Here is a 72089-nt window from a genome sequence, read left to right as displayed (position 1 = left end):
ATATATATATATATATATATATATATATATACAGTGTTCGACAAATCACCCAAAAATCTACTCGCCCAACCAAAAAATCTACTCGCCACCTAGTCCCGCCCCCAACCCCGCCCCTAGTCCCGCCCCCAACCCTAGTCCCGCCCCCAACCCCGCTTTAAATAAAATATATAAATAAAATACATTTAATAAATTCCTAGTCAGAACAACATTCATTTTTGACATAAATGTATTTATTGTATTACATTATACTACAATTAGGCCTTGTTACGTGTGTGTGTGAGTAAATTTCAGATCTAGAAATAAAAGCCAGATGTGAATGACTAGTTTCCTGAACCTCTTAACCAGTGTCTGGACGCCCCCGCTTCACAATATCTAAAGCAGTAATCCCGCCTGGGATCTTACCTGATCCGCAGTCCCTCAATGTCCAGGTACCTCATTCCCGCAATGTTACACATTGGAGGGGATGTGTTCCCTACCTGTCTTCTGGGTTAGGGGGAATTCCGATATCTTCCGTGTGAAGCTTGAGTCAGATCTGGAAGACAGCAATATAGGTTATTTCGGTGTAGTATAGGGCAAGTAAGATATATAGGGTAAATAAGCGATCCAGAGTGTGGGGGGTTAGAGAATAGAGGGAGAGAGAGAGTGGGGGGGAGAGAGAGAGAGTGTGTGGGGGAGAGAGAGAGAGAGTGTGGGGGGGGAGAGAGAGAGTGTGGGGGGGGGAGAGAGAGAGTGTGGGGGGAGAGAGAGAGAGTGGGGGGGGAGAGAGAGAGAGTGGGGGGGGAGAAAGAGAGAGTGGGGGGAGAGAGAAGAGAGAGAGAGAGAGAGAGAGAGAGAGAGAGAGAGAGAGAGAGAGTGGTGGCAGAGAGAGAGAGAGAGAGTGGTGGCAGAGAGAGAGAGAGTGGGGGGGGAGAGAGAGAGAGAGAGTGGGGGGGGAGAGAGAGAGAGAGAGTGGGGGGGGGGGAGAGAGAGAGAGAGTGGGGGAGAGAGAGAGAGAGAGTGGGGGAGAGAGAGAGAGAGAGTGGGGGGAGAGAGAGAGAGTGGGGGAGAGAGAGAGAGTGGGGGGAGAGAGAGAGAGTGGGGGGAGAGAGAGAGAGGGGGGGGAGAGAGAGAGAGTGGGGGAGAGAGAGAGGGTGTGGGGGAGAGAGAGAGAGGGTGTGGGGGGAGAGAGAGAGGGTGTGGGGGGGAGAGAGAGAGGGTGTGGGGGGGAGAGAGAGAGGGTGTGGGGGGGAGAGAGAGAGGGTGTGGGGGGGAGAGAGAGAGGGTGTGGGGGGGAGAGAGAGGGTGTGGGGGGGGAGAGAGAGGGTGTGGGGGGGAGAGAGAGGGTGTGGGGGAGAGAGAGAGTGTGGGGGAAAGAGAGAGTGTGGGGGAAAGAGAGAGTGTGGGGGAAAGAGAGAGTGTGGGGGAAAGAGAGAGTGTGGGGGGAGAGACAGAGGGGAGAAACGGTGGGTGATACACAGAGAGGGTGACTGACTGACTGGGGGTGACTGACTGGGGGGGGTGACTGACTGGGGGGGGTGACTGACTGGGGGGGGGGTGACTGACTGGGGGGGGGGTGACTGACTGGGGGGGGTGACTGACTGGGGGGGTGGTGACTGACTGGGGGGGTGGTGACTGACTGGGGGGGTGGTGACTGATTGGGGGGGTGGTGACTGATTGGGGGGGTGGGTGACTGATTGGGGGGGTGGTGACTGATTGGGGGGGTGGTGACTGATTGGGGGGGTACCTCTGGTGTCACACACATACACATGCTCCCATACACACATACACTTGCTCCCATACACATGCTCCCATACACATACACTTGCTCGCATACACATACATACACATACACATGCTCGCATACACTTGCTCCCATACACATACACACATACACATGCTCCCATACACATGCTCCCATACACATACACACATACACATGCTCCCATACACATACACATGCTCCCATACACATACACACATACACTTGCTCACATATACTTGCTCACATACACTTGCTCCCATACACTTGCTCCCCATACACTTGCTCCCATACACTTGCTCACACACACACACACACGGGGGGGGGGGGAAGGAAAGGCCACGACCAGCACCACCACCACGCTCCTCCCCCACCCACCCCCCGCTCGTGGGGGGGGGGGGGAGGCAGGCCGACACACCCCCCCCCATACCTCACGCGGGCATATTGGAAGCTTTGGGGAGGCAGGGTGGGTGGGAGGCACGTGGCGATGTATCCCCCAGGGGACAGTCAGCCCTGCAGTGGCCGCTACTACCCTGCTCCCCTCGCCGGCATGTCTTCACAGTGCGCGGCCAAGCAGCTTTGCAGACTGCTTCTTCCCCCCAGCCCGCGGCGGCATGAAGCTAGCTGGCGGGAGGCGGCAGGGTAGGTGGGAGTCACGTGGTTAGGGCCGAGTCTGCAAGCAGTGGGGACCTCCCGCCTGGGGCAGCGATCGGTGGATCGAGGGGGAAGGGGACAGGAGCAGGGGACAGGAGGAGGGGAAGGGGACAGGAGCAGGGGACAGGCGGAGGGGAAGGGGACAGGAGGAAGGGAAGGGGACAAGAGCAGGGACAGGAGGAGGGGAAGGGGACAGGAACAGGGGACAGGAGGAGGGGAAGGGGACAGAAGCAGGGGAATGAGAGAGGGGAAGGGGACAGGAGCAGGGGACGGGGACAGGAGAGCTGCTGCGGTGGGGAGTAGGGAGCCATGTAGAGACCAGGGGGATCGCAGGGAAGGAGCAGAGGGGCCGCAGCATGGCGTTGTACTTACTCTTGATGTCCGGGCAGAAAGAATGGCTGCTCGTTGGGGGCGGGCTCATATAGAGCCTGGCCGCGCGCCCACAAATCCTGGGAGCGCGCGCCAAACAGCAGTCAGGTAGGGAGTTTTTTTTTTTTTTTTTTTTTAAGCGCGAGCAGGGAAATTTTAGCGCGAACGGGGGAAATTTAAAAAAAAACACGTGTGCTGCTTGGGCCAATGTTTACTCGCCTGGGGGTTAAATCCACCCGCCCCGGGCGAGTAAATGTATAGGATTGTCGAACACTGTATATATATATATACTGTATATATCTCTCTCTCTGTCTCTCTGTATATATATACAGTATATATATATATATATAGTTGCATGATGAAGCCACAGTACAAATTCATGGGTGAGGGTGGGTATCGGGCCTGTGTGGCTTAACCCCTTAATCACCTTTGCGGTTATTATTTGATAAGGTGTTTAAGGGGTTAATTGATATCTGAATGTAATTGCAATGTATTGGCTTTGTATTTGCTATGTATGTTGTGGACAAGACAAGGATTTTGCTGGCAACGGACACTTCGTATTGATGAGGTCAGTAGTACTTTATTTATTTGTATATGCTAGTTAATGTTTTTAATAATGGGCAATTAATCTATTATCCATATCTGGATAATAGTTATTTTGCACATTATTGTACTGTAGGTGTTGGGGGGGGAGGGTGTATGTATTGAATGTATAGGCCAGGTTTATTTTTTTTACATTCAGGGTTTGATTCCGTGGTTTTGCGTGGGGCCTATGGAGACCACCTGTGGGTATCCTTGGGTATCCCAAGGGTATCAGGCTGGTGGTTCCACGGGTGACACATGCGGGGATGATGATGTGTGGTCCCACTTCTGTGGGGGCACCGCAGACCCGTAGTCTGCGGGGATGACGATGTGTGGTCCCACTTCTGTGGGGGCACCGCCGACCCGTAGGTGCGGGGATGATGATGTGTGGTCCCACTTCTGTGGGGGCACCGAGGACCCATAGTGAGCACCCGTGAGTTCCCCAGACCCCCGAGGGAACCACCCGAGGCCCCGCAGACACCTGTGGGTTTGACCCGGGGCTCCCAGACATCCTTGGGCCTACCGTGGAGACCCAATTGTGGCCCACGGTGACCCAAGGAGACCACCTGGGTGCCATGGTGCTGGCAGGATCCACCAGCAGGCCTTCAGAACCTGTGTAAAAAGGGCTGCTGGTAAACTGTAGGTCTGTCCAGGTGCCCTGCCAGCCCACCGGGGACTACCGTGGGGCTGCGTTATGAACCCTGTATGTAAAAGGATAAATCTTGTATTTATGGGGGGGCACAGGGGGTGGGTAATGTATTTAATAAATATAATGCTGTTTATTGTGGGTCATTGTACTGTTTTTATTGTGGGTACTGGGGGTGGGGTGTTTCCCCAACGGTATACGGGTAGGCCTCCCTTGTGGGTACTGACTGGGTGGTTAGGCCTCACGGGGGGGGGTTAGTGTGGGAGGGTATGTAGGCATCCCGAGTGGTGGGTGAGGGTGGGTTAACCCCTTCATGACTGTAGCGGTTAATAACCGCTATGGTGATTAAGGGGTTAGGGGACATTACTTTGTACTGTATGTTTTAATTTTTGTGTCTGTTTTGCAGAAGCGGAGGGGCCATGGCCAGGATGGGGGGGGGGGTAATGGTATGTGGGTAGGGGGTGAGGGTGGTTAGACCTCACAGTATGCACATTGGGTCCCCCCCCCCTCCCCACATTTACATACACTGCACTGACAGCAGGGAGGGAGATTTACTGGTAACAGAAACATCTCTCTGCCTTCAGTGTAATCTGTTTAAAGCCCCCTCCCCCCTAATGTGTGTTTCTGTAAAATCTCTCTCCCTTCAGTGTAATCTGTTTAACAGAAACATTAGGGGGGAGGGGGCTTTAGGCCTTTACATCCCTCTCCCTTCAGTGTAATCTGTTTAACAGAAACATTAGGGGGGAGGGGGCTTTAGGCCTTTACATCTCTCTCCCTTCAGTGTAATCTGTTTAACAGAAACATTAGGGGGGAGGGGGCTTTAAACAGATTACACTGAAGGCAGGGAGATACAGGGAATGTACTGTATTGTTCATCATGTACATTGCAATGCTGTGTATAAAGTATAAGGTTTTTTACAATTAGATAGATGTAATCCTTGGTATTGTAAGGGTTAGCTTAGGTTTTAAATTGTGTTTTCTGGTTGGTACTTACAGTATATATTGATTTTGGTTTACTTGATTGGTTAAAATAGTTGACTTGTTTGGAAGTGTTTGTATTTACTGGTAGAGTAGCTTGCAATTATATTGTTAACATTCATTTGCAGAATGTATATGGTGCATAGATTTTATGCATCATTTATACAATGTAAATGCAATGTACTGTGTGGATTGGAATGTTATGTTTTATATTGTAAAATCAGTTAGGATTATTAAATGGATTATTATTATTGTCTGTATAGAGAAGCGTTATCTGTAGGACAGTATGATTTTGATAACCATTCTACATGTATTTGTATATTGGTTCATCATGTGTGTATATATACTGTATATATATATATATATATATATATATATATATATATATATATATATATATATATACAGTATATATATATATATATATATGTGTGTGTGTGTGTGTGTATACAGTGTATATATATACACAGTATATACTGTATATGTATAGGGATTGTTATTATATATATATACTGTATATATATCCAGTATATATATATATATATATATATATATATATATATACACAGTATATATTTATTTCTCTTCATGTATTTATTTATTTATTTAGATTTATTTATTAATTGTGGGGCTGCTGTGTGTGTGTATTTTTTTTATTGTGGGTAGCGGGGGTATTAGTGCTTGTTTAGGGCTTGCGGGTGCTTGTTTAGGGCTTGTTTAGGGCTTGCGGGGGGGTAGCGGGAGGGCTTAACCCCTTCATGACCGTAGCGGTATTAACTGCTACGGTCGTGAAGGGGTTAAGTGCACCCGCAACCCCCCCGCAAGTCCTAAACTCACACCAAGGGCCAAATACCCCCCTCACCCATCCCCACTACACACAATAAAGCGGGCACGGTGGGTTAACCCCTTCATTGCCTTAGCGGCTATCCGCTATGGTAATGAAGCAGCATTTCTGTATTTTTAATAATATTGAGCAGGAGCAGGGGGGGTCCCTGAGCATTAATTTCTGGCTCAGGGAACCCCCTGCTCACTGTACAATATTATTAAAATACAGAAATGATGCTTCTTTACCATAGCGCATAGCCGCTAAGGTAAAGAACGAGTGTTTATTTATACTGTATACTGTATGTGTTTTATTGATACTGTACATGTGCAGAGGGTCTCCAGAGCAGAACCGCACTGGTTTCAGGTCTGGGGACCCCCTGCTCCCCGAGATACAGGCCCCTTTCGGGAGTGCCGGTATCCCTCTGCTCTGCTTGGTTTACAGGCCGCGATCACGTGGTCGGGCCCTTTAAACCAAGCAGAGGGATACCGGCACCCCCTAAAGGGGGCTGTATCTCGGGGAGCAGGGGGTTCCCAGACCTGAAACCAACGCGGTTCAGCTCCGGAGACCCCCTGCACATCTACACTATCAATAAAAATGTATTTCAAATGTATTTATTGTCATTTATTTATTTAGATTTATTTATTTATTTTTTTAGCGGCTGCTGTGTGTGTGTATTTTTTTTATTGTGGGTAGCGGGGGTGGGTGAATGGGGTATCAGCCCCAATGGTGCTTGTTTAGGGCTTGCGGGGGGGTAGCGGGAGGGCTTAACCTCTTCATGACCGTAGCGGTATTAACTGCTACGGTCGTGAAGGGGTTAAGTGCACCCGCAACCCCCCTGCAAGTCCTAAACTCACACCAAGGGCCAAATACCCCCCTCACCCATCCCCACTACACACAATAAAGCGGGCACGGTGGGTTAACCCCTTCATTGCCTTAGCGGCTATGCGCTATGGTAATGAAGCAGCATTTCTGTATTTTTAATAATATTGAGCAGGAGCAGGGGGGGGTCCCTGAGCATTAATTTCTGGCTCAGGGAACCCCCTGCTCACTGTACAATATTATTAAAATACAGAAATGCTGCTTCTTTACCATAGCGCATAGCCGCTAAGGTAAAGATCGAGTGTTTATTTATACTGTATACTGTATGTGTTTTATTGATACTGTACATGTGCAGAGGGTCTCCAGAGCAGAACCGCACTGGTTTCAGGTCTGGGGACCCCCTGCTCCCCGAGATACAGGCCCCTTTAGGGGGTTCCGGTATCCCTCTGCTCTGCTTGGTTTACAGGCCGCGATCACGTGGTCGGGCCCTTTAAACCAAGCAGAGGGATACCGGCACCCCCTAAAGGGGTCTGTATTTCGGGGAGCAGGGGGTTCCCAGACCTGAAACCAACGCGGTTAAGCTCCGGAGACCCCCTGCACATCTACACTATCAATAAAAATGTATTTCAAATGTATTTATTGTCATTTATTTATTTATTTATTTACATTTATTTATTTATTTTTTGGCGGCTGCTGTGTGTGTGTATTTTTTTTATTATGGGTAGCGGGGGTGGGTGAATGGGGTATTAGCCCCAACAGTGCTTGTTTAGGGCTTGCGGGGGGTAGCGGGAGGGCTTAACCCCTTCATGACCGTAGCGGTATTAACTGCTACGGTCGTGAAGGGGTTAAGTGCACCCGCAACCCCCCCGCAAGTCCTAAACTCACACCAAGGGCCAAATACCCCCCTCACCCATCCCCACTACACACAATAAAGCGGGCAGGGTGGGTTAACCCCTTCATTGCCTTAGCGGCTATCCGCTATGGTAATGAAGCAGCATTTCTGTATTTTTTTTTTCCACAAAAAGGTTTTTATTATTGGATTACAGTACATTGCATACAGTGTCTACCAACCCGCTATCTTTCTTTATTGTACCATAACCCAATTTTTCTTTTTTCCGCCGTCCTCCGTTTTAACACAGACATACTGGGTAGACTCACTCACGGACCTAACAAACCAGACAGACACAGAAAGGGGGGGGGGGAGGGGGGCTAGCTCATTGTCTTCTCTGTGTTCACCGAATCTGTTCTTGTCTATACTCAAAGGAGCAGCTTGTACCCGTGGGCGTTCTACTTACCGTCTGCCCTACCTGTTCCCCTTTTACGCGCTGTCTGTACTGGTTCCTCAAAGGAGAATGCATCTATTTATATTATGGCATGATGGTGGTGGCATCTACCCCCGGGATGTCCGAGTGGTCCAGCCACTTGGTCCAAATTTTCAAGAAATTTATGCCGGTGTCGTTGACCAGACTCGTCAACTGTTCCATCCGGCAAATATACCAGATTCTGTTCCGAATTTTTGTAATTGTGGGTAAGTCTGGGAGCTTCCACAAAGCTGCGAGTTCGCACCTCATGGCTGTTGCAAAGTGTGCAATCAGTTTTTGCGCCGGTCTGCCTATTCCCCGAGTGCGCCTGCCCAGCAGGAACAGCCAAGGGTCCAGGGGGACCGGTCGTCCGAGAATACTCGTTAGCCAATCCTGGATTTCCTCCCATAGAGGAGCCACTTTTGGGCAACCCCACAGCATGTGAAGCAAGTCCGCCTGTTCCCCACATTGTTTTGGGCACAATGGTGGGTAGCCTTTGACGAACTTTGCTAATCGTGTTGGGGTGAGATACCACCTCATTAGGACTTTATATGCATTCTCCTTTAAGGTGGTGCATATAGAGCTTTTCGCTGCTGCCAGTACTATTGTGGACCAGTCTTTGTCTTCTAGTGTCTCCCCTAAGTCTGTTTCCCATTTAATTCTATAGTTCAGTTTAGTGTCAACGTCCTGTCCAGGGCAGACCACCTCTCTGTATATCCGAGAAGTGAGTCCCGATGTGTCCGTGCCTCTGGAACATAGCTGCTCAAAATTTGTGCGCTTGGGGCGTTTGGGAATTTTCATATAAAATGCTCGCACCTGGAGGTATCTAAAAAATTCGGAATTGGGCATCTCTGTTTCTGATCGAATTTGTTCAAATGTTTTGAAGGCTTGGTGTCTCTCCAGGTGTAGTAGCCTAGTAATACCTTTTGCTTTCCAGACCGCAAGGTTCTTGCGTAACATACCCGGAGCGAAATCAGGGTTCCCCGTAATCGTGGTCATAAGTGTGTTCTGGGTTGTCAGGGCACACTTGTGTTTGGTGTTCTCCCAAGTAGCCAAAGAGCATTTCACTGCGGCCAGCGGTTCACTTAAGGTCTGTTGTATTTTTTTGGGTAGCCAAATTAGATCCTGTATCTCTACGGGGTCACAGCAAGCCTTTTCCAACTCAACCCACCTCCGCAGGCTAGGTTGCATGTGCCACTGAGTAATTTGGGATAATTGTGCCGCTTTGAAGTACGATATCAAGCAAGGTACCCCCAAACCTCCTCTAACTGTTGGCCTTGTAAGGATGCTATTTTTTATACGTGGTTTTTTATTACCCCAGACGAATTTCACCATAGAGGACTGTAAACGGAGGATGTCGTCTCTGATCACTTGTATCGGAAGGGTCTGAAACAGATACAAGATTCGGGGGAGGAGATTCATCTTAAGGCACTGGATCCTGCCGATCCACGAAATTGTGTGGCCTGACCAGATCCGTAGATCCTCCTTCAGAGTCCTAATTAGCCTGGGGTAGTTGGCTTTGTAGAGGGCGTCGTAGTTTTTGGTTATATAGATACCTAAATATTTTATGGAGGAGGCTTGCCATTTGAAATTAAAATTCAGTTCAATCAATTTTTCTGTGACCTTTGGCAGGTTGATATTTAGTGCTTCTGATTTTGTCTGATTGATTTTGAATCCTGAAATCTTATTAAAATTATCTAGCAAACTGAAGACATTTGGCAGAGAGGTAAGGGGTTTGGATAACATTAGTATAATGTCATCTGCATACAGGGCCACTTTGTGTGACTGATCATTAATCTGTATACCTGTTATATCGGGGGAGTTGCGGATGTGTGCCGCTAGGGGTTCTATGCATAATGCAAAAATGAGTGGGGACAGGGGGCATCCCTGTCTGGTGCCGCTCTTTATAGGAAAGTCATCCGACGGGAAGCCCTGGTGTCTGACCTTCGCCATCGGTTCCCCGTAAAGAGCCAGAATAGCTCCCAATATTCTCCCCCCTATGCCGAACATCCCCAGCGTCTCTGTGAGATAGGGCCAATCAATGCGGTCGAAGGCCTTTTCAGCGTCCAGACTCAATGCCATAGACGGGATGTGTTTTCTATGTGCCAAATCAATTAAATCTATTATCCGTCTGGTATTGTCTGTAGCTTGCCTCCCGCATATGAACCCTACTTGATCTGGGTGGACCAGCTTCGGCATGACTAAATTCAGACGGTTAGCTAGCAATTTGGAGAAGATTTTGGTGTCTGAATTGATGAGAGATATAGGCCGGTAGCTTTTGCAATCCGCTGGGTCCTTTCCTGGTTTGGGGATCACTGTTATAGACGCTTGGAGCATTTGGCCAGGGATAGGGGCACCATCTAAGAATGAGTTAAATAGTCGGGCCAGGTGAGGCACTAGTGTTTTTCTAAATTTTTTATAGTACAGGTTAGAGAAGCCGTCCGGGCCCGGGGCTTTGGACGGCTTTAGTGCTTTTATTACCTCTGATATTTCCTCACCTGAGAAGTCTACCTGTAATGCCTCCCTTTCCAATCTGCTCAGGCTGGGTAGTTTTGCCTCCGTTAGAAATGTCCTCAGCTGCCTATGAGTGTTCTCACAATGGGAGACCTTCGCCCCATCATATAGGGTCTCATAGTAATTTTTAAATGCCTCTACAATTTGTTTGGGATCAGAAGTAAGGTCACCTTTCTTGGTTCGAATGGCTTGAATATGGAAATTACGGTTACAATTTTTGAGTTTATTGGCAAGTGGGGTATCTGGCTTGTTCGCTTTCTCATAGTATCGTCGCCTAGACCAGGTCAGCTCTTTCTCCGCTCGGGAGGACATCAATAAATTTAGTTTTGTTTTAGTGTCGCGCCAGGCCTGTAAGGTCTGCGCTTGTGTGTTATTTTTGTGTAGGGCAGAGAGGGCTGTTAACTCTGATTGGAGAATCTTAATTTTATTTTCCCTTGCTTTTTTCCGCCTACTTGCTATCCCTATGAGCTCTCCGCGGAGGGTCGCCTTATGGGCCTCCCATAGGATGGATTGAGATGTCACACTACCGACATTCTCCTCAAAATAGACCCTGATTTTATCCCTTATTGCCGTTTCAATTTCGGGGATTTTTAGCAGAGATTCGTTTAGCTTCCATGTCGCTCCTGGTCTGTCTAGTCTGAAATCTGTGCACCGCAGCTCAATGGGTGCATGATCTGACCATGAAATATCATGGATGCCCGTATGGGAGATCTGCGAAACCATTCTATTGGACACAAAGAGGTAGTCTATCCTGCTGTATCTGTCATGTGGATGTGAATAGAATGTGTACTCCTTCTCTCCCGGGTGTTGTTCCCGCCAGATATCTACCAGTCTGTTTGTCTTGAGACCTTGGGTCCAGATTGCTCTGCTTTGTGTGTGTTTCGGTATTCTGGGCGTGCACCTGTCGGCTTTCGGATCTAGAGTGAGGTTGAAATCCCCACCTAGTATTACCCCGCCTTGTGCCACTCTATGTAGAGTTGTAAAGAATTTTGTAAAGAAGGTATCGGCCCCTTCATTGGGAGCGTAGACATTGGCTATTGTGAGGGGTTGTCCACCCACCTCGCCTACTATTATTAAGAAACGCCCGTTCTTGTCTTTTTTTGTTAGAGTTGTGTTAAACGCCAGGCGGTTGTGTAACAAGGTTGCTACCCCTCTCTTTTTTACATTGGCTGACGCAGAAAGCCATGTTCTATATCTGGTGTCCAGATACTTAGGGGAACTGGTCTTTGAGAAGTGGGTCTCTTGGAGTAGTATTATGTCGGGGTCTTGTCGTCGGTAGTCAGTAAATGCTATTTTCCTTTTTAGGGGGCTATTAAAACCTATTATGTTGTGCGTTAAGATGGTGAAATCCTTACCCATTGATGTTTTCAATATGGAATGCTGCGTTACCTCTTTCTATCCGGGTCATGTTGTGCTTCAACGTATGGTTCAGTGGACTGCTTTGTATATTGCTCGTCTGTATAGGGGAGAAACATTGGGGTACACACATTGGGGACATGGGGGAGACAACAAATAAACCTTGGTAACTTTCGGCGACATCAGGGGACCGAGTCCCCCTGGACGCCTGAACTGCCCCTCGTGGGGTTCCGGTTCGGGTGGGCCCACCTCTGACCATGTCAGGTTGAGCTTGACCCGTTTTCACCGGCCCACCGGGGTCTTTCATGGGTCCCTTGGGGTCTAACCCCCAAGTATCCATGAGGAGACTCATGCCGACGGCAAAGGGGCAAGCACCCCCCCCCCACCTTTTTTAAACATAGTTAAAGGCAAATCTTCGTAGCCAATACGACCGTTCAGCATCCCTAGGACCGCAGGCAGCGTTGTTGTGAGTGTAACTTATCTGTGTGGGGCACTCTTCCTACTTCTATGTTCCTGCCCTTTGTAGGGTCTCTCTCTTACTTGTTACCTTCATGGGCCTGTGGGTAATGTACTCCCCTCCCTCTACGTGTTCTGTTGCTGGGACTCTTCCTTCTGTTGTGTGTGTCCCTGTGTTCATGCACCCCTTTGGCTGCTCCCGCCTCTGGTGTCCTCTGTGTGGAACTAGTGGGGCCTACCCTACCTTCGCTGGATATTCTCCCTCTCCCTACCTCCCCTGGTGTGCTGTCGCTGCCTGCCTGGACTATGTGTGGGTCTTATGACCCTGCGATTTGTCCGGAGTAACTGCTTTTCCGGGTCTTGCTGCGGTTTTGGCGCTTCTGAGTGACGTGGCTCTTTACTTCCCCAACCGGTCGCCTCTACCAAGATGGCTGCGCGGCCATATCCGGTGACGTCCTTCCGGTCTTTGGTCTTTAGCCGCCGGATGTCGATGGGAGCGGACGTCTTCCCGCGCTGGGCTCACCTTCTTCCGGCCGTGCAGCTTTCATCCCGCCACGAGTGACGATGCCGCCATCTTCCTTTGGTGCGTGCCACGCGCCTCTTCCGGGTTGCGGGGCAGCCAGTATCACCGGCATTGCAGGTATGTTTCTTTTTTCCCCCCAGGCTTGGCTTGAAACCGTGGGGCAGCGTGTACATGTCCTTTATTGAGTAGGTGGTGCTGTGGCATTATGAGGTCCACTTCTGCTGCTCGGTGCTCCTAGGTGCTAGCGGTCTTGTTGAACCAAACTTCGTGCCATAACTTGTAGGCAAACAAACAGATTCATAGTGTACAGTTTATTTTGGCAGAACTTTATTCACTCCTTCTCCTGTTCAGTAGTAGCTCGGGTCTTCCGGGATGTGCCGGCCTGTTGCCACTCATTGTCCGGTTCTGCCTCTTTCCGTGGGCTCCTGGCTTCTCCCGTTGTTACCCCCAGCCTGCGCAGGAATTCATCCCCCTCCTCTGGGTTTTTCATTGAGGTGGCCCTTCCGTTCCTGATGACTAGCAGTCCAAACGGAAAGGTCCACCTATATCGGATCGCTTTGTCTCTGAGGAGGCGGGTGATAGGTTGTAGTTTCAGGCGTCTGGCCAGGGTCAGCGGGGACAGGTCTTGAAAGAGTTGTAGGGAGACCCCCTCAAACTTACAGGCTTCTTCCCCACGGGCTTTTGTAAAAATTGCCTGCCTGGTGCGGAAGTAATGCAACCGAGCAATCACATCCCTCGGTTGTGCATTCACCAGCGGCTTGCTCCTTAAAGCTCTGTGGCATCTATCCATCATTAATTCTGCCACTGGGGTGTCGGGGAACAGCGTCGCCATCCATCTTGTGAGGAACTCTTCTACTTCCCCTATGTCCTCGGGTATGCCGCGGACACGGATGTTACTCCGTCGGTCCCGGTTCTCTGCATCCTCCTGGCGCTCGGCCAGCTCTGTAATTTGATGTTGCAGATGGGAGGAACGCTTTTCGGATTTTTTGGCCGCTGAGGAGACCGCCACCATTTTGTCCTCCAGGGCTCCAGTTCTTGCTCCCAGGCCCTGTACCTCCTGCCGGAGTTCTTGTATTTCGGCTCTAAACAACGACTTCATGTCGTTGTATAGCCGATCAAAATCGCAGCGCCGTACGGGCCGCTGTTCCGGCGTCTCCTCCCGGTCCTCCTCGTGGTCTGACCCCGATCCTGGTGCTGAGCCGGGCGCCATTTCTGCTCTCCCGTCTCTGGATGTGGATCGGCTTAAGTATCGCCTGAGATCTCCCGTATTCTTCTTTTTTGTGGATGGCGGGGCCATCTCTGTGGGTTCCGACGTCGGTATCAGAGAATTTGTAGTATGCACTGTCCGTTTATATTGCCTTTATTTAAATCTTGCTTTGGCGGGGGTAGGAGCTACTAGATTAGGCAGCTATTCCCCTCACCATCGCGCATGCGCCTCTCAGCATTTCTGTATTTTTAATAATATTGAGCAGGAGCAGGGGGGGGTCCCTGAGCATTAATTTCTGGCTCAGGGAACCCCCTGCTCACTGTACAATATTATTAAAATACAGAAATGCTGCTTCTTTACCATAGCGCATAGCCGCTAAGGTAAAGAACGAGTGTTTATTTATACTGTATACTGTATGTGTTTTATTGATACTGTACATGTGCAGAGGGTCTCCAGAGCAGAACCGCACTGGTTTCAGGTCTGGGGACCCCCTGCTCCCCGAGATACAGGCCCCTTTAGGGGGTGCCGGTATCCCTCTGCTCTGCTTGGTTTACAGGCCGCGATCACGTGGTCGGGCCATTTAAACCAAGCAGAGGGATACCGGCACCCCCTAAAGGGGGCTGTATCTCGGGGAGCAGGGGGTTCCCAGACCTGAAACCAACGCGGTTCAGCTCCAGAGACCCATGCACATCTACACTATCAATAAAAATGTATTTCAAATAATTTTTAATGTGCGGATGTTTGCGCAGAGAGAGAGCAGTGGATCTCTCTCTGCTGCAAACACATCTCGCCCCCGCCACCCATACAGTAGTATCATTTATGTATGTGCATATACAGTACTGTATGTGTACAGTACTGTATGTTAGGGCTTATAGGGGTTGTTGTTATACAGTATATATATATACAGTATATATACTGCATTACAATTCATTATAGGGGACGGCTTCAAAGAGAACAGCTCGCAAGCGCCCCCATGTGTATTTACACGGCATTGCAGTATTGCAGTCAGCCGGAATAAAATGCTTAAATCCCTGCCTGGAAAATAACGCAATACACTCTGGCAGAAAACGATCAGAAACCTGAATACACCCGGGTATACCCGAATTCGCGGGACTAGCCGAGCGAGAATAAAGTGTGTCGGTACTGTAGATCTGCGTGGTGTATATAATCTGGAATGGATAAGGCAGGGCGACGAGTGGAAGATGGCCTTCAATACCCGAGACGGTCATTACAAGTATTTAGTCATGCCCTTTGGTCTGTGTAATGCCCCGGTCGTTTTCCAAGAATTTGTGAATGAGATATTCCGGGATCTACTGAACCTTTTTGTCATCGTCTACATTGATGACATTCTAATCTTCTCTAAGTCCCTGAAACGCTTGCGCTGCCCATGAGCAAGACAGGACCCCGGTACTGAGGTGGGGAAGTATAGAACAACGCACCTACAGCAGCGGAACCGTGCTTAGCAGGCGGATTGTCAACGTAGCCGGGTCTGGGTTGGAGAGAGGGGGTTAGTCCTGATACTTGCCAAGGTCTTGGAATGGAGAGGTCAGAATTGTCAAAATCTGTTAAACCGTGGTCTGGGATTGGAGAGGTCAGAATCGTAGAAATCCGTATACCCGTGGTCTGTGTTGGAGAGGTACGCAGAGTCGAGGGAAAGCCGGAGTCGATATCCAGAGGGGTTCAGGAGTCAAGCCGAGTCGGTACAGCCGCGGCCCCTTTTAACCTCCTACAAACCCGAAAAAATTAGGGGATGTTCTCCGTTTGTCACGGAGTTTGCCGCGCGTCAGCCGCATTCAGACAGCGCTAATAGTGCTAAACAATTAAAGCGCCCGTGGCACCCAAAACGGCCGAAAAAGGGCCGCATCTGACCCGTGATTTTAAAAAAAAAACGGCCGCAGGAGGTTAAAGGTGGCCGCCACTGTACACGTGGAATCGAACTGCTGGAATAAACACAAGACAAGGGAGCAAAGCAAAACAAATGCAGGAGTTCAAGGCTACAAACAGTTATTCTCAGTGTAACAGGGGAGTAATCCCTGTTCAAGTAATGTGCCTTTAATCTAGCAGTGTCGTGGTTAACTGCTGGTAGTCAATTAATAAACACCACCTGCCTGATTTAGATTGCTTACAAAAGCCTGTCTGTTGAGACAGGAAGGGACTCCTTAGCTCACTTGTGAGCTGACCTTTGGAGACAGAGCAGAGGTTCTTGAGTCTCCCAGGAGAGACTGACCAATAGAACACAGATCTCTGGAACTGACCTGTCTTGAGCTCTGCCAGAAGACATAGCAGAGCTGATTTCAAGACACAGGGAAAACTACTAAACCTGAATGCTGACACACCCTGAGGGAAGGGAGCTGAACCAGGATGAGAAGATTTTCCCTCCAAGAAACAGATAAGAGACTTCTTATATCTGCTTATTTCATGCTATGTGTTTGGGGCTGGGAGAAATGCTTGACTAAGGGAGATGTGAATTAATTACATAGTGGTTCACTAGAAATACTCCCAAGTGAATAGAAGCTTTGTCCCCCCCCCCCCTGTGTTTGGATGGATTTCCTGATGAAAAGGAAAAGGCACAATAAAGCCTTATTATAATTTCACCTTATAAAATTCTCCAATTGTGTACCTCTGTGAACGTCCGTCTACATATGGTGTCCGAAGTGAGATGAGAGGTGTCTTTGTAGTTAAAAAGGACCGGAGATTTTTTATGTGAAGTTTTTTTTTATGCTTTTTGCCTACAAACAGTCTGAGCAACTTAGGAAAAAAAAAAAAAACCTCATGCAGCAGAGATCAGAGTTAAAGCGATACACACCACTGAAAACTTACAAAACCACAGATGGACTCTTTGCCCCAATCCCAAGAGGAGAGAGACTGCTGAAGCAGCTAAACCTTATTTGCCTATCACAAAGTGTAATATGGTCATTGAAATAGGGGTTTTGCCTTCCAGCCATAGTCAGGGTTCAAGAAGTGAGTCAGCCCTTAAAAAGGGATAGGTGTTTGTTGTTTTCAAAAGTTTCGCTGAAGTAGTGAATACAGATGGTGACCCACGAGTGGTACTGATTCTGCAAATAAAGGTTGCCACACCACATAGGACTACCAGCTGTGAATGGAGTATATGCAGAAAAGTGTGAAAATTGATACAAGACTGTGCTGAAGCAGGGGAATTTTTAGCAAACAAATGCTGAGTGTAAAATTGCCCTATAGGGGAAAAAGGAATTGCTGAGTGTTGAGTCACCCTGCCGGGAATGAAAGAAATAGTCCACTGCAAAGAATGTTTTTTTTCTGCAGGTAAACAAAAGTATGCCTATATATCTTGGGAGCAAAACAGACATCCAAAGTGTGAAGTGTGAATGCCATAATACCCAAAGATGAGACTGAAAATTACTGAACTCAGGCAGAAAACCAAATTCTGTTGCTGAAGCGGAGGGATTTTACCTAGCAAGTAAATGGTGTAAAGCAAACAGAAGTTTTTACCTAGCAACCACACATTCAGCATTCCTAATGAGAGATTATACCTAGCAAGTAAATGGTGTAAAGCAAATAGACTTTTTTACCTAGCAACTGCACATCTTGTATACCTGATAAGAGAAAATGCATGCACAGCACTGCTGATATTATAAAAAATTACCCAAGAAAGAAAAGTCTACAGAGATGCCTGTGAGAGCTACGACCTCTACAAGCAGGGTATGCCCACCTGTAGGACTACCAAAATTGGGTGTTCTAGCAAATACAGTGGCAACAGCTGCAATAGCGCCTCCTGAGGTCAGGAAGAAAATTACACCTGATAGCCTAAAAATGGAGGACAAGATGCAGCGTTCATGTAATGAACCCTACCCCACGGAAGAGTGGCCCTTCCAGTCCAATAAAGAGGAAGACATTTCTTACGGGGAACCCGAACCAAGTCACATCCACAAAACACCCCAAGAATGGTGGGGGTGCCTGAACTCGGCACGAACAGAAAAGACCGTCTTCTATGATGACAAATATGGTCAACAAGAGAAAGAGCGGGAGCAGCAGATCACCCAATATTTCTGTCAGCTAAAGCAACTGCAAGAAAAGCCTGGTGTATATAATGAAGCTGCTAAAATATCAAATAAAGAAGGAGACCCCAGTATTCCTGATGGGACGGAGTCATCCAAAACAAAAAAGCGGAAAAAGAAAAGTGATTCTTCACTTACCGTGGAAGTAAAAGACACGTCCGCAGATCCTGTGGAGGAAAAGGGGGACCGAGTTGCCCTGCAGCCTAGATAAAATGGAGAATTCATCCCGCGGTTAACCAAATATCCAGAGGGCCCAAGGCAGAAGTCGTGTACCCCAAAGAAGTGTCTGTCCGGTGCCAACAGTGAGGAACCCTCAACCAACCATCCCAGGGAAGTGGAGCCGGAACCAGTGAGTGACGATCCCTTGACCAACCCTGAAGATGCCCTGAAAAATGCCAGGCATGACTGTGATATGCTCCGTGAACAATTGAAACAAAATAAAGATGGTTACACAGAGCTACAGAAAAATAACGTGAGGCTACAAAAAGATGTGCTCACAATTTACTCTTTAGCCAGGACAGAATTGGACGATCTCAAGACTGAGCTAGATACTGCAAATGCTGCTATTTCCGCCATGGATGGAAAGCAGAGCCAATCTGATAAAATGGTGGCTACGCTAAAGCGGAAGTATGAGGAGACACTGAAGCAGATGACAGTCTTCCAGCAAGAGGTTCACACTCTTCGCATAGAGCTGAATGCCTCACAACAGGAGGTCAACAGTGTCCAGATAGAGGTGTACGTAGCTCAGAAAGAGGTTCAGACACTCCACAGAGCACTGGATGCCTCACATCATGAGACCAACAGCTGCCGCACAGACCTGGAAGTTTCCAGAAAGGAACTACACAGTCCCACTGAGGAGCTGAACATTTCAAGGAAAACTATCCTACATCTTAACTTAGATCTCAAAGTCTCTCAGAAGGAGCTTCAGAACTTAAACCTGGAGATGGAAGTCTCATGCCAGTACACAGCCCGCCTCCAAACAGATGTGCAAAAATGGAAGGTGGACTGCAAGGAAGCCCTGAATAGTACAGAGACTGAAAAAAGAGAAAATTTAAGATTAAAAAAAGAAAATTCTGAGTTGACAGAATACTGCACCGACACACTTTATTCGAGCAAATACCCGGTATGTACCTGGCAGATACCTGTAATGCGCCGCTCCTCACCTCTGACAAGCCCCGTTGCATTTGCCTTCCCAGCCTGGGTTCATGCCTGGCTGATGGGCGGCTGATCTGTTAAATGATAATGATTAGGATTTAATAGGCTGCAATGCTTCGCGTGTCTACCAGATGGCATAAATTCATGAATTGTAATGCAGTATATATATATACTGTGCAGTATTGCAGCCAGAGGGAATAAAATGCTTCAATCCCTGCCTGGAAAATAACTCAATGCACTCGGGCAGAAAACAGTCACAAACCTCAATACACCCGGGTATACCCGAATTCGTGGGACTAGCCGAGCTCGAATAAAGTGTGTCGCCAGTGTACGTCAAGGGAAAGAATGAAGAGCTGCAGGCTCTTAAAGAAATAAATAAACTTTTGAAAGAGGAAATGTTTGACGCAGAGCACCGACTGCAGAACCAACTGCAAGGTCTGCATACACACCTCCAGTATGCTGAGGAGAAGCCGCAAACGCTGCAGGAAGAAAAGCTGCAGGCTGCTAAAGAGGTACAAGCGCTGCAGGAACATCTGAATACCCAGTACGTCCCCACAGAGCAGTATGAGGAGCTAAAGGCCACGCTGCATGTCTTCAGAGCATCATTGGAGGCGGAGCTTCGATACCAGGTGACTCTGTATGAGAGGGAGCGTGAGAAGGCTCAGAAACTGGAGCAAGAGCTGGAGAGACAGAGAAACTGTTCCATTCCCTTGAGTCAGTACACCAAGGAGGAAACAGACGCAGCGGCAACCTTTACAACAAAAATTACGGAGCTCCAGAATATGAAGGAGACTCTAATACAGATTCCTCCAATACGGAAAAAGGTATTGGCTCTGCCCAAGCACCAGTATCCCACAGTAACTAATGCCCGTAAGGACAAGGGTACAGTGAGAGTTGGGGACTCCACGCAACTTCAAAACAAAATTAGGAAGTTTGAGCCACCAAAGAAAGCACTAGCCAAACCTACAGCTGCCCAACAGGCAACAAACAGAGGTAAGAGTGCAGAATCAAAGCCAGAAGAATCCTTAACTGAAGAAGCTGAAATGGCGACTCCGTGGTGTGGAGAAGCTGCAGAAAGACCACTTCAAGAGCAGATAACTCTAAGGGCTAGTCCTAACTGCTCTACAACTGTTGCCATACACTTTGTCTCCAATAAGAGGAGTGCCCGACGCAACAGAAATCTCAAGACCGCGCACGCGATGAAAAGACTTTACATGGAAAAGCGACTGAGGAGTGCTGATCTCAAGCATCTTCGGGAGGAGACAAAAATAAACTGGAGAAAGGGCTCCAATCCCAGCGGGACAGAGGGTTCTCTTCCTCCATCCACTCTCATTCAAGTCACAGAGATATCTAGAATGAGAGTGGAAGGATGGGCTTTGGCCGTGTTAAACCCGAGCTTCCCACAAACAGGGGAGGTTTGTAACAGGGGACTTATCCCTGTTCAGTAATGTGCCTTTAATCTAGCAGTGTGGTAGTTAATTACTAAACACCACCTGCCTGATTAGATTGTTTACAAAAAGCCTGCCTTTGAGACAGGAAGAAACTCTTCCCTAGCTCTGACTGAGAGCTGACCTTTGGAGAGACAGAGCAGAGGTTCTTGAGTCCCAGGAGAGACTTACCAAAAGAAACCCAGATCTCTGGAGCTGACCGGTCTTGAGCTCTGCACAGCAGAGCTGATTTTCAAGACACAGGGAAAACTACTACACCTGAAGCTGAACCAGGAAGTGAGATTTTCCCTCCAAGAAACAGATAAGACTTTTATTCTTAAGAGACTGCTTATATCTGCTTATTTCATGTTATATGTTTTGGGGCTGCGAGAACTGCTTGACTAAGGGAGATGTGAATTATTGCATAGTGTTTCACTAGAAATACTCCCAAGTGAATGGAAGCTTTGTTCCCCCCCTGTGTTTGGATAATTTTCCTGATGAAAAGGAACAGGCACAATAAAGCCTATTATAATTTCACATTATAAAGCCTCCTAATTGTGTACCTCTGTGAACGTCCATCCACAATAGCTTTCCTGTGACTCCTGTGTGTGCAGTGTCTATGGAACAGTTGCAATTTGTCAGTAATCAACTGACCTCTGTGTCACAACAACTTGCCAACTTGTCTCTCCGGGAAACCCCAGTTGCCCCATCACCCTCTATGCCTGTGGCTATGAGCAATCCAGGGCCATGCATACCACCTGCCAACCGGTACGATGGGGACCCTCTCGCTTGCCGAGGATTCTTGAACCAATACGAGCTTCAATTTGAGATGTCCCCCTCCCTCTTCCTTACTGGCCGTACCAAGGTGGCCTACATTTATGCCTTACTCACTGGCGACGCTCTCGCTTGGGCCTCTCCCCTCTGGGAACACCAGCCTGAGTTAACCCAAGACTATCCCAAGTTTAGGCATGAGTTTCAACAGGTGTTTGACACACCAGCACGTAGGGAAACTGCTGCTTTTTCTTTGTTCCATATAACGCAGGCTCGGAGGTCAGCTGCAAGATACGCAGTGGAGTTCCGCACCATTGCCGCAGAGACCCAATGGAACTTCGAGGCTCTTGCCGCGGCATATTGGCACGGTTTGTTCGACACTCTAAAAGACGACCTCGCAGCTCACGCTCGGCCTTCTTCCCTTAAGGAACTCATTGCATTCAGCATCCGTATGGATCAATGTACCCAAGAACGACGACACGAGCGTCACTGTTCTCGTTCTCTCCCCCCTCCGTCTGTTTCTCACAGGCCTTCTCCTTCGCCCTTCCCTGCGTTGGATGCTCCTGAACCGATGCAGATCGATAGCCAACAACTTCGGCTGCGGAGAAAGCACGACGTCGTGAGGAGGGTCTCTGCTATTATTGCGGTTCCCCTGAGCATCGGCTCCGAAACTGTTGCCTGAAGCCGGGAAACGGGAATGCCCAGTAAAGGTAGAGGGGCTTCTACTGGGTACAATCTCTCCCTGTCCCTCTCTCCCTAAGGAACTACCTAAAAAAACTTATGCTCCCTGTAACGCTGGCGGGTCCTGATCTTCAAATAGAAGTGAAAGACTCTGGGTTTGGTGGTAACTTTCTTGATCACACCTTCGCCTGCAAGAACCGAATTCCTTTGGTCAAGAAATGATCGCCCATTGGCTTGGAGGCTATCGATGGATGCCCGCTTCAACCAGCCTTCATCATTTGGGAGTCCATTCCACTTACGCTGACCACCACGAATGGCTATAAAGAGGTAATGGTCTTCGATGTCTTCCATTCCCCCATTGTCCAGGTTATTCTAGGATTGCCATGGCTGCAGCTTCACAATCCGCGTATAGATTGGACCGATGTCTTACCCATCCAATGGTCTACCACATCAGAGAAGTCAGTTACTCCTCCAGCTGCCATGCTCGCTGGCCTGGACACCACTCCCTCTAACTTGACCACTCTGCCATCGGTATATCACGAGTATTTAGATGTCTTCAACAAAGTACAAGCTGAGGTATTACCTCCCCATCGCCCCTACGATTGTCCTATTGATTTAATTCCAGGAACTATTCTCCCTAAATGAAAGTCGTATCCCCTATCGGTGCCAGAGACCAAAGCTATGACGACTTATATCCAAGAGAATTTGGAGAAAGGATTCATCCGCAACTCTACCTCCCCCGCCGGGGTAGGCTTCTTCTTCGTGAAGAAGGATGGCTCCCTAAGACCTTGTATCGACTTTCGTGCGCTTAACAAAATTACCGTAAAAAAACGATAACCTCACCCCTTAATTTCTGAACTCTTCGACCGTCTATAAGGAGAATCTATATTCTCCAAACTCGATTTAAGAGTGGCGTATAATCTTATTCGAATAAGAGACGGGGATGAATGGAAAACCGCGTTTAACACGCGTTCTGGACATTATGAGTATTTAGTGATGCCCTTCAGGCTGTGCAATGCTCCTGCTGTTTTCCAAGAGTTCATGAACGATATCTTTCGGGACGTTTTAGGGACATTCGTTATTGTTTATTTGGATGACATCCTCATTTTCTCTAAGAACTTAGAGGAGCACATTCGCCATACCAAACTGGTACTCTCTAGGCTTCATGCTAATCGCCTTTACGCTAAAATGGAGAAATGTCTGTTCCATCAGATGTCCACAACCTTCCTAGGCTATATTATCTTTACTAGACTTTACTATGGATCCTGAGAAATTGAAGTCTGTACTCGACTGGCCCTTGCCGAATTCTCTCAAGGCCGTGCAGCGCTTCCTTGGCTTTGCCAATTATTACCGGAAGTTCATCCGTAATTTCTCTACCATCGCTCTGCCTATTACCGCCTTAACCAAGAAGGGTGCGGATCTGACTACTTGGTCTCCCGAAGCCATGGAAGCCTTCAAATTCCTCAAGAAAGCCTTTGTGTCTGCACCCATCCTGATACTTCTCTTCCCTTCACGCTAGAAGTTGACGCCTCCGATGTGAGAGCCGGTGCAGTACTCTCTCAGAGAACCACTCCACAGGAAAAACTCTATCCGTGTAAATTCTGTCTCGGAAGTTCTCTTTGGCTGCGAGAAATTACGATGTTGGGAACCGTGAGCTTCTGGCCATTAAATTGGCTCTCTGAGAATGGAGGCATCTTCTCGAAGGTACCAAGAAGCCTATTGCCATCCTCACGGATCACAAAAACTTACTGTATATTGAGGGGGCTTGTCGATTAGGATCCCGTCAGGCTCGTTGGGCACTGTTCTTCGCTCGTTTCAACTATACCATTTTTTATATTCCGGTACCAAAAATATTAAGGCGGACGCTCTCTCTCGCCAGTTCGCTACGGAGAACAACTCTAACGATTCCACCGAATCAATTCTTCCCGCCAAATGTATTATTTCCGCCAATAATTTCTATGTTTTGGATGAAATTAACAAAGCCCAGGTTCACATCCCCAGGAGATTTAGGGTGCCAGAGGGACGCTTGTACGCAGCTCCACGTTTTCGCCACAAGATTCTACTTTGGGGGCATTCTTCAAGATTGGCCGGTCATCCAGGCTTCAAGAGAACAGCAGATCTTATCAAACGAACCTTTTGGTGGCCTAAGATGAACAAGGACATTTTCAACTTCACCAGTGCTTGTCCTTTCTGTGCCCAAAGTATATCCGCACCATCACAAACCCTCTGGTCTCCTCATGCCCCTCCCCATTCCGGAACAACCTTGGAAACATATCTCTATGGACTTTATTGTGGAACTCCCCAATTCTAAAGAGATGAATACCATCCTTGTTGTAGTAGATAGGAAGACCCTTGAGGGGTACAAAGTGTGATTGCTTGGAAAACCTAATTCAGCTACTCTGGCCGATATTTTTTCAAAAGAAATTTTTAGATTACACAGTGTACCTATTTCAATTGTTTCTGACAGAGGTTCTCAATTCATTTCTAAGTTTTGGCGTGCGTTTTCCCAGAGACTTGGGATTTCTCTTCCATTTTCCTCGGGTTATCACCCTCAGACCAATGGTCAAACAGAAAGAATGAATCAGTCCCTCGAGCAGTATCTCAGATGTTTTGTCTCCAAGTCTCAAGACAACTGGGTGGATCTATTACCTTGGGCCGAGTTTGGTATTAACTCCTTAAAAATGAGTCGACGCAAGAGTCGCCTTTCTTCATTAATTTTGGATTCCATCCTAGCAGTCTTCCCCTCTCCTCCCTCCCCTCTGGTGTTCCTGCAGCAGATACTCATGTCTCCACTCTCAAAGACTCTTGGAAGAAAATTCTAAAAACCTTACAAACTGCTGTTCAAAGACAAAAAACAAAGACAGATCGGCGACGTCAAGCAGGCCCATCGTTTAAAACCGGAGACAGTGTTTGGTTATCCTCTAAAAATATAAGGCTCAAGACTCCTTCTCAGAAATTGTCTCCAAGATTCTTGGGTACTTTTGAAGTCCTCGAGATGATCAACCCTGGCACTTCCCTCCACCATGAGGATCCCCTCGGTGTTCCATATGTCGTTACTCAAACCGGTTATCCAAAGTGCTCATTTTCCTAATCGTCCCCAAAGACCCAACCCTGTCACCATTCAAGGTCAACAAGAGTATAAGGTCCACTCCATACTCTTTTCCCGTTGGTCCAGAGGCCGTTTACAATTCCTTGTCCACTGGAAGGGTTATGGACCAGAGGAACGTTCCTGGATACCGTCTCACCACATTCACGCCCCAACGCTCCTTAGGCAGTTTCACCGGAAGTTCCCTCAAAAGCCATGGCAAGATCCTCCGGAGTCCGATCCTCAAGGGGGGATACTGTGACGGATCGGGGGACTCGCGCTTCCCAGCGTGTCCCAGTCACCTCTGTTTCCACTGCCTCTAGCCCTCCCTCTTCCCTGAGTCCTCGCTCTCTCCCTCGCGGCTATTCCTCTGCGGAACGGTTAGCATGCCCTGACGCGTATTGAGGCCACCTGCGCGTCCTCCGCAATGTGCGCGCGCGTTCGCAATCACTATTACCCCTCCACGGCATACACGGCCCCCGGTGTGCCTCTATTTCCCCAGCCTCCACATTACCTTGCTCCTCTGCCTCTCCGTCCCTCTCGCCTCCGTTGCCGAGCGCTCCCGCGGCGCTGCCTCCCTCACGTCTGTGACCCCCTCGGTGCACGCATATAATACCCTTACAGAGGGCGCGCGCACACGCTCCAGTTATCTGCCGTCTAGCTCCGCCCCCGTGGCTTACAAGCCATATCCCTTAATTATTCCCCTGTCTCCTCCCCTGCTCTCTCAGACCTATCCCTGCAAACTCTCACTCAACCCTCTGCTCCTCCTCTCCCTCTATTGGTTCTCCTTCCTTTATAACCCCACTCTGTCCACTTACTCATTGCTCTGCATAGCTTTCCTGTGACTCCTGTATGTGCAGTGTCTATGCCTAGCTCCCTTGTTTGTTTCAGCACTGGTTCCTGTCCCTGCTTCTGTTTGAATTCCCCTGGCTTGAACTTACTGCTTTGAATTTGACTACTCTGCTTTCTCCAACCCCTGAACATTGGCTTACGGACACCACTACGCTGCTCTCTCCAATCCTTGAACTCTGGCACACAGACATTACTATCCGATCTCTGGCACCCCGGACTTTGCAAGTATACTTTAACCCTTTTCTTACCAGGCCCGGCAACGCATTACCACACTCCGGGCATGCCCTCACTGCTGTGGGTGCGTGTTATACCCTTACCCACCTCAGTATTGGGGACTGGCCAGGTCTGCGGGCTTACAGGTGTTACATAGTGGAAGTGGAAGGGAAGAGGTACCTCAGATGCCTGTGTCCCAAGTGTGATTTTCCAGGCGGCGACCTGATCTGGGGAGCAAAGTGTGTCCGCTGCGGAGCACGTTTCCTGAAGCCCAAGCTGCTGCGGCCTACGGAATTCACAGAAAAGAATGCGACCGACCCCAATATGGGTGGTCGGCCCTGCTGCTAAACCAATGTCTATGGAGGCCTCGGAGGGCCGGTGCATCCCAGAAGAGGATCCAGGTGAGACGAGTACCCCGATGACCACAGAGTAGGCTGAGACGATTCCAGACCCAGTTCCTGCAGAGGAACCAGAGACGGTCAGTGAGCCGGAACCAACCCACGAGCAACCGGTGTGACAGAGTCATAGACTCTGTATACATAAGTAGGCGGTGGCAGTATGCCTGCTTTCCAGTACACGAGGAGTTAACCCAGCTGATTAAGCAGTCCACAGGTGATCCTAATTGAGTAAGCTCACTTGCTTTTAAAAAGAGGAAGAGGACATGCCTCTGGGGCAGCAGTCTCTCTCAGACACTGAATGAGGACAGAGGAGAGCTGACGGACAGACCCAGGCTCCACAGACTTGTGCTGTCCCAATGGAATAAAGCTCCCAGGTAAGGAGCCAAGTGGTATTACCAAATATTGTTAGTCTAGCTTAGCTAACCAGCCAGGTAGATATGCTTAACCTAGTTTAGTTAGCTTCCCTAACAGGGATAGGCTTTTGTTTATGTTTTGTTTTACTTAAAAGGACAGCGCACCCATTGTTTTTGTTATTTTTGGACAAATAAATCCACCAGCATATTATTTCACCGGAAGAATTGTGTTATCTCCTCACTACCCACAGTCATCTTGCCACAAGTGGTGTGAGAAGTGGGATGCCAAACACCCTGTAAAAGGGATGGAGCTGCACATTGCGACTGGTGGATCCTGTGCGGACTGTTACTCTCAATATGGAGGATGTTGTGAAGGCCCTACTACACAGCACCACTTTTCAGCAGGAACACACTGCGGCACAACGTGAGACAAACCAGATACTTGCAGCCCAGCTTGGCGTTATCGCAGAAACACCGAGGGGCTCGTTCATTGCCTAGCCCAGATTACTATGGACTCGACCAGTGCAGCCAAGGTGCGGCCTATCCAGGTGAATCTATACCTGCAGAAAATGACCTCGCAAGATGACATAGAGGGCTACCTCCGGTCCTTTGAGCAAATCGCTTCCTGGGAAAGTTGGGCTCGCTCCAAATGGGCAGGGATTATTGCACCCTTTCTACAAGGGGAAGCCCAAAAAGCATATTGCGACCTCGACAAAGAAGCTGTGGCAGATTATGACCATCTAAAAAGCAAAATCCTTGCAAGGATTGGAGTTACTCCCGCAGTCTGTGCGCAAAGGTTCCATACATGAAGATACAAGGAACAGAAAGCACCCAGATCCCAGTAATGGGATTTAATTAATCTGGCGACCAAGTGGCTAAAAACAGAAGCATATAGCCAAACCTGGATCCTTGAGATGGTGGTGTTGGACCTCTTCATTCGAGCATTACCCCAGGACCTCCGACATTGGGTGGGACAAGGAGATCCCCTTACTTATGATGCCATGGTAGGTGCAGTGAAACATTTTCTAGCCACCCGTGAACTGTCATGCTCCATGTCCTCTCACACAAACCAAAACCCGTGGCCCAACACGAACAGTAGAAGCCAGCACTGGGACAAAGACCCGCGACCGGCTGCATGGTTTGAGGGAGTTTAAAGAAACCTGGATAAGGACAGAAACTCTAAATCTCTGAAAGGGTTTCAAGAACGAACTGGGCCAATTGTTTGTTTTGAGTGTGGGGAGGCGGGACATATTAAAGCTCACTGCCCTGAGTTGTCTGAACCAATAGAGTATGGCTCTGTGAGGTCAAAGTTCTGTGGCGTGTTATGTGTGACCCGCGGAGGGGGAAATACCCACAACTTCCTCACTACGGTGATTTGAAATGGTAAACCAATCTCCGCCCTGGTAGACTCGGGGAGTGATATTAAATTAGTACCAGGGAAGTTGCTTAAGCCTCTCCAGTTACGCCAGGGTGAGAAGCTGCGGGTATTACGTGTGAATGGGTGTACGCTTCCGTACACCACGACTCCGATAAAAGTAAAAGTTATGGGGCAAGTCTTCCAAACTACGGAAGCAATTGTACCAAAGTTACCTCATTCCCCAGTGTTAGGCTGTAATTTTCCTGGTTTTGACACCCTGATCAGAGGACAACTCACCTTAAACAATCCTACTCCGGATGAGGTTTTTCCGTTTACAGACCCTGAATTAGTCTCTGAAGTGTCTAAAACCCCTAAATCAAAACGAGAACGTAGCAAGGACAAAAAAAAGAGGTCTGCCCCCACCCCAGTTAGCACTAGTTACTACTCCTAACAGAGGGAGAACAGAGGATGAGTTGTCAGAGACATGGCTGGTTGACACTCAGGAGTCAGAATTACTCGTAGTTGTAACAAGTAAAACTCCAGAAGAGGAAGGTTTTGGAAGTGTAGAACTTTCCCCAAGTAATTTTGGTAGGGTAGTGAAAAAGTCCCGTGGAGACAGAAACCGGAGCACAGCTTCCCAAATGAACGGGTAGATACAGGACTTGGAAAAAAATAGTTTATTTGTTAAAAAACAAGTACATGGGTAGTCCTGGCAGGCACTGTGATGCGTTTCACGCAGAGGGCGCTTTGTCAAAGAGTAATCTGCCTGGATAGAAAGAAATACTTGTAATAGGTAACCCACAGCTGTTTCAAATCAATCAGAACATTAAATGAATGAGTACACCCACAAAGCGTTACGTAAGCTCCAATGGCAGCCACAGCTGTTAGTGAAGCTAATCTGTGATGTAACATGTATGAGAAATTACAACATTATAAAACAAACAAACAATCATTGTTAAAAACGAAAACAAAATACAAAGCAAATGAAAATGACATACCACATAAAACTACATCAGAAACTAACATATGCAAGAAAGAAAAATAATATCAGAATGAATATAATAAATTATAAGTAACTATTCAAATTCATAATACCTCATAATGGAACAGCAATAATAAATATGAAAAAAGGACAAAGGAAGTAAACTTCATAGGAATACCAACTCGAGAACATAAAGTGAGGGGTGGTGGAGGGGGAAGGGAAAGGGGAGGGGGAGGGGAAGGGGAAGGAGAAGGGGAAGAGTGGAGGAGGAAAGGTTAAGAGGGGGAGGGGGGAGAAAATGGGAGAGGGAAAAAGGGGGGAGGGAAAAGGGAAGGTAGAGAGAATGATGTATGAATGGAATGGTAACTTAATCGATCAAAAAATGTTTAAGTTCCTATTCAATGTAAGCTTTGAAAAAGATCTAACGCAATGGGACAATGAGATTAGCGTTACAACAAAAGGAGCTTAAAGACAATTATATGACCCAAATTATTGAGGAACCAACCAGGAGAGGGGCCAAACTAACATTATTTGTTTCTTTGAGGAGGTAAGTAGGAATTTAGACCAGGGTAATGCAGTTGATGTGGTCTACTTAAATTTTGCTAAGGCTTTTGATATGGTTTCACACAAGAGGTTGGTGTACAAAATAAAGAAAATTGGACTCAGTAATAATATATGCACCTGGATTGAAAACTGGTTAAAGGACAGACAACAGCGGGTTGTCATAAATGGAACTTTTTCAGGTTGGGCTAAAGTCGTGAGTGGAGTACCTCAGGGATCAGTACTGGGACCCCTGCTTTTTAACTTGTTTATTAATGACCTTGAGGTTGGGATCGAGAGCAAAGTCTCCATCTTTGCTGATGATACTAAATTGTGTAAGGTTATAGAATCAGAGCAGGATGTAATTTCTCTTCAGAAGGACTTGGAGAGACTGGAAATGTGGGCAGGTAAATGGCAGATGAGGTTTAATACAGTTAAATGTAAAGTTATGCATTTGGGATGAAAGAATAAAAAGGCGACTTACAAATTAAATGGAGATATTTTGGGGGATTCCTTGATGGAAAAGGATTTAGGAGTGCTTGTAGACAGCAGGCTTAGCAATAGTGCCCAATGTCATGCAGTAGCTGCAAAGGCAAACAAGATCTTATCTTGCATCAAACGGGCAATGGATGGAAGGGAAGTAAACATAATTATGCCCCTTTACAAAGCATTAGTAAGATCACACCTTGAATATGGAGTACAATTTTGGGCACCAATCCTAAGAAAATACATTATGGAACTAGAGAGAGTGCAGAGAAGAGCCACCAAATTAATAAAGGGGATGGACATTCTAACTTATGAGGAGAGGCTAGCTAAATTAGATTTATTTACATTAGAAAAGAGGCGACTAAGAGGGGATATGATAACTATATACAAATATATTCAGGGACAATACAAGGAGCTTTCAAAATTTCACCAGCAACAAAGGAAAGGGTTCTTTACAGTAAGGGCAGTTAAAATGTGGAATTCATTACCCATGGAGACTGTGATGGCAGATACAATAGATTTGTTCAAAAAAAAGGTTGGACATCTTTTTAGATGGGAAAGGTATACAGGGATATACCAAATAAGTATACATGGGAAGGATGTTGATCCAGGGATTAATCCGATTGCCAATTCTTGGAGTCAGGAAGGAATTCATTTTTCCCCTTAATGGGGCTTTTGGTTTGCCTTCCTCTGGATCAATAAGTAAATATAGATATAGAATAAAGTATCTGTTGTCTAAATTTAGCATAGGTTGAACTTGATGGACCTACGTCTTTTTTCAACCTCATCTACTATGTAACTATGTAACTATGTAAAGCAAAATGTTGATTTGGTTTGAAAGATGATGATCTTGTTGATACAGTTGACATTAGGAGTTCATCAAATGCTTTTGCAGATACTGTTTTTTCTCTTGATATGGAGACTCTCTTTCAGGAGAGCAATACTGAACCTTTAGTTCTGGAGACTTCTTCTTTCTTTGGTCATATCGATTCCGGCTTAAAGAAAAAATCAATCTTTGCACCTAGTGTGTCTAGAGGTCCATTTATCTCAGCATTTGAGGAATTAGTCGAGAGGGACCTCCGATTACTTGCCAGGGTTTCTCATTTACAACTTCTATGTATGATAACCTTACCTTTACTGAGAGAAGCAGTCTCAATACTCTCATGGACGACAAGCCTATTGTGATAAAAAATGCGGATAAGGGGGGGAGCAGTGGTGGTCCAATCTGCCTCTCAATACATTGTGGAGGCCCTGAGACAATTGAGTGACTCTAGTTTTTATGTTAAGTTGAAATAGGACCCAACGAAAGAATTCCAGCATGATTTATCAAATCTGCTGGAGTTTGGTAATATCCTTTATGTTTTGATGACAAAGGAATACAACTACCTTAACTGTTTTACATCCTGTCGTGCTTGTGTTTCACCATCTCCCAAAGATACATAAAGGACTGGACCACCCCCTGGGGAGGCCCATTGTGTACAGTATTGAATCTTTGGGAGATGGTGTCTCCAGGTACGTTGATGGGTTCCTACAGCCTTTGGTTCACTCGCTCCCCTCTTATATCCGTGACACTGCTGATCTATTGATATCCATTGAGGGGATCAACTGGAATCCAAATTATCTCTGGGTCACCATGGACGTCACATCCTTATACACTATTATAGCATATGAGCATGGTTTGTTTGCCACATCACATTTCTTACACACCTCAACATTATCACAGGCACAATACACTTTTATACAAGAATGTATTTCATTCTTGCTTACTCAGAATTATTTTACTTTTGACTCACAGTTTTATTTACAAGTTAAAGGCACTACTATGGGTACATCTTTTGCTCCTTCGTTCGCCAATCTTTTTATGGGTCTTTGGGAACTCAGAAGAAACACTAGGGTTAGGGAGTGATCACAAAACCACACTAATTGAAGCAAATAATGAATAAATTCTTTGGGAACTCACTCACATTTACGGGAGCACCAATTTATTTCGTCACCACATCATCAAGTATAAACGTTACATAGATGGTCTGTTTTTTATTTGGGATGGGGACTATCACTCCTTACACTCTTTTTTTAATACACTCAATATCAATGATGTTAATTTACAATTCACGATGGATACTGATATACATCATATAAATTTCTTGGATGTGACCTTCTATGTGGACATAGACAATAAAATTCAAACCAATGTATTTAGGAAAGCCCATTCCAGAAATTAATTTTTACGTTCTCAAAGCAGTCATTCCAGGTCTCTCATCAATGGGATTCCAAAGGGACAGTTTCTTCGTTATAAGAGACTGTGTTCTAATGATGAATCTTTTAAAAAACATGCTAATGATCTTAGTGTGAGGTTTGATCAACGTGGTTACAACAGACGAATTGTTGAGAATGCCTTTCAGGAGGCATCTATTAAAGAAAGAAAAGATTTGATTAATATTGATTATTCTAAGAGTAGTAAAAAGCTTAGCAATAATGAACCATTGTTCATCACCCAATATAATGGACAGGCGAATCAAATTCGCCAAATCATTCAGAAACATTGGGATACGTTGCATTTAGATCCTCAACTACAGCCAATTCTCACTGATAGACCGAAAATTGTCTTGATGAGGGCCAGAACGTTAGGTTCGTTAATTTCCCCCAGCTTATTTAGCATCTACACAGGAACACCTAGGTGGCATACCACATGGGTTTCATAAATATGGACACTGTTCACTATGTCAATTTGTCAAACCTACTCACCGAATCACAACTACACAATCTGGCTTCAGCTACAAACTTTAAACGTTTATGAACTGTCATACTAGTTATATTATTTATGTTATATCATGTGGATGTAACATGAAATATGTGGGGCGTACGATCAGACCACTAAAACAAGGATAGCTGAACATACCAGATTGATTAGGAAGGGTGATTCTGAGCATCCAGTACCTAGACATTTTACCTCCTGGCCTAAGGGAGGTATTGAGAATTTTAGATTCTATGGCATGGAACATATTCCTATGCCAAAAAGATGAGGCAATAGAGAAAATATTCTCAATCAAAGAGAGATGTTCTGGGTACCCTAGATACCCTTCATCTGAAAGGGATGAACGTTGAATGGGAACTTAAACATTTTTTGATCAATTAAGTTACCATTCATACATCATACTCTCTACCTCCCCTTTAACCCTCCCTCCCCTCATTTCCCCCCTCCCTCCCATTTCCCCCCTCGCCCCCTTTTTCCCTCTCTCACTTTCTCTCCCCTCCCCCTGTTCCCCCTTTCCCCCCCCCCTTCCCCTCCCCCCCTCCCCCACCCCTCACTTTATGTTCTTGAGTTGGTATTCCTATGAAGTTTACTTCCTTTGTACTTTTTCCATATTTATTATTGCTGTTCCATTATGAGGTATTATGAATTTGAATAGTTACTTATAATTTATTATATTCATTCTGATATTGTTTTTCTTTCTTGCATATGTTAGTTTCTGATGTAGTTTTATGTGGTATGTCATTTTCATTTGCTTTGTATTTTGTTTTCGTTTTTAACAATGATTGTTTGTTTGTTTTATAATGTTGTCATTTCTCATACATGTTACATCACAGATTAGCTTCACTAACAGCTGCCATTGGAGCTTACGTAACGCTTTGTGGGTGTACTCATTCATTTAATGTTCTAATTGATTTGAAACAGCTGTGGGTTACCAATTATAAGTGTTTCTTTCTATCCTGGCAGATTACTCTTTGACAAAGCTCCCTGTGCGTTAAACGCGTCAGACTACCTGCCAGGACTACCCATGTACTTGTTTTTTAACCAATAAACTTTTTTTTTAAGTCCTGTATCTACCCGTTCATTTGTGAAGCTGTGCTCCGGTTTCTGTCTCCACGGGACTTTTTCACTATTCTACGTGTTTGCCTGGATGCACGCTATGCTGGAGATTACCTTCATACCTTCTTCTACAAAACTCCTGCACTGTGCCTTCATGCAGGGAGAGGGAGACAGGGAGGGTGAGGGAGACAGGGAGGGTGAGGGAGACAGGGAGGGTGAGGGAGACAGAGAAGGCGGTGCCCAGTTGATTCCCCAGTGTTCCAGTCATGACGACGTCACACTCTCAGTGTTCAGCAGACGGAACTCCACACCGGAGCAACCTGACGGACTTCGGTTGGCTCCTTGAAGAGGTTTTCAGTCCTCCACCGGACCTCTCTTCACCAGCTGTAATACAGCTTTGTGGAACGTAGCTCACATCGTGTGGTTCTCCTCCTCCCCCCAGGGCTCACTAACGGCCAACCATGAGTACGTCAGGCACACTTTTGGTGCTATACGAGATCAGCCAGTTGCCTTGAACTACTTGTTTCTTTATCATACTGGTGGCTGAGAAGGAGGGGTTATTTACTAATTTACATTCATTTTATGGATTGATATTCACTTTTTCTAATGGATCTTCAAGCACCAAATATGCACACCCATATGTTGTCATTGAGCACCGATAACGTTTAGGACTGACATCAGCCCTGGATACAATCTTTTGTCTAATTTTGGTAGGGAATAGGCTAATGATCCCCAGTTGAAAAATGGGTTTAGTCAAGCGGTAGAAGTTAATGGGGTCCCGGTAGAAGGAACAACAACGACTCCTATCCCTAATTTTGTATTCAAAATGATTTGTTGTACCATGTGAGCCAAGAGGAGGGCCAAGAAATAGAAAAATTGCTAGTACCCAGTTCATTAGTAAGGAAAGTCCTAGGGCTAGAACACTCACTTATTGGGGGGTCATCTTGGACCGGATCCAGGACCAGGAGGTCATCCTTCAGTTTCAGACCCCTGGGAAAACTCATTACTCGTCACGAGGATAGCGCGCCGCAACTCCCTCACAGGAGTCTCGAAGAGAAGACTCCCGCAAGGAAAGAACTAAGGCTGACCATCCTCCTAAACAGTCTACCGACCAGTTTAGGAAGTTGGGAAGAGTATCCCCTACTTTCAAGCCCCGCATGGACCCCAGTGGTCTCGTCTGCTACAGCTGTGGCCAACAGGGTTACCTATCATGGAATTGGCTGGGGGAAAAAAAACTTCCCCACTAGAAATGCCTACCCCAATGTAATGATCTGTGGGGTTCAGACGGCCGAAGCACCTGCTGTGCCTGCGAAAACCCTCCTGAGCCAAGCCCCAATGATGGAATCCCACCACTGGACGCTTACAGTAGGGTGGGACCTGTCGCCATCATACATGTCGTCGTGGACAGTGTCTTTTCATCTGAGTTATTTGAGACTGGGTCACAAGTGACCATTGTGTACAGAGAGTTCTACAACCAACATCTCCAACACCAACCCCTGCAGTCGGCGGGGCACATGAAACTGCGGGGACTTTGTAATGAAGATTACCCCTTCGACGGGGTAGTGCAGGTTCGACTGGAGATTCTGCAGCTGAACACTGGCAAATCGCACCCTATGGATGTGGAGGCATTGGTATGCCCCGAACCCAGAGAACATCCTGTCACGGGGACTGACCTGTAGAACAATTTTATATTTTTGGGGAACTAGATTGAGCACACAAGTTGAGCAAAATAAATTGTCATTTATTTCCTTACTAGACAGACACGTGACAACCTCAGAATATAATTAACAAAAACACTTACTGAAGAGAGAAACAGGATAAAATTTCCAGAAAGGTGCAAAGCACCAGAATATTGTCCTTTAAAGTGCAGTCCTTTTGCAAGGGCGCAAATTGCCAGCCAATCCTTCTGTGACTAGTGCAAAGTTTGCATAGGAAAATGTCCCAGCTCATAGGTGTCAAAACATTTGGTCCCTGTGTGCATTTTGATGACAGTAGAAAAAAGCCTCTGTCCATTTAAAACTGCAGCAAAAATACACTTTATTAAAAATACATGTTTCCCTTATCTAGAATTATATTTGTAAATGTGGGTGCTTAGGGTGTTACACTGAGGAAGCATACCAAATTTCAGGTTGCTGGCCCTTTTCCTTTCCGAGTTATGGCTTCTTCTTAAACTGTACAGGTTATGAGAAAAACTGCTCACCTATTAGGTATAATGTCCTAAAAACGGTAGGTGCAAAGGAGGTAATTGACATATATTACACCGAGTGAACTCGAAGAAAGGAGTTCAAAAGCACCCCTATATGTGCACTCTTACCTAGTACTAATGTGTAATACTAAAACCACAAGATGAATCCCTTAGCCAGGAACTAAAAGCGAAAAGCGACGAAAAACAAAAAAGTTTTAATATACAATTTAATTCATACACTCAAAGTTTAAAATATGTGCTAGAAACCCCTCAGAGGAGCGGTGGAGAAGTGACAGGGATATATAATTCAAGTCAGCTGTATAGACATTAGTATTTAGCAGAGAATATCCCTGTCTCTCCCTACAGATAAATTAAACATGTGATATCCACTAAAGTTTGGCAGCATAATGACAATAGCCTTGAATAGGTAGTGTAGTGTGTAATAGGCAGTCAGGAAGGGTAGGTCTTTAGTACAGGGTAAAAAAAGCTCTCTATAACTATCCCACATTGGGATGACACTGGTGTCTGAATATAGCAATAAACCCAAGACTCTATCAAAGCCAAAGTAGTTCTTACCACATACTGTCACACACATAAAACAACATAACCTTATAAGTTGATACAAGTAACTCGTTTTGTACTTGGAAAGTTAACCAGCCTTTTTGAAGTATCCCTTCTTATAATAGTACCACTTCCCTAGCTCAAATAGTTATACATATGGTGTAAAAACCATGCCAAATAACAGCTGTTTATAGTGCACTAGCTGAGAGACCCGGCGTTGCCCGTGAGTTACATTTAGCGCTAGGAAAAGGGGGGGGGGGGAGAGGGGGGGAAAAGGAGGGGAGGGGGATGGGGGAAAAGGAGGGGAGGGGGACGGGGGAAAAGGAGGGGGGGACAGTAGACAGGAGGGGGGGACAGTGGACAGGAGGGGGGGGACAGTGGACAGGAGGGGGGGACAGTGGCCGGGTGGTGGGGGGACAGTGGAAAGGACAGTGGACAGGAGGGGATGGGAGGGGGGGAGAGTGGACAGGAAGGGGGGGAGAGTGGACAGGGGGGGGGACAGTGGACAGGAGGGGATGGGAGGGTGGGAGAGTGGACAGGAGGGGGGGGGAGAGTGGACAGGAGGGGGGGGAGAGTGGACAGGGGGGGGAGAGTGGACAGGAGGAGGGGTGACAGTGGACAGGAGGGGGGTGACAGTGGACAGGAGGGGGGGTGACAGTGGACAGGAGGGGGGGAGAGTGGACAGGAGGGGGGGTGACAGTGGACAGGAGGGGGGGGGCAGTGGACAGGAGGGGGTTGGTTTGCTTTAAATTGACGGGTCCCTCCTCTCCACTCCCCCTGTATCTTTCTCCGCTCCTTCCCCCCCCGCACCCCCCCCCCATGTGTAGCTCCGGTCCCCACTCTACAGTGTCTGAGACACAGTGTAACACACACACACACGCACACAGACACACACACAGTGTCCCACACACACACTGTCACGCTGTGACACACACACACACACACTCACACACACACTCACACACACACTCACCTCTCCTTCTGGCCGCCGCCATGTTAGTTAGTCCGCGAGGGAGGAAAGGGTCCTTCCGTCCACCACCATCTTAGGTGCCGCGTGGCAGCGGTAGGCTGCCCTGGCCAATACCTGTCCCCGCGCCAGGGAGGTGAGCGGGAGGGAGGTGAGCGGGAGGTGAGTGGAGGGAGCGGGAGGTGAGTGGAGGCAGCGGCAGGTTGCCCTGCCCACTGCCTGTCCCCGCGCCGGGGAGGTGAGTGGAGCGGGAGGTGAGTGGAGGGAGCGGGAGGTGAGTGGAGGCAGCGGGAGGTGAGTGGAGGCAGCAGCAGGCTGCCCTGCCCACTGCCTGTCCCCGCGCCAGGGAGGTGAGCAGAGCGGGAGGTGAGTGGAGGGAGCGGGAGGTGAGTGGAGTCAGCGGGAGGTGAGTGGAGGCAGCGGCAGGCTGCCCTGCCCACTGCCTGTCCCCACGCCAGGGAGGTGAGTGGAGGGAGCGGGAGGTGAGTGGAGAGAGCGGGAGGTGAGTGGAGGGAGCGGCAGGCTGCCCTGCCCACTGCCTGTCCCCGTGCCGGGGAGGGAGTTGAGCGGGAGGGAGGTGAGTGGAGAGGGAGGTGAGTGGAGGCGAGAGGTGGAGGGAGGTGAGTGGAGAGGGAGGTGAGTGTGATGGGGGGGGGGAGGACAGAGAGAGAGGTGTGTGTGTGTGTCCCTGTGTGTCCTTTGGCCCGTCACTCCGCCTCAGGCCAATGAGAGGTGTGCGGGGGCGGGCGGGCCAAGGGACCAATGAGATTGCCGCTAGGGACACAGGCCATGCAGACATACAGTGCTTTCAGAAATATATAGTAGATAGATCGGAGCTGTGAAGGGTTATGGCAAACCCCAACCGAAACAGTAGCAGATTGAGTAGCACAATGTTACAAAAGCAGCTGTATGGAAACGGCAGTGAGGCTGTAAGCAAGAGAGGTATGGGGAAGGGATGGAAGGGGAGAAAGGGTTACAGCGAACCCAGGCAGAGACAGTGAAGGTATACGAGCCGTGTGGATATATGGAACATGCACCGCCGTCACTCCTCTGTGACGTCACCCTCGTGACGTACGTATCGCCGAGACGTGTTTCGCGCGTGTAACGCGCTTCTTCAGGGGGAGGAGTCTACTCTTCTGACCCTGTTCCTAGTATTTATAGTGGGATCTAGATGCCTATTAGTCCGTGAGTACTTGGGAGATCCACCTTTGACTCATAGTGGTGTTTTGAATTAACCCTATCAGACCGTGTCCTAGTCTAGTGACTGTTTGTCACGGACATATGTTTATGTAATTAATTATTCATTACTTGCCCCTACTGTATATGTGGTTAATCCAATAGATTCAATTTACAGGGTTTAATGGTTATATTGACGCAGAAAGTCAAATAGTAGGTATTGTGTCCATGTCTGAGTAAAAATAACCTATGATGTGAACCACAACATGTATAAATATACACTGGTCTATATATGTAGACTTGTATAGCCAGGTTTAGTTGATCCTCCCCTAGGGTCAATACGGATCAGGTCTAATTTACCAGACTGTATACCATGGTCCCACAAGTTGATGTTAGCAACATGGAAAAAACTGATGCAAAAACCGATGCAAAATGTGCAAAAAATGCAGAATATGCTGAACATTGACTCATAGCCTATTGCAGCCTTGAGGAGTTAATCAGAGCTGCTGCAGAGTACATAAATCCCTTAATTAGGTCTAAGTAACAATAGCATGTAACCTGAACCATATCATATATTCGTGTATATATGTAGGAGTGTATAGCCAGGTTAAGATGTTCCGCCCCTAAGGTCAATACGGAACAGGTCTGATTTACCAAACTGTATACCGTTATCCCCAGATCTAAAATTAACAAAATGCAAAAGACTGCTGCACAAGGTGCAAAAGATGCAGAACATAGGGGCCACATTGATACTTTGCAGCCATGAGGTGTTAATGTAAACTACTGTAAAAATGCAGAGTACATAAATCCTTCATTCAGTCCTAGGGGTGACTGGGTCTGTAATAGATATATCCAACGGCATTCCCGTTGAAGTAAAATCTTATCCCAGTCACCTCCTCGTGGACTTGGTTGTATATGTTCAATGGCTGTGAAGCTCATGACGTGTTAGTTGCCTTGATGATATTCGATGATATGTCTGGCAAGAGGTGTATCGACTGAATTTCTAACGTTGCCTAAATGTTCTAATACACGTGTCTTAAAAGGTTTTGTGGGTTTTACCCACATACCTCATTCCACATTCACACGTCATTAAGTATATGACACCACATGTCTGGCAGTTAATGAACTCTTTTATTTGGTAGGTTATGGTCTGTTTTAGATTTGTGAAGGATTTAGTGGCCTTCATGAAAGGGCATGCTTTGCACCTCAGACATTTAAAGTAGCCTTTTGGTTTGTCTCCCAGCCAGGTCTTGTTTAGCTGTGATTGAAAGTGGCTGCATACAAGTCGGTCCTTGACGTTCCTGCTTCGTCTACAGCACATACTTGGTGTCTCCGGAAGAATTTTTTGGAGATCAGAATCCTCCAAAAGGATGTGCCAGTGTTGGTTAAAGATTCGTCTAACTTCCCGCCATTGGCTGCTAAATTTACCAATAAATCAAATTGTATTGTCCTCAGTCGTCTCTTTTTTGTTTACAAGAAGTCCCGTTCTTTCAGACGTAAGGGCTCAATAATAAGCTTTTTTGATAATCTTATTTGAGTATCCTCTTTCCCTAAATCTTAATGTCATGTCCTTTGACTGGTTTTTGAACTCAGTTAGGGAAGAACAGTTTCGCCTTAGACGTAAAAATTGACCTATCGGTATATTGTCTACAACAAGCATGTCAAACTCAAATGCTAACAAGGGCCAAATAAACAAGGTTTAAGTCTAGGTGGGCCGCAAAAAAAAAAAACAATTAAATTTTCATAGAAACGTAGGTTTATTTCGAAAAGTAGTGTGTGTGTGTGTGTGTGTGTGTGTGTGTGTGTGTGTGTGTGTGTGTGTGTGTGTGTGTGTGTGTGTGTGTGTGTGTCACAAAACGGAAAAAAAAAACATGTGAATGACTTCTGAACCCATTAACCAGTGTCAGGATGCCCCTCTTGATTTCCAAAGCAGCAATCCCGCCTGGAATCTTACCTGATCCGTAGTCCCTCAAGGTACTATACTGGAGGGGAGGTGTTCCCTACCTGTCTTCCGATGTCCCCCGTGAGAAACTTGAGTCAGATCCGGAAGAAAGCAGAATAGTTAATTTCGGTGTAGGTATAGGGCAGTTAAGATAAAGAGGCAGAGAGAGAGGCAGAGAGAGAGAGAGGCAGAGAGAGAGAGAGAGAGGCAGAGAGAGAGAGAGAGGCAGAGAGAGAGAGAGAGAGAGAGAGAGAGAGAGAGAGAGAGTGAGAGAGAGGCAGAGAGGGAGAGAGGCAGAGAGAGGCAGAGATGCAGAGAGAGAGAGGCAGAGAGAGAGAGGCAGAGAGAGAGAGGCAGAGAGAGAGAGAGAGAGGCAGAGAGAGAGAGGCAGAGAGAGGCAGAGAGAGAGAGAGAGGCAGAGAGAGGCAGGGAGAGAGAGGCAGAGAGAGAGAGAGGCAGATAGAGAGAGGCAGAGAGAGAGAGGCAGAGAGAGGGACAGAGGCACAGGGACAGAGGCACAGGGCCACAGGGACACAGGCACAGGGACAGAGGCACAGGGACAGAGGCACAGGAACAGAGGCACAGAGGCACAGGGACAGAGGCACAAGGACAGGGACAGAGGCACAGGGGCTCTCCATGACACTCTCCCTCTCCCTGACATACTCTCTCCCTGACACTCTCCCTCTCCCTGACACACTCCCTCTCCCTTACACTCTCTCCCTCTCCCTGACACTCTTTCTCTGTCCCTCTCCCTGACACTCTCCCTCTCCCTGACACACTCCCTCTCCCTGACACTCTCCCTCTCCCTGACACTCTCTCTCTCCCTCTCCCTGACACTCTCTCCCCCTGACACACTCTCTCTCAATCTCCGACACTCTCCCTCTCCCTGACACTCTCCCTCTCCCTGACACTCTCCCTCTCCCTGACACTCTCCCTCTCCCTGACACTCTCTCACTCCCTCTCCCTGACACTCCCTCTCACACTCTCTCTCCCTCTTCCTGCACTCTCTCTCTCCCTATCCCTGACACTCTCTCTCTCCCTGACACCCTCTCTCTCCCTCTCCCTGACACACTCTCTCTCCCTGACACTCTCCCTCTGCCTGACACTCTCTCTCTCTCCCTCTCCCTGACACACTCTCTCTCCCTCTCCCTGACACTCTCTCTCCCTCTGCCTGACACTCTCTCTCTCCCTCTCCCTGACAATCTCTCTCCCTCTCCCTGACACTCTCTCTCTCTCCCTCTCCCTGACACTCTCTCTCTCTCTCTCTCTCTCTGACACACACACACTCAGACACACACACACACACACACACTCAGACACACACACTCATACACGCACACACACACACAGACACACACACACACACACACTCAGACACACTCACACACACAGACAAACACACACACACACACACAGACAAACACACACACACACACACACACACAGACACACACACACAGATACAGAGATGCACACACAGATCTCCTTCTGCAAGTGCAGCTCACACAGAGATTTGACAGGGGGGCGGGGGGATGCTGTGAAGACATACCCCTGTCCGTGGGATCTCCACTGAACTACTGAACTCTCTGCACCTCATGGAGGGGGGCGGCCATGATCTCTCTGCACAGAGGGGAGTGGTGCTGTGATCGCAACTATGCTGTTATGCTAAGACCCGGCCAGCATCTGCAGCATATCTCTCTGCACGAGGGGGAGGAGGGGGGCCCGTGATCACAGACACACACACAGACAGACACACACACGAAATCGGAACGGGGGAGGAAATCGGAGCAGGAGAGCAAGGCAGGCATGGAGCAGTAGTCACCTGACTTGCTCCATGCAGCAGGAAGAGGCGGGCAGCAGGAAGAGGCGGCCTCACTATGCAAGCTCCGATATAGCTGGCTCCGGGCCAAAAACAAATTCTGGCAGTGTACCAACACGCGCCAGCCAATCGGGAGAGAGGGGAGGTTTGTTTTTTTATGCCTTTGCAGAAAGCGCGCGCAGCATGAGTTAAATATTGGCGAGCTGGGCCGCAAATATGTTCGTTGTGGGCCGCAAGTTTGACATACTTTGTTTACAATATGCCTAGGGTGGTGACTTGTTGCCATAAGAAGTGTGTTAGTAGATGTTGGCTTCCTAAAAATGCTGGTTTCAAGGTTACCCGTATTGGTCTTTGAGATAGTAATGTCCAGAAAGTCTAGTTGTGTTTTGCTCATTTGGTATGTTAATCTCAGATTCAAATTGTTTTTATTCAGACAGTTAATGAATTCTTTCAACATTTCCTCTGTCCCATTCCAGACTAACAAGATGTCATCTATATATCTGACCCATAGTTCCACATGTAGGGTGAACCTCTCATAGTCCTCAATGAAGACAGACACCTCTTCCCATCAACCTAGGTACAGGTTGGCATATGTGGGGGCACAGGTCATCCCCATCGCTGTACCCTGTACCTGGTGGTATATGAAATGGTCAAATAGGAAAAAATTATGGGTCAGAGTATATTTTAGGAGGTCCAGTACCAAGGTATTATGAGGTACTTTATCATCCCCTCTTGCTCTTAAAAAGTGAGCCTCAGCTTGAACCCCATATTCGTGCGGTATGCTAGAGTACAGGGCTTCTACATCTAGTCCAACCAGAATGGTTTCAGTCTCTAGTGGGATGTTTTCTAATTTTAGAAGTACATCCTTTGTGTCTTTGACATGTGATGGAAAGCATGTGACGTAAGAGCGTAGGAAATTGTCAAGATATACACTGACATGTGACGTAATATTATTGATCCCGGAGACAATAGGTCTTCCTGGAGTGGGGGAGCTTCCCTTTGTGTATCTTTGGGAGACAATAGAAAGTCGCTATTTGGGGTGCTTTTGAACTCCTTTGTTCGAGTTCACTCGGTGTAATATATGTCAATTACCTCCCTTGCACCTACCGTTTTTAGGACATTATACCTAATAGGTGAGCAGTTTTTCTCATAACCTGTGCGATCTAGTCAAGAGACAGCTAGTGTCTCACTCTTTTTTGAACTGGCTCCCACACTCTCCAGAGTATAATTATTACTCCCTAAGGTATTCCTTTTTATTCTGATATTACAGGTTTTTTGGATAATACGCAGAATTTTGACATCTGGACGAATGAGGCTCTTAATGTTTTTTCAACCAATCCGATCTCAAATATAGATCCAACAATACCCAATGTGAAAACATACTTTTATGATCTAGAACGTACACGTATATCACAGGCTAAAATCTGGTGGGAAGTGACTTGTCTTGACAATTATTTGAATATCAATCTCGTCCCCAGAGGACTACGTGTTAAACTACCACCGTCCTACCAGATAACAGATGTAGATTTTATTGCTAACTGGGATAAGATACTGTTAGAATGCTCGTCAAAATGAATGACTCTACTGATGGAATTTGAGACTAAAAGATTTGATAACATAAAAACGGAAATTAAGACACAATTAGAGGATCTCCACATTTGGCGTAGTGATCCAGGATTTGTGCAATTAGAAATTTAAAGATAGAAGTTTTTAGAATTTTTTAGAAGTTAAAAAGTACTATAGACAAACTGACTAAGGATATCAAGGAGAGAAAACAAAGAAAATACAATCGGGACAAAATAGACTTTGACACAGGAAAGATTTTCACTTTTAAAACCAGACGCCAACCCAGACGCAATTATACATAAACGCAGGAAACCTCCACTGAATGCGAAGCCTCTGAAAGTGAAACAGAGGTCGCACAAGGTGAACTAATCCTGAATATCCCAGTACGAGTACAGTCCTCCCTTTCCCATTACCTCAAAGAACTACTCCTTTTTTAGGGGAGACAATAGAAAGTCGCTATTTGGGGTTACTTAACCAGCATGAAGTCATGTTCATCTTTTGAAATCAATGTATTTTGCAAACCTTCTGTAAGTATGTTTGTAAGATCTTTCAAATACATAACTGTTGGGTTTGTTTTTAATATTTTGTAGCACTTGCGGTCTGATAAGATGCGCTTGCATTCAGTCACATAGTCACACTGGTTAAGTAACACAATATTGCCTCCCTTGTCTGATGGTTTGAGTATTATTGAAGAGTCAGTTTCCAGATCATGGATGGCCAACCGTTCATTAAAGGTAAGATTTTGTTTCCCTTTATTCACCCTCATAGTTTCAAGTTCTTTGGTGACGAGTTGACAGAACACATCTACATTAGCACAGGTTTCAGGTGGTGGTACAAATGACGATTTGTTTTTTAGCATAGTGAAAGGACCTTCACCCCTAGGTCTGGTGTTTTCTTCTAAAAGGCTTTCCATAGTTTCGATATTATCACAATCCTGTGTACTCATATTCTCTAGGGGTGTTCCTATTTTGCCATATTCTTCGTTTTTTTAAGAACTTGTGTAGGTTAAGCTTATGGCAAAATAGGTTGAGATCTTTGACCGTGTCGAAGATGTCAATTTGGTTGGTGGGGCAAAAAGATAGCCCTTTGGAGAGTAGATTTATGTGATCGGCATTAAGAACTTTGGATGAGAGATTAATCACTTGTATCGTATGTTTTTTCTGTATCTGCCCCTAGTTTGGTGTTGTTCCTGATACGCCCATTTCTCCCTGTCTCGAAGATAGTCTACCCTTCCCACCTCCTTGTTTTCCTCTTGGGGGAGGGCCTGTATGGCCCGTCTCCCCTAAAAAAGGAGTAGTTCTTTGAGGTAATGGGAAAGGGAGGACTGTACTCGTACTGGGATATTCAGGATTAGTTTCACCTTCCCAGTTAGCAATAAAATCTACATCTGTTATCTGGTAGGACGGTGGTAGTTTAACACGTAGTCCTCTGGGGACGAGGTTGATATTCAAATAATTGTCAAGACTAGTCACTTCCCACCAGATTTTAGCCTGTGATATACTGCACCGACACACTTTATTCGAGCAAATACCCAGTATGTACCTGGCAGATACCTGGAATGCGCCGCTCCTCACCTCTGACAAGCCCCGTTGCGTTTGCCTTCCCAGCCTGGGTTCATGCCTGGCTGACGGGCGGCTGATCTGTTAAATGATAATGATTAGGATTTAATAGGCTGCAATGCTTCGCGTGTCTACCAGATGGCATAAATTCATGAATTGTAATGCAGTATATATATATATATACTGTGCAGTATTGCAGCCAGCGGGAATAAAATGCTTCAATCCCTGCCTGGAAAATACCTCAATGCACTCGGGCAGAAAACAGTCACAAACCTCAATACACCCGGGTATACCCGAATTCGTGGGACTAGCCGAGCTCGAATAAAGTGTGTCGCCAGTGTACGTGTACGTTCTAGATCATAAAAGTATGTTTTCACATTGGGTGTTGTTGGATCTATATTTGAGATCGGATTGGTTGAAAAAACATTAAGAGCCTCATTCGTCCAGATGTCAAAATTCTGCGTATTATCCAAAAAACCTGTAATATCAGAATAAAAAGGAATACCTTAGGGAGTAATAATTATACTCTGGAGAGTGTGGGAGCCAGTTCAAAAAAGAGTGAGACACTAGCTGTCTCTTGACTAGATCGCACAGGTTATGAGAAAAACTGCTCACCTATTAGGTATAATGTCCTAAAAACGGTAGGTGCAAGGGAGGTAATTGACATATATTACACCGAGTGAACTCGAACAAAGGAATTCAAAAGCACCCCAAATAGCGACTTTCTATTGTCTCCCAAAGATACACAAAGGGAAGCTCCCCCCTCCAGGAAGACCTATTGTCTCCGTGATCAATAACATTACGTCACATGTCAGTGTATATCTTGACAATTTCCTACGCCCTTACGTCACATGCTTTCCATCACATGTCAAAGACACAAAGGATGTACTTCTAAAATTAGAAAACATCACACTAGAGACTGACACCATTCTGGTTGGACTAGATATAGAAGCCTTGTACTCTAGCATACCGCACGAATATGGGGTTCAAGCTGTGGTGCACTTTTTAAGAGCAAGAGGGGATGATAATGTACCTCATAATACCTTGGTATTGGACCTCCTAAAATATACTCTGACCCATAATTTTTTCCTATTTGACCATCTCATATACCACCAGGTACAGAGTACAGCGATGGGGACGACCTGTGCCCCCACATATGCCAACCTGTATCTAGGTTGGTGGGAAGAGGTGTCTTCATTGAGGACTATGAGAGGTTCACCATACATATGGAACTATGGGTCAGATATATAGATGACATCTTGTTAGTCTGGAATGGGACAGAGGAAATGTTGAAAGAATTCATTAACTGTCTGAATAAAAACAATTTGAATCTGAGATTAACATACCAAATGAGCAAAACACAACTAGACTTTCTGGACATTACTATCTCAAAGACCAATACGGGTAACCTTGAAACCAGCATTTTTAGGAAGCCAACATCTACTAACACACTTCTTATGGCAACAAGTCACCACCCTAGGCATATTGTAGACCAGGGCTGCACAACACGCGGCCCGCGGGCCGCATGCGGCCCGCCTGGCCTCTCTGTGTGGCCCTCGATGAGATTTAAAAAAAAAAAAAAAAACTTTGAAAAAAATTTTTTTTTGAAAAAAAAAAAAAACTTTGAAAAAAAAAAAACCTTTGAAAAAAAAATGGCGCCAATTCCCTGCGGTCCCGGCGCGCATGCGCTAGGCCCGCTCCGTCCGTCCCCCCCTTCCCTGCTCCCAACGCGGGGCGGAAGGGGAAGCAACATGCAGCTCCTCTGCGGGCCCGCTCCGCCCCCCTGCTCCCAACGTGGGCCGGAGGGGGAAGCAACACACAGCTCCTCTGCGTGCCCGCTCCCCTCCCCCTTCCCTGCTCCCAACGCGGGGCGGAAGGGGAAGCAACATGCAGCTCCTCTGCGGGCCCGCTCCCCCCCTGCTCCCAACGTGGGCTGGAGGGGGAAGTAATAATTAAATAATTCAGCTCCTCCAGCGGCCTGCTTCTCACCGCTTCCCTCCGCGGCCAGCTTCTCGCGTCCCCCACGAGCTCACCTCCCGTGCCCTCCTCCCCCCCCTTCCCCCAACCCGCGCCCCCAAGCCCACCTCCCGTCCCAGGCAGCTGCCGCAGGGATATCGGGGGCAGGAGGAGCAAGCGTCCGGCGGCAACCTGCACCCACCCGGGTCAAGGTAAGTCACTGTCACTGTTAGTCACTGTCACCCAAGTCACTGTCACCCAAGTCACTGTCACCCACCCAGTCACTGTCACCTACCCACCCACTGTCACCCACCCACCCAGTCACTGTCACCCAGTCACTGTCAAGTCACTGTCACCCACCCACCCAGTCACTGTCACCCAGTCACTGTCAAGTCACTGTCACCCACCCACCCAGTCACTGTCACCCACCCACCCAGTCACTGTCACCCACCCACCCAGTCACTGTCACCCACCCAGTCACTGTCACCCAGTCACTGTCACCCACCCACCCAGTCACTGTCACCCACCCACCCACTGTCAGTGTCACTGTCACCCACCCAGTCACCCACCCACCCAGTCACTGTCCCACCCTGTCACTGTGTCCCACCCTGTCACTCTTCCCACCCAGTCACTGTGTCCCACCCCGTCACTGTCACCCACCCAGTCACTGTCACCCACCCAGTCACTGTCACCCACCCAGTCACTGTCATAGTCACTGTCACCCACCCAGTCACTGTCACCCACCCAGTCACTGTCACCCACCCAGTCACTGTCACCCACCCAGTCACTGTCACCCACCTATCCACCCAGTCACTGTCACCCTCCCAGTCACTGTCACCCACCCAGTCACTATCACCCACCCACCCAGTCACTGTCAAGTCACTGTCACCCACCCAGTCACTGTCACCCACCCACCCACTGTCACCCACCCACCCAGTCACTGTCACCCAGTCACTGTCAAGTCACTGTCACCCACCCACCCAGTCACTGTCAAGGTCACTGTCACCCACCCACCCAGTCACTGTCACCCACCCAGTCACTGTCACCCAGTCACTGTCAACTGTCACCCACCCACCCAGTCACTGTCACCCAGTCACTGTCAAGTCACTGTCACCCACCCACCCAGTCACTGTCAAGGTCACTGTCACCCACCCACCCACCCAGTCACTGTCACCCACCCAGTCACTGTCACCCTGTCACCCAGTCACTGTCACCCACCCACCCAGTCACTGTCACCCACCCACCCAGTCACTGTCACCCACCCAGTCACTGTCACCCTGTCACCCAGTCACTGTCAACTGTCACCCACCCACCCAGTCACTGTCACCCAGTCACTGTCAAGTCACTGTCACCCACCCACCCAGTCACTGTCAGTGTCACTGTCACCCACCCACCCAGTCACCCACCCAGTCACTGTGTCCCACCCAGTCACTGTGTCCCACCCAGTCACTCTTCCCACCCAGTCACTGTGTCCCACCCCGTCACTGTCACCCACCCAGTCACTGTCACCCACCCAGTCACTGTCACCCACCCACCCAGTCACTGTCATAGTCACTGTCACCCACCCAGTCACTGTCACCCACCCAGTCACTGTCACCCACCCAGTCACTGTCACCCACCTATCCACCCAGTCACTGTCACCCACCCAGTCACTGTCACCCACCCAGTCACTGTCACCCACCCAGTCACTGTCACCCACCCACCCAGTCACTGTCACCCACCCAGTCACTGTGTCCCACCCAGTCACTGTCACCCAGTCACTGTCACCCACCCAAGGGGGAGAGTGATGTGAGGTGCAAGGGGGGGAGAGTGATGTGAGGTGCAAGGGGGGGAGAGGGATGTGAGGTGCAAGGGGGGGAGAGGGATGTGAGGTGCAAGGGGGGGAGAGGGATGTGAGGTGCAAGGGGGGGAGAGGGATGTGAGGTGCAAGGGGGGAGAGGGATGTGAGGTTCAGGGGGGGAGAGGGATGTGAGGTTCAAGGGGGGAGAGGGATGTGAGGTGCAAGGGGGAGAGGGATGTGAGGTGCAAGGGGGAAGAGGGATGTGAGGTGCAAGGGGGGAGAGGGATGTGAGGTTCAGGGGGGGGAGAGGAATGTGAGGTGCAAGTAGGGAGAGGGATGTGAGGTGCAAGGGGGGAGAGGGATGTGAGGTGCAAGGGGGGAGAGGGATGTGAGGTGCAAGGGGGGAGAGGGATGTGAGGTGCAAGGGGGCAGAGGGATGTGAGCTGCAGGGGGGAGGGATGTGAGGTGCAAGGGGGCAGAGGGATGTGAGGTGCAAGGGGGCAGAGGGATGTGAGCTGCAGGGGGGAGGGATGTGAGCTGCAGGGGGGAGGGATGTGAGCTGCAGGGGGTGGTGGGATGTGTGTGGGGTGTAGGGGGGTATTGTGTGTTTGATGTGGAGGGGGGTATTGTGTGTTTGATGTGGAGGGGTGTATTGTGTGTGGGTGAGGGGGAGAGATGGGGGTATGAGAGATAGATGGGGAGTATCGCAATGGTTGATAGTGTTGGGTTCTGGGGGAGATATGAGGATGATGATGGGTGCTGGAGGAGAGATGATGATGATGATGATGATGATGATTTTACCCGTGCGGCCCAATTTATTTTTCCTTGGAGCAGTTCGGCCCTTCGCACTTTACGAGTTGTGCAGGCCTGTTGTAGACAATATACCGATAGGTCAATTTTTACGTCTAAGGTGAAACTGTTCTTCCCTAACTGAGTTCAAAAACCAGTCAAAGGACATGACATTAAGATTTATGGAAAGAGGATACTCAAATAAGATTATCAAAAAAGCTTATTATAGAGCCCTTAAGTCTGAAAGAACGGGACTTCTTGTAAACAAAAAAGACGACTGAGGACAATACAATTCGATTTATTGGTAAATTTAGCAGCCAATGGCGGGAAGTTAGACAAATCTTTAACCAACACTGGCACATCCTTTTGGAGGATTCTGATCTCCAAAAAATTCTTACGGAGACACCAAGTTTGTGCTGTAGACGAAGCAGGAATGTCAAGGACCGACTTGTACGCAGCCACTTTCAATCACAGCCAAACAAGACCTGGCTGGGAGACAAACCAAAAGGCTACTTTAAATATATGAGGTGCGACGTCACAGAGGAGTGACGTCACAGAGGAGCGACGTCACAGAGGAGTGACGGCAGTGCATGTTCCAGATATCCACACGGCTCATATACCTTCACTGTCTCTGCCTGGGTTTGCTGTACCCGTTCTCCCCCTCCTTCCCTTCCCCATACCTCTCTTGCTTACAGCCTCACTGCTAGCTCTTTGCAGACGAGCAGCGTGCCGTTTCCATACAGCTGCTTTTGCAACACTGTGCTACTCAATCTGCTACTAAACAAAAAGAAATACCGGCGCCTAGTGAGTCCAAATGATGGAGTCCTGGATATCCAGTTGAAATAGTTCAAGTCCCAAGATGATCAACAGTCTCTAAATCTTTGGGTGGTCAGAAAGGACTTCATTCATGGGAAGTGGAACATGAAATGAAAAAAGAGATATTTAGTGCAACACAGTTAAAACAAATTATACAGACATAGATTTGCAAACTGGCTGACAATAGTGACAAGACAAACAGACACACCAAGACAGATAACACAAAGCAAAGCTAATGATAAAAGTTAATTTAATAAAACTAATGAGTAAAATGGTTGGACAAATTCTGGAACGCCGCTCCGGTCGGTTAAAACCTGAATAACACTCACAGGACGGCAGATGGTATAAAGCAGTAAACTGGTGTGGGCTGTTTTCCACGTGTAGAGGGTCCGCAGAGTGTCCTGGAAGCCGTGTGATCCTTCCGTGTCTCCTGGCTGGCAAAAACCGGAAATGACGTCTCCGTCGTGTGCGGAACCGGTAGTGACTTCACCGGACGTGGCGTCAAGGCCTGGCAATCTCCAACGAAGCCAAAGGAAATGGCAATCCGCGCCTCCTTGCCCCTCTATCACTAAGACACAGCACTCAGCGCTTGTACTGCTTATCCACTCCTCACCACCACATCCACCAGCACGGCTGCAGCAGGTCGGAAAGTCTCCCGCACCTTGTCATTCCCCTGTACTTCTCCAGACACTGTTTGTTTCCCAAGCTCCGCCGGCGGATTGCCATTTCCTTTGGCTTCGTTGGAGATTGCCAGGCCTTGACGCCACGTCCGGTGACGTCACTACCGGGTTCCGGCACACAACGGAGAAGTCATTTCCGTTTTTTGCCAGCCAGGAGACACGGAAGGATCGCACGGCTTCCAGGACACTCTACGGATGCTCTACACGTGGAAAACAGCCCACACCAGTTTACTGCTTTATACCATCTGCCGTCCTGTGAGTGTTATTCAGGTTTTAACCGACCGGAGCGGCGTTCCAGAATTTGTCCAACCATTTTACTCATTAGTTTTATTAAATTAACTTTTATCATTAGCTTTGCTTTGTGTTATCTGTCTTGCTGTGTCTGTTTGTCTTGTCACTATTGTCAGCCAGTTTGCAAATCTATGTCTGTATAATTTGTTTTAACTGTGTTGCACTAAATATCTCTTTTTTCATTTCATGTTCCACTTCCCATGAATGAAGTCCTATCTGACCACCCAAAGATTTAGAGACTGTTGATCATCTTGGGACTTGAACTATTTCTACTGGATATCCAGGACTCCATCATTTGGACTCACTAGGCGCCGGTATCTCTTTTTGTTTTGTGCTGTTTATTCTGATTGTACCATCAGTTTATCATCAGGCTGCCTTTTCCACCACTAGGGCTCACCCTCCAAGTAGGGTATATTGTTCAACTCCCATTAGCGCTACTATACATCACCTTTTCCTTCAATCTGCTACTGTTTCGGTTGGGCTTTGCCATAACCCTTCACAGCTCCGATCGATGCACTATAAACAGCTGTTATTTGGCATGGTTTTAACACCATATGTATAACTATTTGAGCTAGGGAAGTGGTACTATTATAAGAAGGGATACTTCTAAAAGGCTGGTTAACTTTCCAAGTACAAAACGAGTTACTTGTATCAACTTATAAGGTTATGTTGTTTTATGTGTGTGACAGTATGTGGTAAGAACTACTTTGGCTTTGATAGAGTCTTGGGTTTATTGCTATTTTCAGACACCAGTGTCATCCCAATGTGGGATAGTTATAGAGAGCTTTTTTACCCTGTACTAAAGACCTACCCTTCCTGACTGCCTATTACACACTACACTACCTATTCAAGGCTATTGTCATTATGCTGCCAAACTTTAGTGGATATCACATGTTTAATTTATCTGTAGGGAGAGACAGGGATATTCTCTGCTAAATACTAATGTCTATACAGCTGACTTGAATTATATATCCCTGTCACTTCTCCACCGCTCCCCTGAGGGGTTTCTAGCACATATTTTAAACTTTGAGTGTATGAATTAAATTGTGTATTAAAACTTTTTTTGTTTTTTGTCGCTTTTCGCTTTTAGTTCCTGGCTAAGGGATTCATCTTGTGGTTTTAGTATTACACATTAGTACTAGGTAAGAGTGCACATAGAGGGGTGCTTTTGAACTCCTTTCTTCGAGTTCACTCGGTGTAATATTTTTCTTAAACTGGCAATGCTGGGCTATGGGCTTCTTACGTCAATTGACTTGCGGTTACAGGGTTCTCACGTCAATTGACCGAGTTCCCACGCCAATTGCGAGTTGCCTTTCAAGATGCGTCATTAACCGGGACGGAGATACATTGTATCCGAGAACCACTTGAGATGGGAAACCGCAGCCCTTTGATTCAGTGGACTATGCGGTTACGGCTTCCAGTCTCAGTAATGGATACCTATACTCGGCAATGGAACAAAGAGAGTGGTTTAGCGCTCGCAGCGGCATTTTGTGTCCAAAGCCAGTAACGTCAGTGTACTATGTAATACACTATTGCAGGCACATACACTGGCGACCAACTTTATTCTTACTTGGCTAGCTCCTCGAATTTCAGAGGACCCCGGTGATGTGCGGTTTTGTATCATTTTCTCCCGGGGTATATAGCGTTATATTCGCGGCTGTGATTTAAGCATTTTATTCCGGCTGGCTGCAATACTGCAATGCCGTGTAAAAACGCATGGGGGCGTTTGCGAGCTGTTGTCTTTGAAGCCAAGAAATTCATGAATTGTAATGCAGTATATACTGTATAACAACAACCCCTATAACCCCTAACATACCCATACAGTACTGTATATGCACATCAATGATACTATAGGCCGTCCCCTGGCGAGATGTGTTTGCAGCAGAGAGAGAACCGCTGCTCTCTCTGCGCAAACATCGGCACATTAAAAATTATTTAAAATACATTTTTATTGATAGTGTACATGTGCAGGGGGTCTCCGGAGTTGAACCACGTTGGTTTCAGGTCGGGGGACCCCCTGCTCCCCGAGATACAGCCCCCTTTATGAGGTGCCGGTATCCCTCTGCGTTTAAAGGGCCCGATCACGTGACCGCGGCCTGTAACCCAAGCAGAGGGATACCGGCACCCCCTAAAGGGGCCTGTATCTCGGGGAGCAGGGGGTCCCCGGACCTGAAACCAACGCTGTTCAGCTCCGGAGACCCTCTGCACATGTACAGTATAAATAAAAAACATATATAAAAAAACACTCATTCCTTACCTTAGCGGCTATGTGCTACGGTAATGAAGCAGCATTTATGTATTTTAATAATATTGTACAGTGAGCAGGGGGTTCCCTGAGCCAGAAATTAATGCTCAGGGGACCCCCTGCTCCTGCACAATATTATTAAAAATACAGAAATGCTGCTTCATTACCATAGCGGATAGCCACTAAGGCAATGAAGGGGTTAACTCACCGTGCCCGCTTTATTGTGGGTAGCGGGGGTGGGTGAAGGGGGTATTTGGCCCTTGGTGTGAGTTTAGGACTTGCGGGGGGGTTGCGGGTGCACTTAACCCCTTCACGACCGTAGCAGTTAATACCGCTATGGTCATGAAGGGGTTAAGCCCTCCCGCTACTCCCCCGCAAGCCCTAAACAACCATCGTTGGGGCTAATACCCCCTTCACCCACCCCCACTACCCACAATAAAAAAAATACACACACAGCAGCCGCCAAAAAATAAATAAATAAATGACAATAAATAAATAAATGACTATAAATAAATACATTTGAAATACATTTTTATTGATAGTGTAGATGTGCAGGGGGTCTCCGGAGATGAACCGCGTTGGTTTCAGGTCGGGGGACCCCCTGCTCCCCGAGATACAGCCCCCTTTATGAGGTGCCGGTATCCCTCTGCTTGGTTTAAAGGTCCCGATCACGTGACCGCGGCCTGTAACCCAAGCAGAGGGATACCTGCACCCCCTAAAGGGGCCTGTCTCTCGGGGAGCAGGGGGTCCCCAGACCTAAAACCACAGCGGTTCAGCTCCGGAGACCCCCTGCACATCTACACTATCAATAAAAATGTATTTTAAATGTATTTATTTATATTCATTTATTTATTTATTTAGATTTATTTATTAATTGTGCTGCTGCTGCTGTGTGTGAATTTTTTTTATTGTGGGTAGCGGGGGTGGGTGAAGGGGGTATTAGCCCCAACGGTGGTTGTTTAGGGCTTGCGAGGGGGTAGCAGGTGTACTTAACCTCTTCACGACCGTAGCGGTATTAACTGCTACGGCCGTGAAGGGGTTAAGTGCACCCGCAACCCCCCCACAAGTCCTAAACTCACACCAAGGGCCAAACACCCCCTTCACCCACCCCCGCTACCCACAATAAAAAAAATTCACACACAGCAGCCCCACAATTAATAAATAAATCTAAATAAATAAATAAATACATGAAGATAAATAAATATATATTTATATATATACAATATATATATTGTGGCAGGACGGCCTCGCGGCGGGGTCAGTAAGACACTAGACACGATGGGAAACTTTCAACTATAGTGGTTTATTAGCCACAACCAAAATAAAGTACGGGTGCACTGTCCCTTTAAGAAACTACTTTCTTGAAAATTAAAGCCTGTTCCCTTTAGGGAACCTAACTCACTTCTTGAGCCCTTACTAACAAGACAGCCAGCTTATCTGGTCATGCCCAAAACATGCTACACAAAGGTTAACCGATACGTATAAGAATAAAGTTTTATCTGTATAGCAGCTCCAGCAGCAAACAGGAACACGGTTCCGGGGAGCAGGCTTTGTCCAGCCTCGCAGCAATCTGTATCTTTATCTTTACCCTGGGTTGGGGTCCCAGCTGGTCCCAGCAGCAGAGCTCCTCGCAGGACTGCGGGACCAGAGCAGCAGCAGCTGCTACGGCTTCCAAGCCGGGAGAGTTCTCTCCACCTTCCTGTGGAAAAACAAGCTCTCTGTGTGTGTGTCACTTCCTGATTTTAAACCTGCAGTCTCTCAGGCCTCCTGCTTAATTAGGCTGCAGGTGTGCTTCCTTCTGTCTGAGGAGATTAACACTCTGTGAACTGGCTGCAGCGTCTCTCCATTCACTATTCCAGCCTACTGAGTCAGTGACTCTGTCACATATCCCTCTCCCCAGCGAAACATTGTCCTGTGGAGCGGCCCGTGCACCATTCCCGTGCACCAGCATTTTTGGCGAAAATGTCTGACGTCGGCCCTTCCCTCCCCCTTTTTTTATCTTGCCTTCCAATTTAGGCATTTTCTTTTTTGGGTAATTACCAGGCCATCTGGGCCTGAACACTCATCCTTCTCTACCTCTTTCTCTTGTGCCGTCCTGAGTCTAGGGTTGAAGCTCCGCCTTTGTTGTGTCCCCTTTTTCAAATGTCCCCAAGCCACCTGCTGTCTATCAGCTATATCTGCCTTCTTCCTCTTGGGCTCAGAGTCTATCCTTACCCTGTAGAAGAGCCAAGACCTCAGTTAGCTCATAGTATTTACTCACCAGTGCTTGTCCTGCTTCTCCCTCTGTTTTTTGACCTTCCTCAAAGGTTTTTTTTGTACTTCTTCGTCTGAATCAGAAGTCTTCCTGGCCCTTTTCTTAGAAGAACCCACACAGATTAAAGCTTCCCATGATACAGAGCTGTCAATCTTTTTCTTATCTTCCGGGCTCTTTTCCAGCTTTTGTTCCTCACCATTTTCTTTAGCTTCCTCTTGATTTTCAACAGAACCAGCACTACCAGTAGAGGACATGGTAGCACTCTTTGCTTTTTCAACCTCATCTTCTTTGTCACTTTCAGAAGGCAGCTTTGCACGCTTTTTAGGGGTGACCATTTTTTTAAAAGAGGCCCATGGTGTAATGCCTTCCTTCTTTCTTTCTCCATCAGAAGTGGCCCCATCACCTTCTGTTTCAACAGTCTGTGCTGTGTCTACCATTACATTTTCTGTAGGAGAGGTCTCTATAGACTCATCAGGAGAAGAGGGCGAACTGTCTCCTCCATCTACCTCTGCAGGATCACGAGACTCCAATGAGACAGGTACTTGTTCTGTCACATACTCTGCCTTTGTCTCTTCTTCCTTCTTTCCTTTATGCTTCTTGCCTGAAAGCTTCTTTAAACCAGATCCAGTGAAAAGCTTCCTTAGAGGGCTACCTTGAAGCTTAGCCTTCTCTTGTGAAGACAGTAACTCCGCTTCAGTGGTGATGGCTTCTGGACCTTTCTCCATCAGCGTATTTTTAGTGTTGGTTTTCACTTCATTTATCTTTATAACTTCAATTTGGGTGGGGGTCTTATCAACCCTAAGTGCACCCCATGATGCCGCTCTATTACCGTCGGCAGACTCGTAGGCTTGGGCCTTTCTTTCTTGTCCCTTGGGTGTTGCTGGATAACCTGTGATGTCTTTCTCATCTTATTTTCCAACTGAGCGGTGTCCAACATAGCCACATGCTCAGTCTTTAGGGCCTCGAGTATCTCGTCCAGGTCACGCTTTTGTTTCTCCGCCAACTTGTGGCCAGCATGCTCAGACTCCAGGCCCTTCCTCAGTTCATGAAACTGTCCTTCTGCATATCTTTTTTCACTCAGTGCCGCTCCCAGTTCATCCTCTTTGGCGTTGAGTCGCGACTCCACATCTCTGAGCAGGTTCAGCGCAAGGCTTAAATCTGTTTCTTTTCCTCTATTTCTGACCTGCAATTGCCTGTGCTCCTCCCAGACCTTGTTCAGCTCCAGCTGCAGTCGGTCCCTCTCATTAGCCGTGTCGTCCAGCATCGCCACTGCTTCTGTTTTCCAGGCTTCTTTCTCCTTGGCATACTGACTCATGGAGATGGAGTTGCCTCTCTGCTTCTCCAGCTCTTGCTCCAGTCTCTGGACCTTTTCACGCTCCCTCTCACACAGAATCACCTGGCTTTCAAGCTCCGCCCCCAGCGATGCTCTTGTGGCGTACAGCCTGGCCCTCAGCTCCTCATTCTGTTCTGTGGGGACATACTGGGTACTCAGCCGTTCCTGTAGCACTTGCTGCTTCTCCTTGGCCGCTTGCAGACTTGCATGTAGCTCTTGCAGCTGGCTCTGCCATAAGTGCGCTGCTTGTGTGTGCTGCTCCAGGGAGACACGTTGCATCCTCTCTGCATTCTGCAGTGCTTCCTGCACCTCTAATTTTTATTGCGCCAATTGCGCCTTCACTGTCTGCGTTTGGTGAAGCTTCTCAGTCCCATCACTGACCTGACCGGTCAGGTTTAAAACCTCTTCTTTCAGGTTTATATTCTCCATTTTCACAGTCTCTATATCCCTTAGGACCGTCTCATTGGCTTTCTTCAAAGTACCCAGCTCTGTTTTGAGCGAGCTAGCTTCTTGGTGAGAAACTTCTAAGTCTTTGATGAAGTTTTGCACATCTCTCTGGGACATCTGATAGCATAGTCTCCAGTCAGGACTTGTTCTCTCTGATTCCATGTTAGCAATTGCGATGTTGGCTTTATTCAAGCTTGTCGTCAGCTCCTCCAACTCACTCCGCAAGAGTTGCTCTGTTTTCTTTAAAGCCGCATACTCTTGTATAGCTGGGAGTATACACCTCTATACCTCTGCATTAGCTTCTCGTTCCCTATTCAATTGTTTCTGCAAGACATCATAATCACGCTGGGCAGTTTGGAGTGCAGAAATTAAGGCCTCTTTTCCCTGGATCAAGGATTCAGCTTCCCTTTGCTCCTCCTTTTCCTTTGCCACCGTTCCTGTGACAATTCTGCCGGTCACTCCGGTCTGCAGCACATCTCGGCGCCTTTCTGACGCATGTCTTGACAGCGCAGGTTCAAGTGGCTTGGTCACTTCCCCTGTGATTTGAGGAACAGTTTTCTTTTTCTTCTTTCTTTTTGCTTTATTAGCTCCAGAGATATCAGTGGTGCAGGGCACACGCTCACTGGTATCAGCTTCCACATCTTGCTTGCACTCATAGGGCGTTGCTTGCTTTTGAAGCTGTTTGTCTTTGAAAATTTAGGGGCACACATCTTCCATGTGACCTACTTTATGACAGGCCCAGCATACTAAATTCATCTGTGGGTACGGCTCTCCTCCAGGGGCCACATACGAGTCGTCATCATCATCATCATCATCATCGTATGGCCTGAAGGGACACTGTTTTGTATGGTTATGTACATTGCAAAACTGACACTTGACGGCGGCCATTTTAAAACCCCGGATTTTTTTTTTGTTTGTTTTCTTTACACCCGACGAGGCAGACTTTGCACAACACACGTAACTTGTATGGGCTTTACAATCTTTGAACCTTCTGGGTTCTTCTTGGGGCAATATCTTTGCCAAAATTCATTTTCACTTTCTTTTTTACCAGACAGGGCAAACTTTGCTCACAGCACTTGCTAGCTGCAAATTCACTCACTTCAGCAAAAGGCATTAGCTTTACACAGCAATCCTTTCATACCCGACGGGGCAAAATTTACACTCAGCGCTTGCTAGCTGTAACTTCCATGCTTCAGCAAAAATCATTTTTTTCCGCTTGAGTTCAGTGTCTCAACACATCTTCATCTACTGACCCCCAGAGGCGTAACATCCCACTTCTGACACCACCTGTGGCAGGACGGCCTCGCGGCAGGGTCAGTAAGACGCTAGACACGATGGGAAACTTTCAACTATAGTGGTTTATTAGCCACAACCAAAATAAAGTACGGGTGCACTGTCCCTTTAAGAAACTACTTTCTTGAAAATTAAAGCCTGTTCCCTTTAGGGAAACTAACTCACTTCTTGAGCCCTTACTAACAAGACAGCCAGCTTATCTGGTCATGCCCAAAACATGCTACACAAAGGTTAACCGATACGTATAAGAATAAAGTCTTATCTGTATAGCAGCTCCAGCAGCAAACAGGAACACGGTTCCGGGGAGCAGGCTTTGTCCAGCCTCGCAGCAATCTGTATCTTTATCTTTACCCTGGGTTGGGGTCCCAGCTGGTCCCAGCAGCAGAGCTCCTCGCAGGACTGCGGGACCAGAGCAGCAGCAGCTGCTACGGCTTCCAAGCCGGGAGAGTTCTCTCCACCTTCCTGTGGAAAAACAAGCTCTCTGTGTGTGTGTCACTTCCTGCTTTTAAATCTGCAGTCTCTCAGGCCTCCTGCTTAATTAGGCTGCAGGTGTGCTTCCTTCTGTTTGAGGAGATTAACACTCTGTGAACTGGCTGCAGCGTCTCTCCATTCACTATTCCAGCCTACTGAGTCAGTGACTCTGTCACAATATATATATATATACTGTATATATACAGTATATATATAATAACAATCCCTATACATATACAGTATATACTGTGTATATATATATATATATATATATATATATATATATATATATATATATACACACAGTATATACACACACATATACAAATAAATGTAGATTGGTTATCAAAATCATACTGTCCTACAAATAATGCTTCTCCATACAGACAATAATAATAATAATAATCCATTTAATAATCCTAACTGATCTTACAATATAAAACCTCACTTTCCAATCCATACAGTACATTGCATTTACATTGTATAAATGATGCATAAAATCTATGCACCATATACATTCTGCAAATGAATGTTAACAATATCATTGCAAGCTTCCAGTAAATACAAACACTTCCAAACAAGTCAACTATTTTAACCAATCAAGTAAACAAAAAACAATATATACTGTAAGTACCAACCAGAAAACACAATTTAAAACCAAAGCTAACCCTTACAATACCAAGGATTACATCTATCTAATTGTAAAAAACATTATACATTATACACACATTGAAGCATTGCAATAAACAACATACAGTACAGTACATCCCCTGTATCTCCCTGCCTTCAGTGTAATCTGTTTAAAGCCCCCTCCCCCCTAATGTTTCTGTTAAATCTCTCTGCCTTCAGTGTAATCTGTTTAAAGCCCCCTCCCCCCTAATATTTCTGTTAAATCTCTCTGCCTTCAGTGTAATCTGTTTAAAGCCCCCTCCCCCTAATGTTTCTGTTAAATCTCCCTCCCTGCCTGTATTGCTGTGAGTGCAGTGTATGTAAATGTGGGGAGGGGGGGGACCCGATGTGCATACTGTGAGGTCTAACCACCCTCACCCCCTACCCACATACCATTACCCCCCCCCCATCCTGGCCATGGCCCCTCCGCTTCTGCAAAACAGACACAAAAATTAAAACATCCAAAGTAATGTCCCCTAACCCCTTAATCACCATAGCGGTTATTAACCGCTACAGTCATTAAGGGGGTAACCCACCCTCACCCACCACTCGGGATGCCTACATACCCTCCCACACTAACCCCCCCCCGTGAGGCCTAACCACCCAGTACCCACAAGGGAGGCCTACCCACATACCGTTGGGGAAACACCCCCCCCCACCCACCCTCAGTACCCACAATAAAAACAGTACAGTGACCCATAATAAACAGCATTATATTTATTAAATACATTACCCACCCCCTGTGCCCCCCCATAAATACAAGATTTATTCTTTTACATTCAGGGTTCATAACGCAGGCCCACGCGAGTCCCCGGTGGGCTGGCAGGGCACCTGGACAGACCTACAGTTTACCAGCAGCCCTTTTTACACAGGTCCTGGAGGCCTGCTGGTGGATCCTGCCCACACCATGGCCCCCAGGTGGTCTCCTTGGGTCACCGTGGGCCACAATTGGGTCCCCATGGTAGGCCCAAGGATGTCTGGGAGCCCCGGGTCAGACCCACAGGTGTCTGCGGGGCCTCGGGTGGTTCCCTCGGGGGTCTGGGGAACTCACGGGTGCTCACTACGGGTCCTCGGTGCCCCCACAGAAGTGGGACCACACAGCATCATCCCTGCACCTATGGGTCGGCGGTGCCCCCACAGAAGTGGGACCACACATCGTCATCCACGCAGACTACGTGTCCGCGGTGCCCCCACAGAAGTGGGACCACACATCATCATCCCCGCATTTGTCACCCATGGAACCACCAGCCTGATACCCTTGGGATACCCGAGGATACCCACAGGTGGTCTCCAGAGGTCCCACGCAGAACCACGGAACCAACCCTGAATGTAAAAAAAATAAACCTGGCCTATACATTCAATACATACACCCTCCCCCCCAACACCTACAGTACAATAATGTGCAAAATAACTATTATCCAGATATGGATAATAGATTAATTGCTCATTATTAAAAACATTAACTAGCATATACAAATAAATAAAGTACTACTAACCTCATCAATGCGAAATGTCCGTCGCCAGCAAAATCCTTGTCTTGTCCACAAAATACATTGCCAATACAAAGCCAATACATTGCAAGTACATTCAGATATCAATTAACCCCTTAAACACCTTATTAGATAATAACCGCTATGGTGATTAAGGGGTTAGGGGACATTACTTTTTATGTTTTAATTTTTGTCTCTGTTTTGCAGCAAGCAGCGGAGGGGCCGTGGGTAGTGGGTGTGGTTATTTACACGGGATCCCCCTCCCCACATTTACATACAGTACACTGCACTCACAGAAACACAGGCCAGGCAGATTTTACTGACACACAAGGGGGAGGGGGACTTACACAGATTAGTCAAAGCAGGGAAGTTTAGCAGATACAATAGGTAGGGGGAGGGTTTTTTACATAGATTACAGTGAAGGCAGGGAAGCTTCACACACAATAGGGGGAGGGTTTTTTACATAGATTACAGTGAAGGCAGGAGGTTTAAAACACACAATAGGGGAGGGGTTTTTACATAGATTACAGTGAAGGCAGGCAGGTTTAAAACACACAATAAAAATATGTATGTCATGTATTTATTGTTTATGTATTTTAAATACACAGGGGGTGTACTGTATGTTGTTTATTGCAATGTTTATTGGGGGCAAATCAAATGTCCCCAATAAACATGCTATTCTGCCTTCATTGCCTTAGCGGCTATCGGCTAAGGTAATGAAGCAGCATTTCTGTATTTTTAAAAATATTGTGCAGGAGCAGGGGGTCCCCTGAGCATTAATTTCTGGCTCAGGGAACCCCCTGCTCACTGTACAATATTATTAAAATACAAAAATGCTGCTTCATTACCATAGCACATAGCCGCTAAGGTAAGGAACGAGTGTTTATTTATATATGTTTTTTATTCATACTGTACATGTGCAGAGGGTCTCCGGAGCTGAACAGCGTTGGTTTCAGGCTACAGGTTTCAGGTTACAGGCCACGGTCACGTGATCGGGACCTTTAAACCAAGCAGAGGGATACCAGCACCCCCTAAAGGGGGCTGTATCTCGGGGAGCAGGGGGCCCCCCGACCTGAAACCAACGCGGTTCAGCTCCGGAGACCCCCTGCACATCTACACTATCACGAAAAATGTATTTCAAATGTATTTATTTATAGTCATTTATTTATTTATTTATTTAGATTTATTTATTTATTTTTTGGCGCTGCTGTGTGTATTTTTTTTATTGTGGGTAGCGGGGGTGGGTGAAGGGGGTATTAGCCCCAACGGTGGCTGTTTAGGGCTTGCGGGGGGTAGCGGGAGGGCTTAACCCCTTCATGACCGTAGCGGTATTAACTGCTACGGCCGTGAAGGGGTTAAGTGCACCCGCAACCCCCCGCAAGTCCTAAACTCACACCAAGGGCCCCCTTACCCACCCCCGCTACCCACAATAAAGTGGGCATGGTGAGTTAACCCCTTCATTGCCTTAGCGGCTATCCGCTATGGTAATGAAGCAGCATTTCTGTATTTTTAATAATATTGTGCAGGAGCAGGTGGTCCCCTGAGCATTAATTTCTGGCTCAGGGAACCCCCTGCTCACTGTACAATATTATTAAAATACAGAATAAGTGTACCTTTTCCGGTTGAGGAGAGGCAATTCAGCGGTCACCACGAGGCAGGGAAAAAACGTTGCAGAAGCTGGACTATGCTGTATAACATATCCTTTATTGTAGCATAGTTAAAAAGAGGGGGGAAAGAGACATACCCCTGCACCTCTAACGCGTTTCACCCAGAGAATGGGCTTTTTCAAAGAGTGACATTACCCGTGTGCAGGCTACTGATATACCGGAAGTGAACCGGAAGTGACGCCATCCAGCGAATGGGCTGTAAGTATGCTGCGAGTTGCATGATGGATTGCCAAGCTCATGGCTTAACGGCACTCACGCAGAGCGCGAGTGCGCCACCTGTGGCTCCCGTCAGCCAATGAGCTGACACCACACATACCACGAGCTGCATGATGGCATACTGAGTCCCGGCTGGATGACATTCACTCGGCACCCATAGGCATCAGTGTCATGCGCAGTTGGGACTAGAAGGTTAAAAACAAGTGAGGGCAAACATATAGGCTATCTACATGTTGAACATGAGCTAACAATATAATTCATAATAGTAATGAAGTATAAACTTTGTAGAAAAATACATTTCATAATTTATATGTATATCATGGTAGAAAGCAAAATAATAAAAATGATGATAATTAAAATTAAAAACAAGTAATGGCAGAAGTAATGAAATTTTCCAATTTCCAATTGCTAATGTTCCAATAGTATTAGGACATACATTGAGTACATTTGTGTTGCAAATATTATAATCCATAATTAGAACCATTTGCTTAATCAGAACATGTTCGATTGCACTTTAAAAACTTCAAATATGTCATTGTATAAGTGCGATTGTATAATATGACAAGACCAGCAAAACATTACATAATTAAGCGTAATATTAGTAATCGAATTCATCATTATAAATGAATACAGAAATGCTGCTTCGTTACCATAGCACATAGCCGCTAAGGTAAGGAACGAGTGTTTATTTATATACAGTATGTTTTTTATTCATACTGTAGATGGGCAGAGGGTCTCCGGAGCAGAACCGCTGTGGTTTCAGGTCCGGGGACCCCCTGCTCCCCGAGATACAGGCCCCTTTAGGGGGTGCAGGCATCCCTCTGCTTGGTTTACAGGCCGCGGTCACGTGATCGGGACCTTTAAACCAAGCAGAGGGATATCGGCACCTCATAAAAGGGGCTGTATCTTGGGGAGCAGGGGCTCCCCCGACCTGAAACCAACGCGGTTCAGCTCTGGAGACCCCCTGTACATGTACACTATGAATAAAAATGTACAGTACTGTATGTTAGGGGTTATAGGGGTTGTTGTTATACAGTATATATATATATGTATATATATATACTGCATTACAATTCATGAATTTATGCTATCTGGCGGACACTCGAAGCATTGCAGCCTAGTAAATCCTGAACCATTATTAATTAACACATCAACCGCGCGTCAGCCGGGCATGCGCCTGGCTGGGAAGGCAAAAGGAGCCCGGCATGCTCCGGGTGAAAAGTGTCACATTCCAGGAACATGCCAGGTACATGCCAGTTATTAGTAAGAATAAAAGCTGCCGCAGCAGTACACTCCTGCAAAATGGGGACAATAAGGGACAGAGCAAAATATAATACATGTACAATGCACATCACTTATTTGTTTCTTTGAGGAGGTAAGTAGGAATTTAGACCAGGGTAATGCAGTTGATGTGATCTACTTAGATTTTGCAAAGGCTTTTGATACGGTTTCACACAAGAGGTTGGTGTACAAAATAAGGAAAATTGGACTCAGTAATAATATATGCACCTGGATTGAAAACTGGTTAAAGGACAGACAACAGAGGGTTGTCATAAATGGAACTTTTTCAGGTTGGGCTAAAGTCGTGAGTGGAGTACCTCAGGGATCGGTACAGGGACCCCTGCTTTTTAACTTGTTTATTAATGACCTTGAGGTTGGCATGAGAGCAAAGTCTCCATCGTTGCTGATGATACTAAATTGTGTAAGGTAATAGAATCAGAGCAGGATGTAATTTTTCTTCAGAAGGACTTGGAGAGACTAGAAACGTGGGCAGGTAAATGGCAGATGAGGTTTAATACAGATAAATGTAAGATTATGCATTTGGGATGCAAGAATAAAAAGGCGAATTACAAATTAAATGTGGGTATAAATTGGGGGAATCCTTGATGGAGAAGGATTTAGGAGTGCTAGTAGAAAGCAGGCTTAGCAATAGTGCCCATGCAGTAGCTGCAAAGGCAAACAAGATCTTATCTTGCATCAAACGGGCAATGGATGGAAGGGAAGTAAACATAATTATGCCCCTTTACAAAGCATTAGTAAGACCACACCTTGAATATGGAGTACAATTTTGGGCACCAATCCTAAGAAAAGACATTATGGAACTAGAGAGAGTGCAGAGAAGAGCCACCAAATTAATAAAGGGGGTGGAAAATCTAATTTATGAGAGACTTGCTAAATTAGATTTATTTACATTAGAAAAGATGCATTTAAGAGGGGATATGATAACTATATACAAATATATTCGGGGACAATACAAGGAGCTTTCAAAAGAACTATTCATCCCACGGGCAGTACAAAGGACTCGGGGGCATCCCTTCAGGTTGGAGGAAAGGAGATTTCACCAGCAACAAAGGAAAGGGTTCTTTACCATAAGGCAGTTAAAATGTGGAATTCATTACCCATGGAGACTGTGATGGCAGATACAATAGATTTGTTCAAAGAAAGGTTGGACATCTTTTTAGATAGGAAAGGTATACAGGATATACCAAATAAGTATACATGGGAAGGATGTTGATCCAGGGATTCATCCGATTGCCAATTCTTGGGAGTCAGGAAGGAATTTATTTTTCCCCTTATGAGATATCATTGGATGATGTGACTCTGGGGTTTTGTTTGCCTTCCTCTGGATCAATAAGTATAGATATATGATATAGTATCTGTTGTCTAAATTTAGCATAAGTTGAACTTGATGGACGGAAGTCTTTTTTCAACCTCATCTACTATGTAACTACGTAACTATGTAACATCAAATTAACCCCTTCATCCCTGTAGGAGGACATGTGCAGAGGTACACAATGGAGGCTGTTTTAAGGTGAAATTAAAACAAGGCTTTATTGTGCCTATCGCTTTAAAACACAGCAAAAATATATGAAAATAAGCCAAACAAAAAAAACCTATCTCTGCTTTGGAGACTATCTACACATGTAGCTCAGCCCTCTCTGACTGGGTTGGTTAGCTAAGCTAATTACCAGCCCCAAAATATAAACATATATACAGATATATTACAGTACCAAAAGAAAGACTTATCTGTTCTCCTGAAGCTGTAGGGGAAGTCCTCTCTGCTCTCCTGGGTAAGCACCTTTGTGTGCTACCGCAATGTCTGTCCAGGTTTTGAGGTCTGGTCCCCTTGTCTTGCTATCAGCATACAGTCCAGTCCTTCTGCAGCTCAAGACAGCAGTTCCTCTGGTCAGTCTCCCCAATTGTGCGACTCAGGAATCTCTGCTCTGTCTCCTAGTTCAGCTCAGGTGTGAGCAAAGGAGTCTCTCTTCCTGTCTCAAAGGCTGGCTTTTTCTAACACCTCTAATCAGCCAGGTGCTGGTCAATTAACCAGCACACTGCTGGATTAGAGCCAAGTTTTCTGAACAGGGATAAGTGGATGGAGGAGAACCCTCAGTCCTGCTGGGTTTGGAGCCCTTCCTCCAGTTTAGTAGTGTCTCCTCCAGAAGGTGTTTGAGTTCAGCAGTCCTCAGTCGCTCAAGGAGAACTTTTCCCAAGTACAGTCTTTCTACTGACCATGTGGTCCTGAGCTTTCCCCTGTGTCGGGCACTCCTCTTTTTGTAGGCAGACTGTATGGCGACAGTCCCAGAGCGCCTATGCAAATCGCTCTCTCTCGCCATCCTTCCCATGTGCTCCACTTTAGCATAAAATGTCCATTTCCTGGTATCACAAGAGCGCCCTATAACAGCCATTTGAGCCCTCAGTTCTTGAAGCTGTCTTCCTGCACTTTTCCCATTCAATGTAGTCGCAATTTCAGCTTCTTTGGGATTGAGTTGCGATTCTAGCTCCATTTCCAGAGAATGTCCTATCTTTTCAGCTTCCTCAGCTAAGGATTCTTCTGGCTTACATTCTGCAGTCCTACCTCTGTTTGTTGCCTGTTGGGCGATTGCAGGTTTGGCTAGTGCTTTCTTAGGTGGCTCTGTAACAGGGGACTTATCCCTGTTCACAAATGTGCCTCTAATTCAGCAGTGTGGTGTTAACTGCTGGTAGCAAATTAACTAACACCACCTGCCTGATTAGAGGTGGTAGAAAAAGCCTGCCTTTGAGACAGGAAGTAACTCCTTAGCTCTGACTGAGAGCTGAACTTGGGAGAGAGAGCAGAGATTGTCTTTGACTCTCACAACAGTCTTAAGCCCTGCCAGAAGAAACAGCAGAGCTGCTTACAAGACACAGGGAAAACTTCTGAACCTGAATGCTGACACACCCTGAGGGAAGGGAGCTGAACCAGAGAAGATTTTCCCTCCAAGGAACAGATAAGACTTTCATTATTAAGAGACTGCTTATATCTGCTTATTTCATGCTATATGTTTTGGGGCTGCGAGACATGCTTGACTTGGGGAGTTGTGAATTAATTGCATGGTATTTTCACTAGAAATACTCCCAAGTGAATAGAAGCTTTGTCCCCCCCCCCCCCCTGTGTTTGGATGATTTCCTGATGAAAAAGGAAAAGGCACAATAAAGCCTATTATAATTTCACCTTATAAAAGCCTCCAATTGTGTACAGTGGTGACACACTTTATTCTAACTCGGCTAGCTCCGCGAATTTCAGATTATCCCGGTTATGTGCGGTTTTGTATCGTTTTCGCCCGGAGTGTATTGCGTTATTTTCGCGCCCGTGATTTAAGCATTTTATTCCCGCTGTCTGCAATACTGCAATGCCGTGTAAAAACTCATGGGGGTGTTTGCGAGCTGTTGTCTTTGAAGTCTAATACCTTCGCGGTTCAACCTACGCTCAGTACACAGTCTGTGCGTGCGTGCGCGCGCAGTAATAGTAAAATTGCATATTTAATTTATTTTACAGTACAGTACTGTTCATGCTCGGACCCTGTTGGGGTGAAGTGAGGGGGTTCCTAACATCTGGGGGCAAAATAAATTTTATTTCTAGGTGCCCTACAACAGAAGTTCCCACACCAATAGTCCGTGAACTTGACCGAGGCCCTAAGTAGTTCCCACGCCAATTGCGCGAATATAATGTAAAATAATCCGTTCTGTGGGTCTGAGCAGGTTGTAATTCGCCTGGTCCTCATGCGGAAGGACCCTTGCCATAGTGGCAAAATATCAGCCTTCCACGACCCCCGGAACCGGAGATACCAAAAGACAGTTTAAAAGCACATTATCAAAGTGGCTTTTTTTTTCTGCCATGCAAGTCAATGGCAGAAACCTAAACTTTACCATTACCCTGACTCCATTCTGTTGCCACGAGAGGGTCGCAATTTGCCATGCAATCCTGCCGCAACTAGGACTACATGGGGACCAAATCTGAGCCCTCTAGGTTGAACAGAACCGGAGTTGTGGGTTCCAGGTTTCTGCTCATTCTGACTTAGCCGTTTCAAAGCTTTCTCCGCCATTACGCTCAATGGTAGGACCCTCCTCGCCGGCGTGACCCTTTCTCGCCGCCATTACTGCTCGGACCCTGTTGGGGTCAAGTGAGGGGGTTCCTAACATCTAGGGGCAAAATGAATTTTATTTCTAGGTGCCCTAGAACAAGTTCCCACGCCAATTGACCTATTTCCCACGCCAATTGCCCGCTCATTGCTCTTTTTTTACAATGTTGCCGATCTTGTCGCTTTGCAGTCAGGCAGTAAAAAAACAGTGCAGCAAGCCCCGAACATGTGTTACACTGTCAAAGGAGCAAATGGAAACAAAGTGAGGCAACATGAGCTAACAATATAATTCATAATAGTAATGAAGTATAAACTTTGTAGAAAAATACATTTCATAATTTATATGTATATCATGGTAGAAAGCAAAATAATAAAAATGATGATAATTAAAATTAAAAACAAGTAATGGCAGAAGTAATGAAATTTTCCAATTTCCAATTGCTAATGTTCCAATAGTATTAGGACATACATTGAGTACATTTGTGTTGCAAATATTATAATCCATAATTAGAACCATTTGCTTAATCAGAACATGTTCGATTGCACTTTAAAAACTTCAAATATGTCATTGTATAAGTGCGATTGTATAATATGACAAGACCAGCAAAACATTACATAATTAAGCGTAATATTAGTAATCGAATTCATCATTATAAATGAATACAGAAATGCTGCTTCGTTACCATAGCACATAGCCGCTAAGGTAAGGAACGAGTGTTTATTTATATACAGTATGTTTTTTATTCATACTGTAGATGGGCAGAGGGTCTCCGGAGCAGAACCGCTGTGGTTTCAGGTCCGGGGACCCCCTGCTCCCCGAGATACAGGCCCCTTTAGGGGGTGCAGGCATCCCTCTGCTTGGTTTACAGGCCGCGGTCACGTGATCGGGACCTTTAAACCAAGCAGAGGGATATCGGCACCTCATAAAAGGGGCTGTATCTTGGGGAGCAGGGGCTCCCCCGACCTGAAACCAACGCGGTTCAGCTCTGGAGACCCCCTGTACATGTACACTATGAATAAAAATGTACAGTACTGTATGTTAGGGGTTATAGGGGTTGTTGTTATACAGTATATATATATATGTATATATATATACTGCATTACAATTCATGAATTTATGCTATCTGGCGGACACTCGAAGCATTGCAGCCTAGTAAATCCTGAACCATTATTAATTAACACATCAACCGCGCGTCAGCCGGGCATGCGCCTGGCTGGGAAGGCAAAAGGAGCCCGGCATGCTCCGGGTGAAAAGTGTCACATTCCAGGAACATGCCAGGTACATGCCAGTTATTAGTAAGAATAAAAGCTGCCGCAGCAGTACACTCCTGCAAAATGGGGACAATAAGGGACAGAGCAAAATATAATACATGTACAATGCACATCACTTATTTGTTTCTTTGAGGAGGTAAGTAGGAATTTAGACCAGGGTAATGCAGTTGATGTGATCTACTTAGATTTTGCAAAGGCTTTTGATACGGTTTCACACAAGAGGTTGGTGTACAAAATAAGGAAAATTGGACTCAGTAATAATATATGCACCTGGATTGAAAACTGGTTAAAGGACAGACAACAGAGGGTTGTCATAAATGGAACTTTTTCAGGTTGGGCTAAAGTCGTGAGTGGAGTACCTCAGGGATCGGTACAGGGACCCCTGCTTTTTAACTTGTTTATTAATGACCTTGAGGTTGGCATGAGAGCAAAGTCTCCATCGTTGCTGATGATACTAAATTGTGTAAGGTAATAGAATCAGAGCAGGATGTAATTTTTCTTCAGAAGGACTTGGAGAGACTAGAAACGTGGGCAGGTAAATGGCAGATGAGGTTTAATACAGATAAATGTAAGATTATGCATTTGGGATGCAAGAATAAAAAGGCGAATTACAAATTAAATGTGGGTATAAATTGGGGGAATCCTTGATGGAGAAGGATTTAGGAGTGCTAGTAGAAAGCAGGCTTAGCAATAGTGCCCATGCAGTAGCTGCAAAGGCAAACAAGATCTTATCTTGCATCAAACGGGCAATGGATGGAAGGGAAGTAAACATAATTATGCCCCTTTACAAAGCATTAGTAAGACCACACCTTGAATATGGAGTACAATTTTGGGCACCAATCCTAAGAAAAGACATTATGGAACTAGAGAGAGTGCAGAGAAGAGCCACCAAATTAATAAAGGGGGTGGAAAATCTAATTTATGAGAGACTTGCTAAATTAGATTTATTTACATTAGAAAAGATGCATTTAAGAGGGGATATGATAACTATATACAAATATATTCGGGGACAATACAAGGAGCTTTCAAAAGAACTATTCATCCCACGGGCAGTACAAAGGACTCGGGGGCATCCCTTCAGGTTGGAGGAAAGGAGATTTCACCAGCAACAAAGGAAAGGGTTCTTTACCATAAGGCAGTTAAAATGTGGA

The sequence above is a fragment of the Ascaphus truei genome, chromosome 2 (genome assembly GCF_040206685.1).
Source record: "Ascaphus truei isolate aAscTru1 chromosome 2, aAscTru1.hap1, whole genome shotgun sequence".
Classification (NCBI taxonomy): Eukaryota; Metazoa; Chordata; class Amphibia; order Anura; family Ascaphidae; genus Ascaphus; species Ascaphus truei.
Note: the sequence above shows the minus strand (reverse complement) of the source record.